Source organism: Miniopterus schreibersii (assembly GCF_964146895.1).
Source record: "Miniopterus schreibersii genome assembly, chromosome: 18".
In the NCBI taxonomy this organism is placed as follows: domain Eukaryota; kingdom Metazoa; phylum Chordata; class Mammalia; order Chiroptera; family Miniopteridae; genus Miniopterus; species Miniopterus schreibersii.
In genome coordinates this window covers 5,269,406-5,338,532 of record NC_138121.1, presented here as the reverse complement: position 1 = coordinate 5,338,532, position 69,127 = coordinate 5,269,406, and the positions used below count along the sequence as shown (strand labels likewise).

Below are 69,127 nucleotides of genomic sequence, written 5' to 3'. Positions count from 1 at the left end.
CTAGGAAGACCCCCAGGCCAAGACCCACCGAAGAGGGGTGTGGGTGGAGAAAGAGGGTCAGTAACTGGCCACGGCCCAATACAGGAAGTGCATGCTTCATCCCAATGACATCGCAGGGAGTACATGCCCCCATGACAGCATTCAAGTAACCTTCAAGGAAGGCTCACCGAGACATCACAGGAAGTACCTATCTCTCCTATCATCACAGGAAGTGACCTCTGGGCACTACTTCCTGTGACATCAGAAGGAACGCCAGAAGCGCCCCAGGAAGTACTTGACTCAGTGACATCACAACAGGGACCTTCATTCCCATTACGTTAGGAAAAGCCTTAGGAGATGCCACAGGCAGTTGCTCCAGCCTTTCACAAGAGTCTTGCCCACTGGACTGGCCCAGTCCGAGAGCCGGCCTCATTCCCAGCAGCACAGCACCCCCCACCCCCATACAACCTGACAACACAAGAGTTAAAAGTCCCACCTAGGAGGGGTAACTGTAGTGGGGGGACAGTGGCTGAGAAAATCCGGGAACTCTGGGGTCCCCATTTCAGCTCAGACTTCTGCTACCTCTCCTTCCGCTACATTCCTCGAGCTGGAACTGAAAGCAGGAGAGGTGGGGTGTTGTTTTGGGGAGGCCCCTCATTCTAGGTCACCCAGAGGCTCCCTCCCCTCCTCCCGTATGGAAACAAAAATTTATAAAGTGGGGGGAAAAATCCTTACCGGAAAAAAAAAGGAGGGAAAGAAAGAGAAAATAACGCTTTGTTTTCTATTAAAATCAACAAAATGCAATATATACAGATATCACACAGACCTGGGCCCTGGGAGAGGAGAGTCAGGCCCAGCCAAGCGTAGGGAGGGAGGAAGGAGGGGTCAGTTCAGCGCCAGGGAGGGAGCTTTGGGCTCCATCCCCAGCCATCTCTCAATCCTGCCTATGACTACCAGAAGGGAGGGGGGTGCAGTCAGACCTACCCCAGCCCCAATCCCGGGAGGAGCAGGACCACACCAGCTGAGGTCAAGAGTTGGGGAGGGGAGGAGGGGGGAGGGGAGGGGGGAGGGGGGAAGGGCGGGAGCACACACCACAGGCCTCATCCCACTTTCTGGGGGTTTGAGGCCCTCACTCCCTGCTCGTAGGTGACCCGCTGGCTGATGAGGTATTGAGCGGCTTGCGTGGCCGCGGGGCTGCCCGTGATGGTGACCCGCCGGTTCCGCGTGCCTGGCAGGAACTCGCCCTTCTTGGAGATCTGGATTCGGGCGCCTGTCAGCTCCTGGTACTCCACCAACGTCTTGCCCCCCTTGCCCAGGATGGCTCCCACCAGGTTCTCAGGCACCGCAATCTCCACCAGCTCCTTGGCGCTCTCAGCTGCCAACTTCTCTGCCGTCAGGAAGCCACCGGCCGCCCCAGCGGCTGCCGCAGCGGCCACCAGCGGGCCACCCCCTCCGCCTGCCCCACCGCCCGCCCCGGCCCCAAGGTAGCCGTTGGCGGCCGCTGCCAACGCAAAGGACCCCAGGGCTCCGGGCGGCGGGGGTGGAGGTGGGGCGGCCCCTCCGGCTGGCCCGGCCCCCGCCTCGCCCGCGTAGGAGGCCAGGAGGTTGGCGGCGGCGGCGGCGGCGGGGTTGGCACCGGCGGCCACGGCGGCCAGCACCCCGGAGGCGGCGGCCGAGTTGAGACCCAGGCCAAGGGAGTTGGTGTTGTAGCCGTAGCTGGCCAGCGTGTTGAGCGCCGTGCTGATGGCCAGCAGGTCGGTGCCCGAGAAGGCAGGCAGGGCGGCGGGAAAGGCGCCCACGCCCGCCAGCCCCGCGGGGCCCAGCAGGCCGGAGGCGGCGGCGGCCGAGGCGGCGGCCGCAGCAGGCAGCACGTCGGCGGGGCTGGCGTACGGTGAGCCGGTGGGGTTGGAGTTGGCCACGGGGCCAGCCACGTTGGCGTAGCTGATGTTGAGGCAGCTGCTGCTCTGGGGGTCTTCCTGTACCTTCTGAACGATGGCGCTCACGGCCTTGTGCACCTGCTCGGGTTCCCCGCTGACCGTCACCACGCGCTCCTGCAGGTTGATGCCCTCTGGCTTCTGGGACAGCTGCACCCAGGCGCCCGACTGTTCCATCACGGCTTTCACTGTGGCGCCGCCCTTGCCGATGATCAGGCCCGCTGTGCTGTTGGGGACGATCAGCTTGGCCTGCGCGGAGTGATTGGGAGGACTGTCAGGTTCCGAATCAGAGCCTGAACAGTAACATGAGTCTCATTTCCGCCCCTGCTCTCCTGTCCCCAATCAGGCCCCCTCAATATGCGCCCGTATGGTCCTACTGGTTGTTAAAAATATCTGAATTTTCCCATATTAGTTAAAAAAGAGCTAGTACTCCAAGTCCCCTGGGTAGCCTCTCGGCCACCTTGTCCCATGCCTCTAGGTCCTCTGGGACCTCCCTTCCATCCAGCACCTCAAAGGCTTAAGGGCTGACCCAGTGGGGCCTCCAGGACTGCTCCAGGCTTGCACAGTGACAATGCTCTTCTGTATCGTTAAGTCTCCTGAGCCCCAGAAAAGGCATCATTAGCCTCACTTTACAGATGAGCCACTTGAGGCCTGAAAGGTGAAGGGATTTGCCCCAGGTCATGCAGATAGTGAAGGAGCTGAAATTCATGCCCCATTGTGCTTCCCACCCTATAACCTCTTTGCTGTGGTTATGGGCCTGTTTCTCCCCACGCCCAATTCATATGTGAAGTCCTAACCCTCACTACCTCAGTGACCGTATTTGGAGACAGGGCCTTTAAAGAGGTGATTAAGGCTAAGTGAGGCCATTAGGGGGCCCTAATTCAATGACTTGCGTCCTTATAAGGAGAGGAGGTTAGGGCACAGGCACCCACAGAGGAAAGACCCAGTGAAGACAGAAAGAAGGCAGCCGTCTATAAGCGAAGGAGAGAGGCCTCAGGAAAAACCAGATATGCCAACACCTTGATCTTGGACTTCTGGCCTCCAGGACTGTAAGGCGATGAATTTCTGTCGTTTAAGCCATCAGGTGTATGGTGCTTGGTGATGGCAGCCCTAGCAACCTAATCCAGTTGTCTTATCTGTAAGCTGAAGACGACAAAACCTTATGCCTGAGAAGGCAGGGAAAGAACTGGTCACTTAAGCAGGGCGGTCCCCTCTTCTAGGCAGCAAAGCAGCCCATCCTCCGCAGCCACAAATTGATCAACCTAAATTCCAGTGGGGCTACTTCAAAATTAGATGTCTCCTTTCATATCTCCAAGAGGAATTCTACATATAAACCCCTCTTCCCAATCCTCCCCACGCCCCTCAGAACTGTGGATTCTGGCCCTGAGCGCTCTCTCACCTCTGCCTCTCCTCTCCACCCCACACCAGGCCCTGGGGTATTTGGGGAATTTGTGGGAACAGTTTTGGTTGTTGATGACTAGGGGCAGATATGGGCATTCAGTGGGCAGATGTTGGCACGCACAATGTGAGAGGCAGCTTTTCACAATGAAGAATCGTCCCAGGTCCTCTATGACTTTTGAATGTCCCCCTGACATTCGTGTTGTGAAAAGTCTGTTTGTAAATCCCTGAGCCCAGAACCGAATGCCATGATACATATAAGGGGCTAAGTATTTTTAAATTTTTTTGCATGGTTTAAGGTTTACTGACATTCCAGGAATGCGACTCTCAGTAAATGAGGGGAGGATTGTACTTTGTTTTGTTCTGAACTTTACCAAGAGTCTTTCATCCTCTTAGGAAACTGTGACATCAGCAGTAACGCCACTTGTATCATTTACGTTTCCAACACTACCCTAGGGATTACTGCGTTTGTCCCTGTCTCACTCACTTAGGCGGTGTTAGATATGAGCAGCTATTTTATGATTTTTTCTACTGTGGTCCTGGCAGAGCACCTACATATTAAAATTCACCTGATTTTATGACAAATCACCTTACTTTCATTTCTCCTTTATTTAAAAAGTCTAATGGGGTAAAGAAAATGTTCATCTGTATAACAGAATATTATTTGGCCACGAGTTTCAACGAACGAAGTACTGATATATGCTACAACGTGGATGAACCTAGAAAACATGCTGTGTGAACAAAACCAGGCACAAAAGACCATATATTGTATGATTCTATTTATATGAATGATCAGAACAGGCAAATCTATAGAGACAGAAAGTAGATTAGTGGTGGCTTAGGTCTGGGAGTGTGAGCTAGCAGGATTGAGGGGTGATAGCTAAGGGGATCAAGATTTCTTTCTGAGGAAATGAAATGTTCTAAAATCTATTGTGGTGATGGATGCACAACTCCATATCATAAAACCACTGAACTGCACTTTACTGTTAAAAATCTTACAGATCTAGCCAAGTAGCTCAGTTGGAGCGTTGTCCCGATATTCCAAGGTTGGGGGTTTGATCCCCAGTCAGGGCACATACAAGAATCAACCAATGGCCAGCCCACATAGCTCAGTGGTTGAGCGTCAACCTATGAACCAGGAGGTCATGGTTCAATTCCTGGTCAGGGCACTTGCTCAGGTTGCAGGCTCCATCCTCAGTAGGGGGCGTGCAGGAGGCAGCTGATCAATGACTCTCATCATTGATGTTTCTCTCTCTCTGTCTCCCTTCCTCTCTGAAATTGATAGAGATATATTAAAAAAAAAAAGTCATTAGAAACTAAGAAGTCTGACAAGTGAAGGGGATAGAACAAAAGAAAGTACAAAACCAGACCCAACAGCAAAGAGGTATTTAGTATGTGATACAGCATTTCAGAGCAAAGAGGGAAAGATGGGACCTATTCACTCAAGAAACTGATCACCAAGAAATGGTGAAAACAAATGCCTTCACTTCTCTGTGCTTCAGTTTCCTCATCTCCCACACTGATGTAATCACAGCTACTCCAAACAGTGATTGGGAACAGTCAATGACTAAAGTGGCTGCCCTAGTGCCTGGCACATGGCAAGCCCTCAGCAAACAGTAGTTGCCTTTACCATAGGCCCAGAGTAGAGAACCACAACATCTTAGAGACACCTGCAGGGGCAGTTCCATAGAATCCTGGAGTCTCAGGATGTTAGAACAGTAGAATCTTAGAATAATATATGCCTAGCATCCTGGAATCACAGAGCGACTGAATTGTAGGCATTTTAGAGACAGAAGGACCTCAGAGGCCATCTGTCCCAGGGATTTGCAAGTCTGGAGATTTTAAACTAATAGTAATAACAATAGCAATAATCACAGTAGCAGCAGCAGCTAATGGTGTTTACCATGTGCCAGGCACTTTTCTAAACTTCCATACAGTAACTTACTTCATTTTAGCAACAACTCAACAAGGTATGTACTATTATTATCACTTTTTACAGACTGGGAAATAAAGGCATAGAGGGGTTCAGTAACTTACACAAGGTCACACAGATAGTGAACAGTAGAGCTAGGATCTGATTCCAGGACAGAGTCCACATTCAGATTCCCAAGCCTTAGCCCCAGAAATTCTGATTCAGGGCGGGGACCCTGGACTATATATTGTAAGCTACCTAGATAATTCAGATATCAGCAGGGGCTGAGAATCACTGGTCTAGAAAAACTGGTGGCAAACTGGTGGTCCTTAGGCCATAGCCAGCCCATAGCCACACAGTGTTCTCAAATCAAAGCTGACCTTTACAAATCAGTTGATTTCAAATATTTCTGGCTTCTTTTGAAAAATTTGGAAGATGTGGCAACACTATGTTTACATTCCCAAAGGGCAAGTATCAAGTGTAGTTGAGTAGCGGCTGCCCCTCCCCCCACCCCCCCACCCCTGTTAAGGGGTGGAATTATATCACTATGATGAGGCCTCGGACCTCAATCTTTCATGTTCCCTTTCTGAATCCTGGAGGCATTTCAATTTATAATCCCTGGGTTGGCCCAGCTTCTACACTGTAAAGAATGGGAAACTGAGGCTTACAGAAAGGAAGTAGACCCAGACTAACAGAGCAAGTCCAAGGCAAAAGGGAATAGACAGACCTGTCTCCTGACTCAATAACAGTAACAACAGCTAACATTTTTTGAGAACTTTCTATGCATTAGGCATGCATGCTAAGAGCTTTCCAGACATCAATGAGCACCACCACCCTTGAGCAGGTGCCACAATGAAGCCCATTTTATAGATGAGAAAACGTGGCATGGAGAAATCAAGTCACTTGCTCAAGGCCACACAGGTAATAAGTATGAGAGTAAGATTCAACTCAACATCTGACTCCAGAGCCTGAGCCTTCAGTCATTATCGCCCTCATTCTCTGGAGTCCTGAAGTAATAAGGCAGAGGGAAATACCTGGTGCTATAACCCTTGGACTCCACTATCTCAGAGTTCCTGCAGAGTAGTGGGTGGGGTGGGAGGCTCAGGCACAGATGGTGTTGACCCCATTTTCTCTGAAATATGTACAGACTCTTGATGAACCCAGGGTCTCTTGTGGCAGCGACCAAGGTGGAGAAAAGAGACAATACCCTTGCCTTCCTGTAAAGTGTGGGTGAGCTGTGGCCTACTGGTGGGAGAGGCAGCCAGGGCGCAAGGAGCGGAGCAGCTTCAGCACCAAGGACAGCAGCCGCGCTCCAAGCCTCAAGCCCCAAGCCCGCCGTCCTTTTTGGGATCATCTCCTGGGCAGCATTCTTCCAAGGCTTTCCGACCACCGTTTCCCCACGAGCCTGGGGGAATTCAGTCCGTGGTTTCCCCCACCTCAGGGCAACAAGAATTAACAAGAATTCCAGATTCCTTTTACCAAGGCCCTCTCTTTGCTTCTAGGAAGACATTAAGGAACCCGCAACAAGTGGCCTGTACGCCTGCCCGGGGCTTCTCGCCCCTCTGCATCCTTTGCATCGCGTGTGCAAGAATATGGGAGCGGGAGAGGGGAGAGAAAACCGCAGACTGCACAGCTAACCCCGCGTTCCCCTCCGCCTTAGGCCCTGCCTTCAGGACAGCCGCCAGGGGCGCTACAGCGAGCCCACCCGCCCCGCGCCGGTGTGGCCATGGCAACCGGAGAGGCCTGGGAAGCTATTGGTCCGCTGCCTGCCACGCCCCCTGTAACTGAGGCAACGGAGAGACGCTGCGCTCCTCCTTCCACCTTTTCTAGAGAGGGCTGTGTAGGAGAGGGACCCGCCCCCTCTTTCGCTAAGGAAACATCATTTATCCAAAATGGGGGCTATACTTATACAACAATTAACAAAGAGAGGGAGTATGAGAAGCTAAACTCTCCTGGATGTGGATGGGCTGTCGCTGAGGTCACTTCCGGTGGGAACAGGAAGTGGGAGGCAGTTTGCTCGGAGAGACAATGGGGTGAGATGGAGAGGGAAGAGGAACCCCCGAGTTCCAGGAAGGAGGGATGAGTAGGAGGTTGTGGGCAAGATTCTCCCAGACCTTAATCAGGAGGTATGGAGTCCCTGGCTGACTCCCTAATACTTCTACTGCTAACCACTACCATGGACTTAATTGATAAGCATTTTATCGACATTATCCCATTGAACCCCCATCATAATCCAGTGATGGGAGAAGCGTCATTGCCCGAACCTCACCAGCTTTACAGAAACCCAATCTGCCCCTGCTGACCTGCTTGGCTCTGTCGGGGTTCATTGTGGTTTGGGGTTGAAGGATGTTGACCACCTCAGGTTTGGTCATCGCTTGTGGGATTTCTCGGACCTTCTCGGCAATAAAACTGTGCACAGCATTCAAGGCCTCTGCTGTGCCCTGTACCAGGCATACTCGCTCTGTGGTTCCTGTTGAGCAAGGAAGAGACAGGCCCCATTTAATGGCAAGAGGAAACTGAGGTCCTGAGAGTGGTCACATGGTAAGCCTGGGCAAGCTGGCATGGGCTCCCAGGCCATGGTGGGTGGCTGGGAGAGTGAGTGGAATCCCTGTTTTATAATCTGCACTTCGTTGCCCTCCCCTAAAGCAACCGGAGGGGAGGGAAGAATGATGCTTAAGTGCTTGGCGATGCCCACAGCAGCCCTGGGCAAGGGAGACAGGGCTCAGCTGCCTCTTCCCAGTCCTTGCTGGCTCCCGGTTGCTTTGGCAACCATTCACTCACTCCCCCTTCTAGAAGCGGGAGAGCTCAGGCCTGCAACGGTTGCCACAGTAACTGGAACCCCCTTATCGGTCTGGCTGGCCCGGTCCTCAGCCCACCCCCAGGGGGACTAGGGACGAGGCCCTGTTGCCATGGCAACTCCTGAAAGCCTGCAGCGAGGGCCTCTGGGCTTTTGGAGAGGATGGGGAAGGGCTGGGGGATGGGGGAGACAGAAAAGAGGCCTGAGTGCCTGCCTGGACCCACCAGATGGAGGGCTGAGGGATGGGGGAGGGCACGGGTGTGGACACAGGGGAGAGCAGAGGGGGTCAAAGGCAACTTGTCCAAGAGTGGGCATTGGGGGACTGGGTGCCTTTGCTGGAGATTCTCCAGATATTGGCTGTGCTTCTGACCTGGGCATCATTACTGTGTGTGTGTGTGTGTGTGTGTGTGTGTGTGTGTGTGTGTGTGTGTTGGGGGGCAGCGGGGAGAAGAGAAGCTAACTCTGGGTGGTGCTGGGATAAGTGTGTGGGAGAGTCACTCTGGGTGACACTGTGAGCAGTGTGAGAACATCTGTGAGCCTGTTTGGGTGAGTGGCCTGTGTGTGTGTGCATGCATGTGCACGTGAGCATGTGTACACAGGACTGGTTAAAGGATCCTTATCTGTGTATGTGTGCATAAGAGAAACAGCAGGAGAGATGAGATACAGACTGCATGACATAGTGATCCAGCAAAGAGGTCCGTGTGTACTCCTGAATGTGAGAAAGACTCCGGGTGTCACTGTGATGTTCAAGGTTAAGTATACTATGAGAGTCTTGGAGAAAGAAACAAAGAATCTCACTAAGCGACGCTGAGGCTATACGATGAATGGATATCACTTTGACACTGTATGACAGTGTGTGTGTATATGTGTATACGGGTATGTAAGGTAAAGCGACAGCTAGATACCTTAGGTGTTCAGAAGACTATCCGGATGATGGGTGTGTGGCATGCATGCATATGTGTGTGTGTGTACAGGATATAGACAAGACTATGACTCATGTGTGTGAACCTAAGAAAGAGACCAAGAGCAGACCCAGGTGTCCAGATGAAAGCCTGTTTTGAGGACTGGTGTGTTTGAGCATGTTGAGTGTATGTATTACTGTCAGACAAAGAAGACGCTACTAGGACTGGCAGGTCTGAGAATGTGAGTGCCTGGGTGAGTGGCCGTGTTGGGGTGTGGGGCGTGTGTGCGTCTCTCCCTGGGTGGGACTCCGTCTGGAAGACCAGTTAGCTCCCTGGCTCTGTAGAAAGTCTTGAGTGTGTGCCAGGCTCCGCGTGCCTGCGTGTCTGGGACACGGCGAGTGTCCGGTGTCCTGTGGGCATTCTAACGCGGCATGCTGGCGCTACTACCCTAACCCCTCGCTTGCCATCTCTCAGCCTGGCATGCCAGTTGTGCCGTGTGTGGGTGTCACTGTCTTGGGTCACTTGTGTCGTTGACATCCTCCACCTCCTTTGGGCCACTGTTCCTCACTCTTACCCCCCCCACCCCAGAACAATGGCTTGGTCTGAGCCAAGGGTGAGTCAGCGCACAGGCTGCCTCCGTCTGGGTGTAAATAGGAAAGGGTGTGGGTCAGGGTGGGAACTGGGGGGATTTGGGGTGGCCCCAGGGAGAGCCTGCACGAAGTGGCCGGGCTTTCCCTCACTGCGAGGTTTCTTTCCAGTGCAATCTGTGATCTCCCAGCCCCTTGCAGTTCTTAACCCAGACCCACAGGGGTTTTGCAGGGCTCAGTTAAACTCTGGAAGAATGTCCAATAATAACAGCTGGTGCTTACGTAACACCCAGCGCCGGGTGCCATTCGGAACACTTTATATACACTGGTTCACTTTAATACATATGGCAGGCAGCGTTGTTACTCCTGACTTACTGCTAAGGACACTGAGGTGCAGAGGAGCTTTGGGGTTTGCTCACACTCAGCCAGTAGCGAAAGCTCAGGATTCGAACTCAGGTGTCTGGCTCAGAGTCTGAGCTTTTAACCACTGGGCCACCTGGACTAAATTTGGGGGGCATGAAGTATGTGTGTGGGAGGATAGAAAGGGGGACATAACAGGACTGAAGTTTTGCTTTTGAATTTTTGACAGTAAAAAAGAGTATGTGCGAATTTATTAAGTAGTCACTTTGGCGCAAATACATAATAAATCAATAATTTTTTTTTAAGTGTGTATCAGTGTTTCCCTTCTGGGGGGAGGGTCCCGGGCTTCAGGTGGATGCTCCCATTCAGAAGTTTAGAATCATCTGGGTGAGTGAGTGCACAGGAATCTGTGGCTTCGGGCAGGGACCTGCCTCTTTCTGGGTCTCAGTGTCTCCATGTATGACCTGAAAGGACTGAATCTGGGGCTTGGGGTTTCCTGTACCAAGGAGGGGACCCTCTCTGTGTTCTGTCCCTCCCGTGAGGTTAAGGGCCATGCAGGTTTTGTAGTAGACACACAAGCGCAGTGCCTGTGTTGTGTGTGTTTGTCTGTGAGCCTACGAGGCCTACATGACCCTTTCCATTTCTCACCTGTTCTCTATGTGTCAGCCACAGTGAATCAACCACCCTCCCCTCAAGCCTTTGAACATGTTAGTTCACCTTCCTGGAACAGCCCTCACTGCTCTTTACCTGGCTCACTTTTACTTACTGTTCTGGGCTCCTCCTCCAGGAGGCCCTTCCTCACCTCCCCAGGCTGAGTCAAGTGCCCCACCTGGGCTCTCACCATCCTCCAGCCTTCCCCATTTAGCCCTGACACTCTGGATTGTCACTCATGTTGGGTCTGTCTTTCCTACTGGGATGTGAGATAATAAAGGGCAAGGCTGGGGCATCTCAGTCACTGCCGTGTCCCCATCTCTGTCCAGCACAAGGTGGCACAGAGGAAGCTGCTCAGAGAATGTGTGTTGAATGAATGAATAAAAGGGTGTCAGCCAGAAGCAGAGGGAAATATGCTATTTGTCTCGAGCAGTAGTATCTTATTTCTTGTGTCCCCATGGGTCCTGGTGGTCCTAGGGACAGGACTAGAGGGTCTAGTGGGCTGCATCCTGTGTTTCAGAGTCAGGAGCTGGCAAATCCCATAGGATCTGGAGCAGGGAGGGAGGCTGGTTGCACATCCAAGGGGTGGGGAGAGATGCTGGCTTATGTTGTTTGTTCGAATTGTGTTTATCCCAGGAGAATCAATGACTATCCCATCCTCCGGTGTTCCCAGCTGCCTGGTCTGTGGGGTGTGTCACAGAGCTGGGAGAGGATGATGTGTCTCATGTCACAGAATGTGATTCAGGGGCAAGAAACCAAGTGTCCTTGGATGAATGTCCCAAGCTGAGGTCTCACCCATCTCTTGTGGGCTGGAGGGGTCTGGGGGAAGCTGGGCCAGGGTGGAAGAGAAAAAGGGGGTTTGCCGGGTTCTCTGGGCTGTTCTCTAAACCTCTTGCCAAAGCTGCTTACTGAGATGGGAGGTGGCAGGGGGAGGGGGGGGAGAGAGAGAGAGAGAGAGAGAGAGAGAGGGAGGGAGGGAGGGAGGATATGAATGTGTCCCTGACCCTGGGCTCCAGCTCTGGTATTTGACCTAAAATAATCCAAGGGGATTAAGGATGAACTAGAACTAGCGCTGGGCCAAAGATGGAATAATTCGGGGGGCCTTCCCTGGATTCCTAGATGTCGAAGCTCAGGCATTGGACTTGAGAGGGAGACGTGCAGGGTGAGAGACACTGAGGGGATTAGAGAGAGTGGAGGGGCCTTGAAAACTGTATGGTTGGGGGGAGGGAGATAGAGATGGAGGAGAGGCAGGAAAACGTCTGGGTTTGGGGAGAGAAAAATCAAAGCATGAAGCTGAGGCTTAGGAGGAGAGAAGCGTAAGGGAGATGGGCACGCAAGGGCAGAAAGAAATGAGGGGCAGCCCCGCAGAGCGTGGCCTCGTTGGGGGCCGCTGCTGAATACTGGTTGCATGGGTGACTGAACTGAGAGAGCTGGGAGAGCGAGAGAAAGAAAAATGAGAAAAACGAGTGAATGGGAGAGGTGGGGGCAAGGAAAGGATGGGAGGTAGAGATGGGAAGGCAGAGAGGAAGGGCAGAGGGAGGGATGGCACAGCAGAAACTGGACAGACGGGATGGGAGACTGAGGCCGGGATGTGCGGGGTATCAGACAGAGCCAGAGACCGAGAGGGGCCCCTGGGACGGAGACGGAGGCAACAGAAAGTGGGAGTCAGAGACAGGATGCGAGAGAGACACATAATGAATGACAGAGCAAACCAGTGAGACCCAGATCGGGCAAGATGGGGTGCCAGAGAAATCCAAAGGGCAAGAGTGGGGGGTGTGACACGGATGGCTGGCTCCCCAAACCCCAAGGAGCATCGTAACACCTGCCTCCCTGCCCCTCCCCACAAGCTCCTGCAACTGACCCAAAGGGGCAGGTGTGTGGGAAGAGGCACATCTGCCAGCACATCATGCAAATGAGCTCATGAATATGCAGCAGACCCATTGTCTAGCCCTGCCCCCACCCCCATCTGCTCTCGGGCCTGGCCCCAGGGGCTGAGGGCAGCTCTGCCCCCCCCCCTTTAGGGGGAGGGGTGGTCCCCCACCACGCTCACCGCCCCCGGGGCAGCCCCTCCCCCTCAGCCAGGGCCCAGGTGGGAGGGAGGGGAGGCCTAGGACAGAGTCCTGGGCGGGGCCTCACCCGGGTAGAAGTCTTTGGACTTGGAAAGCTTGATGGTGGCCCCGGTCTCCTTCTGCAGCTGCACGATGGTCTGCCCGCCCTTGCCGATGATGGAGCCCGCGGCGTAGCTGGGGATCAGCACCTTCAGGAAGTATTCGCCTTCCTCTGCAGGGGCACAGGGCGGGAGGAGGGTCAGGGAGGGGAGTGGCCGAGGGGTCTTCACCTTTGGAGGGTACCCCTTCTTCAGGAGCCAGCATGGGGCGCCCTAGGAAACCACTGGGATCACAGTAACACACAGGAGCAATGACCATGAGACCAGCAGAAAGGAAAATAATAATAACATTCATTCGTTCATTCATTCATTCCATAATAGTTACTGAGCACCTGCTACGTGCTTGGCACTGTTTTAGTGGAACAGCCATGAAAAGAACAAAGCTCCCCGATTTCCCGCGTAAATAAGGCCGGAAGAGTTTTAGTGATTCAGCAGAGAGCTTGCACAGCCATGTTCTAGAGGGGGCGACAGACAGCATGGTCTGTGCCAGCCTGTGGCAGGTACTAGGAAACAAACAGGCACGAAGGCGGGGAGCGCAGGGGCTGCGCTGTCAGGCCTGGGGGCCAGGAAGGCCCTCCCGCGAGCGTGGCTTGCTTTCTGTATCACACGCTCTAGAGCACCTAATACGTGCTAGGCTCTCTCCCAAGTACTTACAAATATCAGTTCTCTTCATTTTCACACTGAGGAGGGAGGTACTTAAAAACACACACAACACAAAACACACCCATTCTACAGATGAGAAACGAAGGTGAAGAAATTGCCCCAGTTCACATAAGTGGCAGGGCTGACATTTGAAGCCAACCTGGCTCCAGAGTCCAGGCTCTGAATGTTATGATAGACTGTCTCCAGGCTGTGGAGGGGGGAACAACCATGTGGCTGTGCGGGGGAAGAGCAGGTCCAAAGGCCCTGGGGTGGGGTTATGCCTGGGTTGTTGGAGGGAGAGTGAGGTGGCCTGTGTGGCTGGCGCTGAGTGAAAGAGGAGAGTGGGAGGAGATAAGGACTCAGAAGGGTGGTGGTAGTGGTGGGGCATTCAGGTTTGTGGCCCACAGTGAGGTCTTTGATTTCTACTCCAAGTAAGCTGGGAGCCACAGAGGGCTCTGAGCAGAGGAGGGATATGATCTTAGGTTTCAAGAAGTATCCCTCTGACACTCAGGAGGGGAGCAGACTGTGAGAAGCAAGAGTGGAAGAGCTGGGAGCCCAGTGAGAAGGCGACTGCCATGGTCTAGGTGGGAGGTGATGACCGTCTGACTGGTGGAAGCAGCGAGAGGTGAGGGAGGAGGGCTGGATTGTGGCCATGTTCTCAGCACTCACTATGGCCCTGGTGCTGTGCTGCTTTGCAAGACTGATCTCATCCACTCCTCACAACCTACCAGTGAGGTGGGTAGAACGAGCTCCACTTTTACAAAAGAGGAAACTGAGGCACAAAGAAACTCAGAGAAGGAAAGCCACCGGCCCAAGGTAACCAGCCCAAGGGCACTAAGACAGTTTCTGGGCTGAGATTCAAATGCAGTTCCGCCCCATTCTTGGCCCTCCCTTGCTTAACACCCTCCGGCTGCTGGTGGCCAAAGACCGATGCACTCAAGGACAGTCCCAAGACCTGAGGCGGCAAGGCAGTGCCAAGGGTATTTTGGGGACTTTGGCTACTCTTTGTTATGGGCCAGTTTTCTTGGTCTTGTGTAAAGCAAGTGCCTAGCCTCTCTTACCTTCTAACCAAACTGTTGCCCCTATGTCCTTCCAGGGTACAAATTCTGAAGCCTTCTCAACCTAAGTCCCTTGGTGACTGGGCCCTGCCCAGCTTTCCAGCTTCAGGTCCTCATCTTTCTCTATGGGCACTAGACACACTTTGCTTTTTATTCCTCCAACGTTTCTTCCTCCGCCCCACCTTAGGGCTTTGCACACTCTCTGTCTGGAACTTTCCTCCCCCAGTGAATTCCTCTTGTCCTTCAGATCCCCACTTTCAAATGCCTCTTATTCTTGGAAGCTTTCCTTGAACTCTGAGGAGGGGATGTATTCAGAGCAATGTATCCAAGAAGCCCATTGTGGGTCATGCCTAGAGCTCACCCCTATGTCCCAGGGACTCCCTGGTGTCCAGCAGCAGTAGACATGCAATAAACACTGAGGGGAAAAGAGGGACCCACGTCATTCTGTCTCCAAAGCTTAAGGTCTTAAACCATCCCCCAGTGGTTTTCAACTGTTTCTCTTAAGTAAAGGAAACCTATTTTCAATGTTCTCCCATGAAACTCCGACATACAGAGCAGATAAAAGAGAAACTGTGCTGGTAAAAGTGGGGGCAGGGGACGGGGCTGGGGTCCCTGCCCATCTCCACCTGGTTCCTTCAGATGGAAGGTTGGGGTTCTAAGGGCATGGGATTGTATGTGGCTGTGCCTGCATGGGGAGGGAGTCCAGAATTAAGGGGTTTCCCTGAGCCCAAGGCAATCCTCTTACACTTGCCTAATGAGACCATTAAGCCTATTAGGTAATTAGCTCTCCCCAGGGTGCCTCCCCATCAATCATCCTGACCCTCCCCCCAATTCACTTCCTTCCCTGGGCTCCCAGAGGTGGCCCCTTGCCTGCCCTACCCCTAGACCCGGCACAGAGAGGAGGGCTAGTTCTCTATCTCTGGAAGGCACAGAAAGAAGGTTCAGTAACAGAGAGACCCATCCCCTCTCACTAGTGCCCAGTTCTCTGACTCCATTCCCCATCTTCTTTCCAACCAGCTTCCCTCCTGAACTGGGGATGTCCCCACCCCATTTCCTGTGCCCTTTCTCCCACTTCCCAGGTTTTGTCAGAATTCTCATAGGCAGTGGCAGAAGCAGCCCTAGGCTGAGTGTGAATTTTGTCACTGGCAGCCTGTGTGACCTTGGGCAAGCCGCCTCACCTATTCGGGCCTCAGTTTTCTCATCTGTAAAATGGAGACATGACAGCACTACCTCACAGGGTTATTGTCATTAATGACACGATAAACTGTAAAGTACTTAGGATGGCCTCAGGCACATAGAGAGCTTGAGAAATGTTAGGTATCATCAACATCACGATCATGATTATTTTTATAATCCTCGTGAGAGAATATGTTTTCATTTTTAGAGAGAGAGAAAGGGAGAGAGCGAGAGAAACATCGATGTGAGAGAAATATCAATCGGTTGCCTCCCGTACGCGCCCCGACTGGGGATCAAACCCGCAACCCTTTGGTCCATGGATGACGCCCCTACCAACCGAGCCACCCAGCCAGGGCCAGGCCTTGTTTTAGGTGCTGGGGATATACCAGGGTACAAGACAGGTGGTCCCTTTACTTTAAATCCACTCACTTTTTTGTTGCTGTAAATCACCCAAGGATATTTTTTCCATTGATTTTTAGAGTGGAAGGTAGGGAGGGGGAGAGAGGGAGAGAGAAAGAGAAACATTGACGTGAGAGAGACACATCGACTGGTTGCCTCCTGTACACACCACTCACTTTTAACATTTAAATTCACTGATTTAAGGGGGATATTAAATCATTACTAATAGCCAGAGTTTGAAGAGCTGGTTATGTTGTTCCCCCCCCCCCAAAGCGCATTGATATAAACACACAATGGTCACAAAACAGTTTGTCCACAGACCCCCTTAAACCACCTAATGGGTGCGAGGTGGTCGCTGTATCAGACTAGTGGCAATTTGGAGCGCCCCCTCAGGCCAGTCCCCTGGGGACAGTGACCAGCTGAGACCTGCACCTGTTCAAGCTCAGAACCCTAGGTCCCAGGAGTCCCCATCATGGCCACCAGTCTGGTCCTCTCAGAATGTGCATGTCCTTCCCATCTGGGGGCACTCCCCACAGCATGAGTCCCACTTCTCCCGGGAGGAAGCCAGGCCTCTATTTCCCAGCCTGCCTTGCAGCAAGGGGAGGCACGTGGTCTCTGGAACCTGGAGCCCCCAAGCCTCGCATCCCATCCTGTTTGAGCAATCAAGGCTGCCTGTGAAAAAGTTCTTCCTTCTCCCGAGGCAGGATCTAGATGCCAGAACTTGCCACCCCCCCTGCTCCACCCCCCCCCCTTAGCTCTTTCCTGGGGATCCAGGCAGCTCCCTCTATTCATGACAGGGACCGAAGAATGAAAGATGCCAACCTCAGCTCTGCTGATTAACTGGTGTCCCTCGGGCTGCAGTTTCAAGCATTTCCACCTTGGGAAGGGACTGCCTTTCCTCTTCTAGTCTTTATGAGTCTCTGGTTCCCCCCTCTTTGGTGCCCACCCTTCTCAGAAGTGTTTCTGAAGGCTTCCAAAAAGCAACCAAACCCCCCTACCCCGTCTCTAAATAATGTTCACCTGCCCAAAAGATCTGGGGTGCTGGGGTAAGAGTGACATTTTTACTGTCAGAGTTGACCCCGAAAGGTGGCTTTGATCTGGAAGGGGCATCAGTAATGTCAAAGGTAGGGCTGAAGGGGTGTACGCTGTAGAGGTATTGTCTTCAGTGACAGTATGTCTGGGGAGGCCAAAGCTGGGGTGTTGTACTCATGGTAGCTGCTCTTGTCTGGGGTTCAGTGGTGGAAGCGCTGCATGTCCTGTGGAGGTATGAGAAGGCTGGGGTGTGATGCTGATAGTGTCACAGGGGCGTTGAGGATGCTGCTGGTGAAAGGCGAGGCGGTGGGGGCGAGGCTGGGATGGTCCCGCTGAGGAGGGCGGGGCGTCAGGCGCGGGGTGTCTTTCTGTGACTGATGGTGTTCCCATTAGTGAGAAGCTAGTACTCTGAGGGGATGAACGCCACAAGGTGCGATGCTGTCGTTGTGTTGTGACACTGTCTCTGAGTGAGAGAAAGGTGGGCGGGGTATGGCTTCCTTGGGGGATTCACAATTGAATGGTGAGATGGGACTGTGACATGACTTTCTCAGTGGCAATAATAATAACAATAATAATAATAATAATAATAGTCATCTATTGTTTATTGCTTGCTTACCATCTGCCAGGCCTTGCACTGTGTGCTTTACATGCATGATCTCATTTAACCCACACAACAGCCCGGAGAGGCAGAGGGAGATCTTACAGTCCCCATTTTTCAGATGAGGAGACTGAGGCTCAGAGCAGGGAAATAACTTGCCTGAGGGTCCCACACCCAGCACAGGACAGCGATGAGTTGGACCCTGGAAGGTCTCACTCTAGTGCCCTTAACCCTGATGCTGTTGTCTTTGTGTTAAAGAGTGAGGGATGCTGGGAGCAAGACCTGGCTGGCGTAAGCTACGTCTGGGGTATGAGGTGTGTATGTGTGTAAGTTTCTGTTTATATATGGGGGTGACAGAGGTGGGAAGGTGCCATTCTAGCGGCACCTTCAGAGTTATCATCTGTACTCAAGGGGGACACTTTGTTATTGTCCCCTCAGACTGGGGTCATTTGTTTCTTCTAACTGGAGTTTCCATCCACCTCTTCACCCAATGCCTCCTGTCCTTAGTGTCTCATCTCCCTCCCAATGGCATCTGTCTGCCAGTCACAGTGCCCAGAAGCCAGTTTTAACAACCACCATCTCCTCTATCTGCCCCCAAGAATGGGGCAGGAGTGGCAGGCTGGTGCCATGGGCAAGAAGTCAATCTGCCCAGTCTGCCACAACTTGCTGTGACACCCAGAGGAGTCCCTCACCCCTCACCTGAAAATGAAGTTCACTATAGCGTCTACATACACAATGGAGCCAGCCTCCCAAGTTAGAATCATGGCTCTGCCTCTCATTAGCTGGCTGACTTCAGGCAAGTTACCTAACCTGTCTGAGCCTCAGTTTGCCATCTGTAAGATGGATAACATAATAGAATTGTAAGGATTCAATGACTGGTCTGTACCAAGTGTTTTCCATAATTATCCTTGGCACACTGTAGACATCAATGTTAGCCATCACTGCAATTTATTATTATTATTATTATTACATCATAGAGCAGTGGAAGAATTAAATGAATGACATACTGCATGTAAGGCATTAAACAATTGTATTGGTAGCTTTTATTATTATCATTGTGGTTATTGTTATTTCCCAATTTGGCAGATGGTAGTAACACCGAGGCTCAGAAAAGGGGTGAGGTTGGCCCCATATTCCACAGCCATGAAAGTATTATCAGAAGCCCTCACTTTTGAGATGAAAGTACCAGACCCTTGCCTAGCCCTGCCCTTGAGTGTTTCTGTAAATGGAAGATCGTCCCTGTGCATTTCTGGGCCTCAGTTTACCCATGGGTCAGTGGGAGGGGAGGGGAGGCGAGGCGGCAGTCTGGAGGAATGGGTCCCTAAGGGCTCATCCTAGTTTCCCTGCTGCTGAGAGTCAAGCACATGAGTTCTGGAACCCAGCACCCAGGGCTGACCAGCTCCCAGCTCCACCACTGATGAGCTGTGTGACTGGGCATGTGGCTTCATTTTCCTGAGCCTCAGTTTTACTTATCTGAAAAAGCAGCTCAAATCATCTCCCTGGAGGAATTTACTTGGAAATTAACCCATATCTCAAAGTCCGACTCAGAGTAAGGTGCCTAGTACTGGGACCTGAACATCTTTGGCAGATAGACTGCTGCTCTGAGTGATCTGATTTGGAGCATCTCGGCCCCTTTAAGAGAAGAATGGGACCCCCCCACCCTGCACCACCACCACCAGCAGCGGGGGCAGCGCTGGGCTGCCAGACTGGGCTCAGGGACCACCTGGGTCCCGACCCTCTTGGGGACTGGGACTGGGACTGGGACTGGGACTGGGACTGGGCACAGCAGTGGGACAGGAAGGAGGGAAGGAAGTCGGTGGGGCCACATTCATGTGTGTGGTGGGGGTGGGGAAGCAGGAAGAAGGACAGGAAACTCGCTCCCAACCCCTCCCCCAACTTCCCTTTCCTTCAATTTCTGCTGGACACCATCATAGGCGGCCAGGGGGTCCCCGATTCCTGTCCCACCTGGACAGGAGTGGGGGGAGCGCTGGGATGCAAGGAAGAGACTGTTCATCTGGACGGAGGATGTGGGAGGCCCCCACCAGGCCCACTCCAGCGCCGGGCAGGGAAGGTGCACTCTGCCTGAGGCATCCTGCTCCCATCCGGAGGAAAAGACCAGAGGAAGCAGAGATTTTGGCCAAGGTGACCGCCCGGAGGGGCCTGTCTGCTCTGGGGTCTCCCTCCTTCCAGGGAGCTGACGGGCTGGGCTCTGAGGACCCGGACAAACGCTGCCGGCTCCCTGAGACACACACCTAGTGCTCCCAGCCTGTCCTTTATTCTTTGGTATACATCCCTGTCCAGGTCACACACTGTAGGGGCCCCCACTTGTCTTACACACACACACACACACACACACACTGCTCTGACACGCACACACACACACCCATCCCCACCTCCCTGGTGTCACACACTCAACCATTTCACACACACACCTCCCTCCTTGTTACAAACACACACCCCCTTCCCTTTTCATACCCTTTGGGTGTCACATGCACATGCTCCCTGTTCCCTGTCACCCACAGAGCCCCAATTTCTCCCTCATCACACACCCGCCTCCCTGTGCCGCACACACCCCCTCTGATGTCACTGTTGCACACCTCCATGTGTCACACCCAGCCACAGCCTCTCTGGAGTCACACCCACATCATTTTCTTGTCACATACACTCACTAGCTTCTCCTGGTCCCACCCCACCCCAGACACGCCTGTGTCACACACTGACTGCCTCCCCCTGATCCACACAGCCTCATGGCTCACACCCAGAGCCAGCCCATTCGGCGTCCCCCACACACCGGCTTGCATGTCACACACACCCTCTCACTTGTGTACCACTGCCACGGCCCCTTCTGGGGTGACATGCACACATTTTCCCTTGTTACACATATCCGCCCCTTCAAGGGTCTCAAATATGGATCCCAGCCCCTATCATCTCGTTACACACACGCACACCCTCTTTCCTGTCATATCCATGAGCCCTAATGTCACACATCCAGGCCTTACAGGGCCCACACGCACACACAAACACACACACCTGTCCCAGCCGCACATTCTCCCACCTAGCTCCACACGCCCACCCTTCCCTCCATCTCACCCAACACACCCACCCAACTTGTCCCCACGCACAGTTCCACCCATGGCCCACACATGCCTCCCCCCGAGACAACCCTTGCTCAGGACATCCCCGGGGAGGGACGCTGGAAAGCTCCGGGTCCACAGGCCTCCTCTACTCCTTCCCCTCCCCCTCCAGGGCACGCCAGCCGGGTACACCCCTGCCCCGACAGGGTCACATCGCACACCCCTCAAGGACACGGACACCGGCTCAGAGGGACCCACGCCCCCCATCCTTTGCGCCCCCCCAAGGACACTTACCACCCCCTCCCCCCCAACCCCTCTAGTCGTAGACAAAGCTCCCAGCCCCGGGCCGCGGCCAGAAGGGAAGGGGGTCTGGACCTTCCCCAACTCCCCTCTCGGTTCCGGGTCTAGGGAGGGGCGCCCTTCCCCTCCCTAGAGCCCCTGCACCTGCCAACTGGGGGGAGAGAAGGCTGGAGAAAGGCGAGGCCCCCTGCCCGCTTCCCCGCCCCGAGCGCGGCCCGTTCTCACCTCCCGTGTTGCTGCGCTTGGTGCAGACCACCTCGGGGGGCGTTTCGAGGGGCCTCTTGCGGGAATCCGGGGTCTCGGGCTCCATGGGGGGGGCCTGGGGCGGCGGCTGCTGCTGCTGCGGCGGCTGCGGCGGCGGCGGCGGCGGCTGCTGTGGCGGCGGCGACGGCTGCTGGGGAGGCTGGGGTTGCGGCGGCGGCGGCGGCGGGGGCGGCGGCGGCTGCGGGGCCGCGGAGGCCGTGAAGAGGCCGTGCACCGCGCCGGCGGCCATCATCCTCATGGTGGGGGGGGGAGGGGGGAGGGGAGGGGAGGGGGAGGGAAGGGGATGTGGGAGGGGGAGGGGGCGGCGGCGGAGGGATGGGGGAGGGGGAGCCCCGGAGAGGGAAGGAGGGAGAGAGCTGGTTCTGGGGGGCTGACAGAGGCGAGAGAGCGGATGTGAGCAGTATGGGAGGGACGGGGGGGGTCTCCGATGGGGTCCGGAGAAAACTGAGGGGTGGGGTCTCTCTCTTAAGATCAGGGAGCCCGGGGACTGGCTGCGCCGCTGGAGAGACGGGACCCCCTTCTTTGCTACCCCGGGCGGAGGGCCGAGCCCCCCAGACCCAGCTCGGGGCGGGGGGCCGGAGGTGGGAGGCGGAGGCGGCCGCTAGTGGGGATGCGGGGGGCGGCGGGCACGGGCGGCAGCTGCGGCTGGGCTGGCGGTGGCTGCTGGACCGAGCATCTTCTTCCCCTAGGCTCCCACCGCGGCCTGGCCCCGCCCACCCGCGCAAGGCCACACCCATGCCGGCCAGGGCCCCGCCCCTTCAGCGCTCATTGGTCCTCCTGGAAGTCCAGACCACGCCCCTATGTGTTGGCCACGCCCCTTCCCTCATCTGCGGTAGGAACCCAGCTCCCCCAGGCTACAATAGGACCCTGGGCTCAGGCACAGCTTCCGCAGCCCTCACCTGTAAAGAACGTTTCCTGAGCACTTACTATGTGCCGGGTCCGGTTCTAAGTAAGCGCGTCACAAACATTACACTGATCCACAGAGCGAGGTACTCTTATTATTCCCATTTTACAGATGAGGAAATTTAGCCTCAGCGACTTCACATCACTTGGTGAGATAAGAAATTCAGTGTCACCTGCCTCCCACCCCTGACAGCTGGGAAATTCCTTCTCAGTCTTTCATCTATTCCTTGAAGAATTACACGGGGTTACTGCAAGGCCTCACGGCATTAATTCAATGAACACCTGAGTTAAAGCATGTAGCTCAGAGCACAGTACCCAACTGTGCTCAATTCAATCAACATATACTAAGTGCCAGGCACTGTCCCAAACGCTGGGATACAACAGAACTAAACAGTTAGCCCTTGTAAAGTATTACTATTCAGATGATAAAGGAGAGGCCCAGGAGCGTGGAGTGTGGCTTGTCCAGGGGCACATAGGTAGACAGAGGGAAAACTAGCATTTGAATGAAGGACAAGTTTAATTTCAGAGCCTCAAGTCACTGAAAGTAATTGATCGTTGCTAATATTCAGTGTTCTCTGATACATAAATTTTCTTCTCCTTGGATTCCTAGTCTCCAAGGATTCTTTCCATCCTAGGTTAGCCAGAGGCAAGATTAGGCTCAGAGGACGCCTGGATGGGGGTGATTGCAGCAGCTGAGGGGCTCCTCCCTCTGCTCCATCCCACGACTCCCTCCCTTGCCATACTCTCAGGTCCCTAGGATGGGGAGGGTAGCAGATGGCCTGAGGTGGATGGGGTGGCCACCCATCTGTCCCCTCCCCCTATTGTCCCCAGAGCCAAGGGGGATGGTAGGGGGTTGTGGTCCACTGCAGTCTGGATCCTCCCCCTCCATCTTCCTGGAGGGAGCTGAGGAGGTGGTTGCCATAGAGACGGAGAAGAGGCAAAAGGGATACAGGGAGATACTGAGGTCAGGCGGAGATCCACACCTTAGACCCTTTGAGTCACATACACTCACACCACAAAGGTACATATCCCAACATCCATGGTGTTGGGTGTGAAGTCCCCCAGGGCCCATCACACAGGCCCTCTTGTAGACACACAGGTACACACTCAGCGGTTTCACATAGGCACGTGTGTGAAGACGACTCACGGGGGATAGGCACACACGCGCACGCGCACGCACACACACACACTCATCAATAATGCATAATGCACTTTCAGTCATGCGGACCCAAAGCCATAGCTCACACACAGATAGACACAAGCATATCTAACACCTGACTATGTCCAGGTGCACACATTCAGAGCCAAACCTGCTACACACTTGGCCACACACACCCTGAGAAGTTACAAGTACACAATCACAGCCCAAAACAAGCACCACCTATGTTACATAAGGCATACATGTTAGTGACATGTGATGTATAGACTGACAAACAGACTCAAGTGTGTCTTCCACACAAGTTGGGCAAATCATACACACGTAGATACATGGCCCACATAGTCTAATGTACACGATACACAAGACCTCACAGGCCACTCAGCAACGTGCCCAACACACATGGAGTCCCGTGTGCTGCTCAGCCCCCATCCCCAGCTCCACGCTCTTCACAAACCCTCCCGTTTGGACACACACAACAGCACGGTTGGTCCCGCACTCACACTCACACACAAACATAAGCCTCCTCCTAGATATTTTTAAACCCAGGCTAGTTCTGCTGCTATGGCAACCGCCCCAAACCCATTGCCATAGCAACCCAACGTCAGCTTTCCAAGCACCAAATCCTGGGGGATTGCAAGGCCCCAATCAGAGGCCAGTGGAGGGGGTTGCTGCACCCTCTGCCATCTTCCGTGCCACCCCGGTACCCTCATCCTAGAGCCTTCAGGGAAGCAGCCACCCGAGGCTGGGCAGGGGCTGGAGCCAAGGACACAAGACTGACAGACTGAGTTGGGACAGGGGCACCCCTCAACTTGCTTTATCCTCATGTTCATCAGAGCTTTATGGAGGGGCTCGTGGGACAAAAGTCACCTGCACTTGGACACACACAAGCCTGGGTTCAAAACCTGGCTCTGTCACTTACATGCTGTGTGACTTGGGCATGTCCTTACCCTCTGAGTCTTACATCCTTTAATTTGGAAAATCCTGCTGCTGTTGCTGTCGAAACTAACATCCCGAAGGACTATTGAGACTTGGTGGTGAAAAGCCCACTCAGACCTGCTTCCACATTCTGATCCCCCCACTTCCGAGCTGTATGAACTCGAGAAGGGGCCTCCCCCTCTCTGTGACAAAGTTGGGGGCAAATAGTAGTCCAATTACACAGGGCTGCTGGTAAGATTTCCAACAAAGGGGTGTGGTCACTGACCTAATACTTTTGCATGTGTTCCAACATTTAAGTCTTGAACATGGCCTTGGGGGTAGGTACTATTACGATCCCTGTTCTGCAGAAAAAGGAAGAGGCTCAGAGAGCTTGCCTGGGATCACACAGCTACAAGGTTTTGAAGCATGGCATTTGAACCAAGGTGGCCCAAGACACATCTTTAGCCACTTCTCTCTCCTGCCTTTCAAACAGAGGAGTTTGGAGCATGGTGATAGGATGCTGGATTCTTGGAAGTGCTTTCTAGCCTCAGCTTGCTTGGCTGTAAAATGGGAGTTCAAACAATCCTGCTGGCTGCAGTGTTGGAGGATCTATGAGGCAGCTTGCACCGGGGGCTCCGGGGACAGGCTGGCAACCTGCGTGCTCTGTGTAGATGGGGAGCAAGTTGGGGGGAGGTAGGGCAAGTGGGTAATGGGGCAGGCACAGGAGGGAGGTTGGCTGGGGCTCAAGAGCTGCTTTTCTCTTTCCCAGCCCAGTGACCTCAGGCAGGAGCTTTCTCTAGTCTGAGCCTCAATCTTACTATCTGTCAACTGGGTGGTGAGGAGTCCAAGAGCCAGAGGAATTAACACCACTTGGTAGGGGTCCCGAAGAAGTGGTTACAGCGGGCCAACGCTCTAACCACTGGGCCACACCAGCCAGGGCTCACTGCAGGATTTTAAACAGAGCAGTGACATGACACGGGCACCAAAGGGGCAATGGAGGAGAAGGGGCCAGATGGGAGCTGGGATGGAGCCAGAACAGACTCCAGGGAGAAGGGGTTCTTTGCCTGGACCCACACAGGGCCAGGGGAGATGGAGAGGTGTGGTCAGAGCCAGCACATAAAGCAGTTAACAGTGTATCACACACAACGTGTAGTATCAACCCTGAAGGCAGATTCTCACTCATCCATCTGACAAAAACATTTATTGAGCACTTACACTATGCGTTAGGCAGCGTTCTAGGCACTGGAGATACAGTCATGAACAAAACGACATAAATTCCTGACCTTGTGAGCTCACATTCTAGGGAGATAGACAATACCCAAGCCAAAAGGGAAAAGTAATAGTAAGTTAGATGGTGGTAAGTGCCGTGGAGAAAAATACATCAGGTAATGGGGGGAGGGAGTGGGGGACAATGGGTGGGAGGGGGTTGCAGTTCTGAATAGAGTGGACAGGGAAGGCCTCACTGAGGAGGTGACATTTGAGCAGAGACCTGAAGGAGGCGAGGTCATGTGGATCTCTGGGGAAAGAGTGGTTCAGGCAGAGGAAAGAGCAGGTGCAAAGGCCCTGAGGCAGGAGTGCACCTGGCCTGTTGGACAAGGAAGGAGGAGCCCAGGGAAGCTGGGAGCCCACTGTGTCTACCTTGAGGGCCACAGTGAAGGCTTAGCTTTGACTCTGAGCGAGATGGGACCATGGGGGGTTTTGAGGAAGGATGTGTTGATGTAGGTCTTATCACAAGATCCTTCTGGCTGTGTGTGAACAATCCTCTGTTAGGGGATGAGGTAGAAGTAAGGAGCCCAATGAGGAGGCGATCTTGACCATGTAAGTGAGAAGTGCTGCTGGTTGGACCAGGTGAAGACAGCAGTGCAGGTGGGGAGACACTGGAGTCCTGGTTCTCCCACGTGACTTTGGGCAAATCACTTCACCTCTCCTGAGCCTCAGTTTCCCCATTTACAAATGGGGGTGATAATCAGACACCTGCCTCTCAGAGCTCCTGTCTGGGCTCGCTCAGTGTGACAGAGCTGGGCACAGGTGTGCTCAACAAATACTGCCTGCCAATGTCTATCATCACCCGGGCTCCCAGACCAGGGACATTCTGTGTCCTGTCACTGGGGTAAGGATGGGCCTCGGGACAGTGAGGAAGAGAGCAAACGAATATGTGTATATCTGATCCCGGGGATATTTGAATCAGAGAATCTTGGAGCAAAAAGATTTGCGTTGCGAGGGCCTTTAGGGGTCTTTTGTTCCTTGAAGCCTCTTTGTAGTGTGAGGAGATAAGAGGCCCAGGATGGGTTTATCGTGCCCAGGAGCCCACAGTGAGCTGGGGGCTGAGCCAGGGCTACAATCCATCCTGTCTCCTGTCTCTCAGGCCCATGTTCCCAGCCCTGGCTGCCTCCTTGGTGATTGTGGCATCTAATCACGTCCCCTCCCCCCCAGCCTTAATGTTGTCCTATGACTTCCTACTGCCTCCGGGATAGATTCCAAACCTCCCAGTTGCTCAGGCCAAAACCTTGCATTTGCCCTTGACACCCCCTCTTTGCTTCACACCCACAACCAATCCATCAGCAAATGCTTTCTGCTGCACCTTTAGATTGCAAATCAGACCCATGTCGCCACCTCTATCAATACCACCAAGGTCCAGGCCCCCAGCAGCTCCGCCCTGGACTCTCACAGGAGCCTCTTTCCTGCGCTCCCTACTTCCCATTTCAAGAGCCAGAGTCATTCTTTTAAACAGCAAGTCAGATCATAGACCATGTTGTATGCAAGAGACATTTTTTTAAAGAAGAGGTTTCTGTAAGAACTTTGAGGAACAGTGTAGATTTCTTGCCTGAGGTTTGTGGAGGGAGAAAGAGCTTTCTGTGCACAGGGTGGGCATTTACAAACATTATGGATGGAGAAACTGAGGCATAGGAGGTTAAGTCACTTGTAGCAGAACTTGAACCCTGGCCGCCTGGCCTCAGAAGCTACCCTCTTAACCACTCTACCACACTGCCTCCCTTTCTCACGTGTCTCTCTCTTTTCAGCCAACTTTCTCCAAGGTATGCACCACCCCCATCCAATCTAGCTGCGTGTCTAGCTTATCACAGTGCATAGGATTAAGCTGATTCTATGCAATCATCTTTGGTTGAATTTAATTTTAGTATTTCCCCCCTTCATCTGTCCCCCTCCCATAGGAACCCACTCTAGGGTGCTGAACTTTTGGCCTCCAATCCCTCTTCTTTCATTAAAATCCATGCTTAGCTTTAAAGTTAGTTTTGTCTTGTGTGTTTCTTAAATTTGCAAAAATGCCTTTGAGCTACCAGCCTATCTTTCTCTCACTGTGCTTTCTGAGAGCTCTTTGTGTGGCTCTGCTTGTTTCGAGCACCTGATGAGTGAGTCTGAAGAGGACGCTGGAGAGGCTGCCCGGGTTTAAGTTGCAGCCTGGCTGCTCACAAGCTGGATGATCTGGGGCAGGTTACTTAACCTCTCTGGGCTCCGGTTCCTCCATTTGTAAAATAGAGGGTGTTGCCCTGGCCGATGTGGCTCAGTTGGTTGAGGGTTGCCCTGTGCATCGAGGGGTTGTCAATCGATTGCTGGTCAGGGCACATGTCCAGGCTTTGGGCTCGATCCCCAGTGGGGAGCGTGCAAGAGGCAGCTGATCAATGTTTCACTCACATTGATGTTCCTCTCCCTCTCCCTCTCCCTCTCCCTCTCCCTCTCCCTCTCCCTCTCCCTCTCCCTCTCCCTCTCCCTCTCCCTCTCCCTCTCCCTCTCCCTCTCCCTCTCCCTCTCCCTCCCTCTCTAAAAATCAATTTTTAAAAAATAGAGGGTGTTAAATAATGGTACCTTTCTCATCAGGTCACTGGAAGCTGGCATCTTAAAGTGTTTCTCACCGGCACTGACGAGGCATTGCACTGGCTCCTTTTCTATCGCTGTGTGGGATTCCTCCGTGTATCCCACATTCTACTCTCGAGCCCTCAATTCCTTCCAGCTCTGCACCTGAACTGCCCTCACCGCCCATGTTCGTGCATACCTCATTTACGAGCCTGGGGAGATTGGGTTGTCAGCCATCCTCACATTTAAATTATCAAAGTATTGCCAGATTGCGCTCCAGAAAGGACGCACTCAACTGTGCTCCACCACCAGTGCCGGGTGGCCCGATCTCCCATATACTTCTCTAGAACTCGCTGTTCTCAGGCTGTCTAATTTTGGCCAGGCTAATGGATGTGGAAGCATTGCTTTATGTACTCCCGTATGTAGATCAGCTTGACATTTCTAAGCTTTCGTCTTCATCTCCACCCAAAAGTACTAAAAACAAACACATGCCTCCCTGTGTGTGTGTGTGTGGCTCTAAATGCTAACACTTTAATATTTTAGCCTGTCACGGTAAACAAGAGATCATACCGGTACCTTTCTCCCATATTGTGAAGATGATTTAATGAGACGACAGTGGCCCCTGTTTCCTGAGTGTGCCCTGTGCTAAGCAGTGTACATGTATGAATTAACTTATTCCTCTAAAAACACTACGAGGCGCATGCTGCTGTTAGTGTCCCCATTTTACAGATGAGAAAGCAGACACATGGAGAAGCTGACCTTGAGAAGCAGAGCGGGGGCCGAGCCCAGGCAGACAGGCCCTCAGCATCCCCACAGCTTTAACGAGCGGACAGGACACCGCGTGGGGCCTGGCGATGTTTGCCGATTGCTTCAGCAAATTTGATCATGGATTTAGCTTTCGGGTCATTTTAGAGGCGTAATAATAATCGCATCTCATTTTTTAAAAATCGTGTGGGAACTTGGAAGGGACTCACCTGAGCCTCTGTGGTCCCACCCTTTTTACAGCCCTTCCATTTCCTAAATCGAAGCTCATGGAACTATCACAGCTGGCTTCCTTTCCAGCACTCACTGGGTACCACGGTGTGTTCCCAGTTTCTGTGTGAATGAGATTGGTGGGCAGGTGTCACCCAACTCTCCACCTCCTCTGTGCCTGCACCCACTGAGCATGGCTGGACAAAAACACACACTACACCGGACTGTAAGTTTAAGGTCGCTTCACTCTCCCACGCTTTCCCTCCTTTGACCTCTGCCACCTCCTCCCAGCCCTCACTCTCGCCCTTGACCCTACAATTATTTCACAGAGAGAGGAGAGGGCACCATAGGATCCCAGGACATCTACCCCGCTGCCTGCGCCTGAGGCCCTGCTCTCTGGCCTCCCTCCTGTCAAGGACAGAAACACTCCTAGCCAAGGCCCCTTCCTCATCCCACCTTTCCCCCTGCCGAGGGACAAAAGTCAAGCAGTTCCCCCCTCTCTCCTGCATCATCACTTCTCTCCTCTCTTCTCGATCATTGTCGTCGGCATAAAAACACACCCTGACACAAACATGCTTTATCACCTCGCCTAGCTACAGCTCCAACATTCTGCTGTCGTTTATAACAAAACCCTCAAGAAAAGCGATCGGTACTAAGGTTTCCAATTCCTTTCCTCCAAGCATTCTCCCTCCAATCACTCCAGTCAGGGTTTGGCTCCACCACTTGGCCAAATCAACTCTTGGGGATATCAGTGGCCTCCATGTGGCTCCATCCAATAGTCCAGTGACCTGCCCTCATGTGACCAGAGCCTTCTCACTGACAGTCACCTCTCTTCCTAGGTTTACTTTCTCCCCTTGGCTTCCACGACACCCCACTCTTAGGATTTCCTGGCTTTCTTAGTGGCTCTTCCTTCCCAGTCTCCTCGGTTATTTCTTTCTCATTTGGGTGTTTTTAAACATTGGAGGGTGTTGGGGCTCAGTCTTTGGTCCCCTCCTCTTTTCTCTCTTCATCACTCCCTTGGTGATGGCCTCCCAAATTTATATAGACCTCTGGTTGGACCTCAGCCCTGACTTCAGATTCATACATTCACCTATCCTCTCAGCACTTCCACTTGGAAGTCTATGAGGTACCTTAATATGTCCAAAAACAAACTCCTGATCCCTACCCCATCCCCACCTAATCTCAGTAAAGGAAAACATCATCTTGGCAGCTTCTCAGACCAAAAAATCTTGCAATCATTTTTGACTTCTGCCTCCCAACACCCAATCCATCAGCAAATTCTGTCAGATTCTACCAAGTCCCACCACCCCCACGGCTACCACCCTCGTAAAAGCCACCATCATCTCTCACTTGAATGATTTTTTTAATCTTTTGCTTAAAATGTTGTATTGAGGTGAAAGCCACATATAAAATTAACCATTTTAAAGGGTACGAGCAGGAAACATTTAGTACATTTGCAGTGTTGTGGCCGCATCATCTCTATTTAGTTCCAAAACATTTCCTTCATCCCCAAAGGAGACCCAGACCCCACACCCATCAAACAGTGACTTCCCATCCTTCCTTCCACCCCCAGTCCCTGGAACCCCCAATCTGCCTTCTGCCTCTGTGGATTTGGCTATCCTGGAAATTTCATGAATGAAATCATACAATACGTGACCTTTCGTGCCTGGCTCCTTTCACTCAGCATGCTGTTTCAAGGTTCATCTATATGGCAGCATAGATCAGAACTTGACTTTTTTTTTTATGGCTGAATAATACTCCATTGCGTGGCTCTTCCACATTTTGTTTATAATTCTTCCATTAATAGACATTTGGGTTGCTGCCACCTCTGGGCAATCCTGAACGGTACTGCTATGACTTTTCATGTACAAGTATTTGTTTAAACATCAGTTTTCAGTTCTCTTGGGTGTATACCGAGGAGTGGAATTGCTGGGTCATACAGTAGCTGTATGTTTAACCTTTTGAGGAATTGCCAAAATGTTCTTTCATTTCAATTATTTTAACAGCCTATTCTTTTTATATTTTTTATTGAGTTCAAAGGGGGGGGGGGACATCAACGGTGAGAGTCATTGATTGATTGCCTGCTGGGGATTGAGCCTGAAACCCAGGCATGTGCCCTGACTCGGAATCAACCTGTGAGTTCCTGCTGTGAGGTCAACACTCAACCACTGAGCCACACTTGCCAGGCTTAACAGCCTATTTTTAACACAGCCATCAGCAGGACCACTAAGACTTGAGTAAAGTCAGGCTCCTGCTGCCCTCCGCCTTTGATGGGTCCCCATCTCATTCAGAGCAAAACGCAAAGATCTCACTCCCAAAGGCCTACAAGACCCTATACGACTTGGCTTCTGACTCCCTCCCAGACACCTTCTACCGCACTTCCATTCACTTAGTATTGATCTCACTGTTCTTTCAGTGCATCCGCATGTCCCCGCCTCAGGGCCTTTGTACCGACTGTTTCCTTTTCCTGGAATGCTTTCCCCCTGTACTCCCGAGGCCGGCTCCTTCGCTTACTTTAGGTCTCTGCTCTGGTCAGCTCCTCTGAGGCACCTTCTCTGACCACCTTGTCTGACCACCTTTATTCTGCTTGATTTTCTCCACAACACTTACCCCACCTGACATTTATTTATACCTTATGGTTTGTCTCCCTTTCACCAGGTCATGAGCTTTTTCTGTTTGTTCACTGATATAATTATCCCCAGCATCCTGGAAAGTTCCTGGAACATAGCAGGTGGTCAATGATGTTTGATGAATGAGTGGATGAATTGAACTCCACTTATAGATCAAGAAAGTGAAGCCCACAGAAGACACATGATTGGTGGGAGTTCCCCCAGCTGGTAAGAGGGAGCATTGAGTTCTATTCCAGGTCTCTCTGACTGCAAAGCTCAAGTTCTTTTTTTAAATAGAGATTTAAAAAAATGTTTTTATTATTTTTCAGAGAGAAGGGAGGAAGAGAGAGAAAAACATTGATTGGGCCTCCTGCTGGGGATCAAGCCAGAAACGCAGGCATGTGCCCTGACCGGGGATCAAACCAGCAACCTCTCGGTGCATGAGACAGTGCTCAACCACTGAGCCACACTGGCGGGCTTGTGGGCTATTTTGATGGGGTTCATAGACACTTTCAGGTATACTTAAATTACCTACCTAGCTGTCATAGTGTAGGAATGGCTTCCAGGAATGCTCCCATTGTCCGAGGCGCTAACTGACTAGATGCAAGGCCACAGTCTATTGGGGCATGAAGAGTCCTCTAGGTGGCTCACTCCAGAAGCACCTGCACAAGGGAGGCGAGTCCAGAATTAAAAGGACTGAGCCAGAAGGCAGCCTGTGGAAACATTTCCCAGAACTTCCAGCTAACATATGAATTAAACTTCATGGAAGTTTTCACAAAATTCCCACAAATCTAAATGACATCACCCATACTAACTTGTAAAGCTGAAACTTTTAAAAAATTCTAATGACTAAAAAACGTCCCATCAAGCACGCTAGAGGAACGAAACTTTACTTTTCTCTCTGGAAATAAGGATACTGTGAAATAAGTATATGAATCCAAAAAAGTAGGAAGCATCACAGAGGTGTGTCAGGCAGCAAATGAATAAAAACATTACGTTATCATCTTTTGGGATTTTGCAACGTTTGTGGTATTTGTCAGCTTTTTTGTTGTTAATCCTCCCCCGAGGACGTTTTTTCCATTGATTTTTAGATAGTGGAAGGGAGGGGAGGCAGGAGGAGAAAGAGAGAGAAAAACACGGATCAGTTGCTTCCCGCAGGCACCGGGGCCAGGGGTCAAATCCGCAACCTGAGTATGTGCCCCTACTGGGAATCGAACCCGCCACCTTTTGGTGTAGGGAGGACGCTCCAACCAACTGAGCCACATCAGCCAGGGCAGCTCTTTTATTTATTATTATTTTAAAAAATATATCTTTATTGATTTCAGAGAGAGGAAGGGAGAGGGAGAGAAAGAGAGAAGCACCAATGATGAGAGAGTCGTCATTGATCAGCTGCCTCCTGCACGCCCGGACTGGGGATCGAGCCTGCAACCCCCGCATGTGCCCTGATCGGGAATCTAACGTCGATCTCCTGGATCCTAGGTCAACCGCTGAGCCACGCCCGGCCGGGCCAGAGCAACTCTTTTAAATATGTAATTTGTTATTATTTCACGTTCTTAGTAAATTCTCACGATCATGCCCATTTTGTGTTTGTGATTTTGTATTCCTTTGAAAGGCGCTTTCCTCCCTTAATCCCTCACCTCCTTCTATAAACTGTATCCGCCCTCTCGATGCTTCATTGGCTCAAAACAGGTGTCGTTCTCAAGCTGTGCGGTCCCGGGCCAGTGGCCGCACTTCTTTGAGCCTGTTTCTTTAGTGGCAAAATGGGGATCACGATAGCACCTCCATGGCAGGGTTAACTTTAAATACGCCAAGGCCTGCAAAGTGCTTAGTGCAGGCTTGAGACCCACTGAGCGAAGATAAATCTCAACCTGTCCTTTTTATGCTAAGAGAACTTCCGCAGCTCTCAGACCAGGGCCAAGAGCTTCCCGTGCGCATGTGCGTCGGAGTCTCTCCTCCCCTCCCTGCCCCCGCCCCCGCCCCGCCCCCACCCCCGGGCTCCTCCCGCTTTTAATTCCCGTGGGCGCGGCCTACTCTGTCGCAGGGGGTGATGGGTGGAGTCAAGGGGCTATTTCCGGGATTTCCTCCCTCTCAAAGGAACAAACCTCTTTGTATGACCCGCAGTAATCAGTAGCCAGGCGCGATAGGAAAGGAGGCCGACGACCATTTCGGAGCCTCTCTTCAGAGTTGGCCAATTGCAAGCTTTGGAGGGCGGGTTCCTCTCCGAGGCGGGACAGAGTGACGGGCGTCTGTTTGACTAATAGGAACTTGACGATGAGTAAGCCAGAGCCAATCAGAAGTGAAAGAGCCGGGTCCAGGGGCGGGGCTGGCGCTTCGGCCGTTGAACCGCTCGCGTGGAGCGGTGGCTGTGGAGAAGGTGAGAGGCGGAGAGCGCGGCGGGTGCGCGGGCCGCGTCGGCGATCCCGGGGGGAGGGGGTGCCCTCGGGGAGAGTGGGCTGCGGCGGGCCGCTCGCCCCGCGGGGCGGGAGTCGGGAGGGGGTGTCCTTTATTACGAGTGGGCGCTTTAATGCGGGTGTTTGAGGCAGAGGATGTCTTGTATTTTGCAGGAAGATCTTTAATGGGGAAAGTGTGTAAAGCGGGAGACAGCAGATGGTAAAATATAGGAATGCCCTGATAATATATAGCCTTGCAGTCTAATGGGGGGTTTTAAGGCAGAGGGTTAGTACGGCGCAGTGTGGAGGGGCGGAGGTCCCTGCGACGAGTTACCAGCTTTGATTTGGGGGGAGGGCACATGAAGAAGAGAAATTGGGGGAGGGAAGGAGGCCTCCAGGAATGGGGGTGTGCTTTAATGAGGTGGGAGGCTTAGCCTTTGCTGAGGGTTTACTATGTGCAAGGCACCTATCAAGTGTGTTAGGTGAATGAACTCTTAAACTTTCTAACAACCCTGTTGTGTGGTTAAGAGCGTGGGCTTTGGCCTTGGGTCGCTTGAGTTTGAATCCTGGCTTTGCCACTGGCCCTACCATCGAACAATAAGGTGTCTCGGGCGAGTTGTTTAACCTTCTGTGCCTCAGCTTCGTCACGGGTAGAATGACCTCTTCGCTGACTATACCACTCACCTCGTGGCCTCACTCAGTTTTGGGGCTTCAGATAGTCTTTACATGGTGATATTTGCAGTCTGACTCTCCCCGGTGAACTTTATGGCCGACTCTTCTCTACTTGGAAGTCCAGCTACATCCAGACCTTAAAAACTTGTCCCAAACCAAACCTGTGGTCCCCACCCCTTCAACCTCCAAATCCAGCTGATGGCATTTCCATTCTTCCAGGAACTCGGGACAGAAACCTTGGAATTGTCAGTCACTCCTTTTTCTCTCACCCACACGTGCTTTGGCAGTCAGCAGATGTCATCTGCTCTACCTTCAAAACACCCAGAATCCAGCCTGGTCCCACCACCTCCCTTGCTACCATCTGGTCTAAGCTGCCACCTGTTCTTACTTGGTCTGTTGCAGTGAACTCACTGGGATCCCTGCCTCTGCCCTTGACCTTACATCCAGGGGGATCTTGTTGCTCCCCTGTTCAGATCCTCCCGTGTCTCCCACCTCACGCAGAAGCCCTTGCCAAGCGTACAAGGCCCCTCCTCACCCAGCTTCCCCTTGTCCTGCCCTCACCTGCTACCACCCCCGTTGCTCACCCTGCTTCAGCCACCCGGGCTCCCTTGTCCCTCAAACAGAGCACCCACAGTCCCATCTGGAGAATGCACTTGCTGTCCCCTCTGGATCGTGTTCTCCCCAAATGTTTAGCTAGACCGCTGCTCCCTCACCTTCTGTAGGTGTCTTTTCAAATGTCAACAGGCCCTCGTGGACCACGCAAGCTAAAACAGCTTCTGTCACTCCCTGGCCCCTCACCACCTGTTTTTCGCTTTCTTCATAACAACACCACCCGACACATACTAGTGTTTGGACCACGTTAAAGTGTTGAGGGTTGGTGAGGGCGGGGCCTCGAAGGCTTGGCTGGGATGTGGGGTCCAGAAGCTGAGCAGGGGAAGAGCTAGGAGAGACTTGGGATGAACAAAACAAGCCACCAGGATGGGCCACTGGTCACAGCGCACGAATGGAAGATGCAGGTAGAAGCACAGGGTGGGCTTGGGGGTCAGGGGGAAGGAGAAAGGAGGGAGGGGCTCTGGGCCTGGGGAATCCCAGAAGGGGGGTGGTATGTTCAGGGTGGGCAGGGTCGAGGGCACCCCGGGGGCAGGTCCTGTGCTGCAGAGCCCCAGCTTTGGGAACCAGGGATGAGGGGTACATTGAAATGTGCAGCTGTATGGACCTCTGAACCTCCCAGAGAATGAAAGCACAACTGCAAGAATTTCCCAGGGAAAGAGGTCTTTAGATTTTATGAGCTCCTGCAAGACCAGAGGACCCTCCACCAAATAAAGTCAAGAGCTTGGGTCTAGGGACAGATGCCTGTCGGGACGTGTGGGGCTCAGACAGTTGTTGGGCCTTTGAGAAAGGGGATCTATGGATGAGCCTGGAGGTGGTATTCTGGGGGCCCCTGAAATTAATTGCAAAAGTTATGGGCCTATTCATTTACCTGGGGAGGGGTTGGAGGTCTCATTAGATTCCCAAAGGCTCAAGGACTCTAAAAAGGTTAAAAATCACTGACCTAGAGTTTCAGGGCTCATCTTTTTCTGCCTCATCATATGACATTTCCCAGTATCAGACTTTAGAATGGACTTCCTGGGGAAAGGGTGAGGACCAGAGGAGGCGATGGGGAGAGAAAGAGATCAGGCATTGGAGGGGTCCCCATGAGCTGGGTTGAGGGCAGCCCTGGGTGGCACTGTCTTTGAAGCAGCTGTGAGACTCTGGACAGGGCCCTTTTTCTCACTGAGCCTCAGTTTCCCTTTCTGTACACTGGGAAGGGAATGGCCTTGCCTTGTCTCTATAGTCCCTTTCAAGCTCAGAAACAACAAAGCAATGACAATAATAATAATAGTGACGATGTCAGTATGTATAGAGTGCTTGCTGTGTGTCAGGCATGACTGTTTCTCCAAAGATTTTAACATGATTAATTCATTTCATCCTTACACCATTCTAAGGAGATGGGCACTATCATCCTGCCTAGTTGTCCTGCTTGACCGCCATCTGGCCTGTTACACCTCAGCTCTCATTACTCACCCCTTCCCTCTCTCACTCTGCCCCTCTTGCTGTTTAGAACAAACTGGGAACTGCTCACCTTGGGGCCTTTACTTGGCTGTTCCCTCTGCATGGACAGTCTTACCAGCCCCTAGAATCCTTGTAGAGCCAACAGTGAGTAGTCGCTCTGTTGGCTAAGAGAAGGTACTTGTGCTTACACCAGACTAATAAAATCAATTTTTAATTCAATGTGAATGATTTAAGCATTTCGTTCATAATATATAGCACTGGCTGCTCTCTCAACGTGGACCACTTTTCCTAGGGAGTCACATGGCTGGCTCCCTGACCTTCAGTTTTCTACTCAAATGTCAGCTTCCCACAGAGGCCTGCCCAGACCCCCTGTTTAAAATCTATCCCACCTGACCTAATAATAAATATATAATGAGTATAAGGATTAATAAATAATCAATAGTATTAATCATGATTCTCTTGCTGGAATCATATGTCCTATCAGCCAGCATGTATTGGGCAGTTCTAAGTACTTTTATGTGTATTGTCCTATTTAACTTCACGACAAGTCTATGAGGTTGGTGCCATTTTATACCCATTTTCCAGATGAGGAAACCAAGGCAAAGGCTCTTTCCTAAGGTGCCACAGCTGATAAATGGTGGAGCCAGGACATGAATTCTGGCCTTCCAGCTCTGGAGCCTGGGCTCTCAGCCCCTCTGGGCCTCTGTCTCATCCCCTTCTCCAGTGACACTGGCCATGGAGCAGCCAGCTGGCCTGCAGGTGGACTACGTCTTCCGGGGCGTGGAGCACGCCGTGCGGGTGGCGGTGTCTGGGCAGGTGCTGGAGCTGGAGGTGGAGGACAGGATGACGGCTGACCAGTGGCGGGCCGAGTTCGACGCCAGCTGTGAGTGTGCCCGCCTGGGGTGGGCTCGCCGGCCCTTCCCGGGGATCAGCTTCTCCTAGATGACACTATGCCCCCTCCCCTTCCACCTGACCAGAAGCTCTGAGGTGGGGAGGGGCTGTAGGGCTCATCCATCAGGCCAGAGGCACTGGCGTCGGGGAAAGGCAGAAAGCTTGGATGCATTGCCCTTGGACGGCGCAAGTGGTCAGACCTCAGGAAGGACTTTTCTCCCCACCCAGTCATCGAAGATCTGACTCACAAGACAGGGAACTTCAAACAGTTCAACATCTTCTGTAACATGCTGGAGTCGGCCCTTACCCAGGTAGGGACGAGGGGCTGGGGGAGGTTTCTGTCCCCTGGATTCCTGGGGGGTACATGCCCATCTGATGTATGCAAGACCTGCTGTCTTCTCTTTCATGGAAGGGACAGGACTCTCTTTTTCTGTTTCTTTCCCAAATGTAAATGGCTTGTTTGGATTCTAATGAGTTATTCTCATGTGGAAAACTCAGGTCACAAAGAAATGTAAAGAAGAAAGGGAAAAGCACTGCACTTCTGAGCCTCACTCCTGGTAATATTTTGCTGAAACCCACTCTATTTCTTTATTTCTTTATTTCTTTATTTCTCTGTTCACTTGTGAACCCCTATGTGTGTGTGTGGTGCATGGGTGCACCTTTACAGATCTATAATTATACCTGTATAGCTGATACAGTTCCCAGGGATTCTGTAACCTGCTTTTGAAAGACTCGACAATATTTTATAAAAGTTTAGTTACAGTAGTGAATAGAGCCAGTCATTCATGTCACGGTGCTGTTGTTGGCATGGGGGACAACAGTGAACCAAGAAACAGAAATCCCTGTCCTCATGAAGCTCACATTCTAGTGGGAGAGAGACGATTGAAAAATATCCGTAATGCTGACTAGTTAAAAGTAGTAATAGGAAACAAAAAAGCAGGTCGAAACTCAGAGTGGCATGCTATTTAGATGTCATTTGAAAACTGTGAACTACATTATTTCTCCAGTCACAGATAAAATGTGCACTCGTGAATTGTGACAGTAGTAGTGTGTGACTTAGAAAGTGAGTCTCTCATGATCCCCTTTCCGTCTCCCACCCCAGACTGGTAACATTTTAGTATCTCTAGTCATTGTGGCCCAGAGCATGGAGTCCGAATTCAGACTCCTCACTGTCTCCTAGCCGGGAGCCTGGGCCAGTTACTTCCCCTCACTGCCTTAGTTTCCCTTTCTGTAATGTGGGGATGATAGTGGTCCCCATTTCCTAGTGTTGTGAAAATTAAATGAGTCATATGAAAAAGCTTAGAATAATGCCTGACTTATAATAAGTGCTATTTAGGTATCGTCTATTTTTTTATTAACGACTTTTGAGTTTGTCGTCCGTGTTGGTTGCTTAGCATTCCATTGTACCCATTCTTCGTGATTTCTCTAATCCAGGAGGTCTGAAACGTTTTGGTCTCAAGATCCTTTTATACTCCTAAAAATTATTGAGGAGGACACCAAAGAGCTTTTATTTATGTAGGATTTCCCTGTCAATATTTGTTGCCATATTACAAATTAAAACCAAGAACAATTTAAAGATATCTATGAATTCATTTAAAAGTAGCGATGTCTGGCCAGGCGTGGCTCAGCGGTTGAGCATCGGCCTGGGATCCAGGCGATCAGGGTTCGATGCCCGGTCAGGGCACATGCGCTGGTTGCGGGCTCGATCCCCAGCACGGGGTGTGCAGGAGGCAGCCGATCAATGACTCTCTCATCACTGATGTTTCTCTCTCTTTCTCCCCTCTCCCTTCCTCTCTCTGAAATCAAAGAAATCAATAAAGATATATTTTAAAAATAAAAATAATTTTAAAAATAATAAAATAAAAAGAAAAGTAGCAATAATAAAACTACTACAGATTAACCTCAATAACATGTTTATGGAAAATATATTTTCTAAAAATAAGTTAGGAAGAAATGTAGCATTGTTTTCCATTTTTGCAAATCTCTGTGATATCTGGCTTAATCGAAAACTGCTGGGTTCTCCTTTGTGCTCCTATGTTCAGTGTTGTGATACATTTTGGTGGAAATATTCAGAAAAATCTGCTGCACATAGTTACGTAGTTTCAGATCATTGTGCGTGTCCTTAGCTAACACAGTAAAACAGGGCAGGTGGGAGTTTCTGAAAGACAGTGAACTTTCTGTATTCTGTTACACTAAGATCTACTGGCATGTCTTACACTTTGCCTGGATATTTTATCTATTTTGTAACATCACGCATTGGTCACTTGGAAATATTGATTCACGGAGTTGTGCAGCTCTTCCAAATATCGTCACATGGCATTATAAGAAGCCACAGTTGTTCATATCCTCACTGATCTCACCGGGAAGGTCTTTAAACACCCCGAGGCTGTCAAGCGCACGGTGGCAGATACAAGGGTTCCCAAATTCCAATTTTTGCATTGACATTTGAATTTTATCATTGGCAACAAATACTGTTAGCTGTTTTTCTAGATGTGACAGACTCACTCTGTTCATTTTTGAGAAAATGCCTGCCAGACACCCAAGGCTAGATAACCCTGGTTTTGTCTGTCAGTGGTTCTTCCAAGTAAAAAGAGCGTTCCGGGAAAAAGTGGCCACCTTAGCTACAAATTCGGTGGCACAGTGCAACGGGACACAGAGTAGTACCAAGCTGTGCGTGCAAGGGCTGAGATGCAGTACAATTAATAATTTTTACAGCATCATCAGGAACATTCCCAGGTTTCACTTCCTGCATTTTATCTGTCCGTCTGTCTGTCTATCTATCTGTTTGCTTATTTCTCCCTCCTGGCCCCCCACTGAGACTGTGGGCATCGCAGAGGACAGTGACTGCTGGAACATTTGATGCCACTGGCTGAATTTCTGCTAATGGGCACCAGCATGTTTACCCACCATTACTTTTGCACCATTAGTGCAAATGTGAGCACAGCACAAAGGGCAAATGAGGTCTTAGTATTATTATGCTAATTGTTTTGACCTCTTGGGCTCCCTGGAAGGGTCTCAAGGATCCCCAGCGGTTGGCGGACAGTACTTGGGCAGCCACATTCCCAAGCTGTCCCCCATGGTTGAGCTTTTAGTTCTTTCGCGTTTCTCCGGCTTATGATGTCCTTGTGCCAGCACCTTGGACAGGGCCAGCTCGTGGGTCGGGCGCACTGTAGGACAGCCCAGCTTGCCAGAGGCCAGGCCGGGGTGTGGCCCAGGCGTGTGGGTTGGGTGCTCTGGGTATGGCCCTGTTGGGTCTTGTGGTAGCTCCTCCAACCCTCTCCCAACAGAGCAGTGAATCGGTCACCCTTGACCTACTGACCTACACAGATCTGGAGTCCCTGCGGAACCGCAAGATGGGGGGCCGCCCAGGCCCCTCAGCCTCCAGGTCAGCCCAGCTCAACTCCAAGCGCTACCTGATCCTGATCTACTCCGTGGAGTTTGACAGGTGGGACAAAGGGCTGGCTTTGGGTCCAGGCTGGTGGGCAGGTGGGAGAGGATGTGGTTGGGCCTCAGGAACTCCTGGTACCCAGGGCAGGGTAGGGATGTTGCTTAAATCTCGCCTTTGGAATCTTCAGTGTTAAGGTTTGCGTCACTTAGTGTTGTGTTTGGCTACAAGTAGCAGGTAACCATCACCAGTGCCTTAGACAAACAATAGTTTATCACTTAACAAGATGTCTAGGTAGCTGGTGACAACTCAACAGTTTCATTAGGGACTTCAGCTCCTTATCGTTTTTTGTATCTGGCTGTCTGTCTTTATAGCCAGAGGCAGCAAGGGAGAAGGGAGTTGGGAGTGGCAGTTGGGTAGCTGGGGACAGAGTCTGCTCCCTTTGTTAATAGCTCCTGGATTTTCTAATTGGAAGTTATCAACCTTCTATGAATAGCACCTGGTGGGGCAGTTCATCAAGGTGCCCGACCTTCCTCCAGCCAGGGGGACCCAGGTCAGGTCCTCCAGAGTCTCCTACTGTGGAATCTCAGTTAGGATTGTGCTTGGCTCAAGTGACATGACCCAGTGTTTCCACAGTTGCTACGTAAGAGGGTCTTAGGGGTGACTGACTGGTGCAAAGGGGACAGGGAGGGGGCTCCAAGCTGCATTTGGAATTTAAGCCTCTAGGGATGTTAGGTTTTTGGAATTGTGTGTTTTCTACCCTTAGGCTCTCGGGGTCTGGTAGATGCCCTCAGGGATTCTTGGCCTCTGAGATGCCATGGTTCTAATCCTCCTCAGGATTCACTACCCGCTGCCCCTCCCGTACCAGGGCAAGCCGGACCCCGTGGTCCTTCAGGGCATCATCCGCTCACTGAAGGAGGAGCTGGGCCGCCTTCGCGGGCTGGACGGCCAGGACCCTCGGGAAGCACGAGACTCCGAGATCTGGCACCTGCGGGAGCAGTGAGTCTGGAAGGGGTGGGCAGTTGGGGCTTGGGTGGGGGCACATCTCATGCTGCACTGTGGGGCCCTAGGCTCAGCACTGTTGGGAGGACTGCAGTCCTTCATTCACTGAGTATTTATTCTGAGCTCTCCCCTGTGCCCGCTTTCTGCTGGGTGGTTCTGGGGACACAGTGGTGATGGAGACAGTCCTGGCCCTGCCCTCCTGGGATTCCCAGTCCCATGGGGGAGACAGGTCTGTGAAGACAAAGAGTGGGTAGGGTGGGGGAGCCCAGAAAGGGGACCTGGCCCGGCCTGGGAAAGGGTGGTATTCCAGGCAAAGGGAACAGCGTGTGCAAAGACAGGGAGGGAGGAAGTGCTATATTCAGCGCCTTTATTGTGCTGGTCCCCTCCCTGCCCCCCTTGTAAGTGACCACCACAGGGGGCAGATAGGTTTGATCACATAAGCACCCGAGGATATCATTGCAAAGCAGATGGACATAGTCAGGAAAGGAGCCTGTGCTATGGACGGCTGTAACAGGAACCTAATGGGGTCTTGGGGTGAGTCCGAGAAGAGGGTGGGGAAGAGTGTTCTGGGCAGAGGGAACAGCATGTGCAAACCCCTTGTGTTAGGTGGGAATGTGGTGAGAACAAGGGCACTGAAAGCATGAAGTGAGAGCAGAGGCTTTTGATATACTGAGCGCCTGCTGCGTGCTATGGGCTGAAGGGAGCTGAACTGGGGACACGGTCTCCCTGCCTCACACATTGGGGAGGGCTAACATTTTTAGTAGTAGTAGAAATAATAAAAATAACAACAATAATAATAATAATAATACCAGTAGCGAATGTTTTTGAGCATTTAACGGTGCCAGGGACTCTGCGCAGTGCTTTATGATTTTCATTCATTTGATCCTCACAAAGGAGGCAGTGCTGTCATCACTATTTTATAGAGGAGGAAACTGCGGCCCAGGAAACTTGCCCCAGGCCACACAGTGAATAGTATGGCCAGGCTAGACCTTGAATCCAGGCAACCAGGCCTCCTTGGTTTCCCCAGCCACTGTGCACTGTTGACAGCTGCTGGCCCAGGACTGAGCCTTCAGCGCAGACAGGGAGGACCAGCCCCTCCCTTCGCGGGTGTGCGAGCTCCCGGGGCTGAGAGCCCTGGTTGTGCGGTGCTGGAAGCGGGATAAACCCTACCTTCAGTTCCTCCTCAGGAGCGGCCCTCAGGCCTGGTGGGCGTGCCTACGTGCTGTGTTTCCCAGGCTGGCCACAAGGTGGCACCCTCTGCACTGAGATCCCACAGCTTGACAGTGGCTTCTGATGTTCTTGCCAATTTGAGGTTAGGGAGTTTGGGAAGGCTCCAAGATTTATTCGTTCATTCATCCAACATTTAACGAGTTCATACTGTGTGTCAGGTACACCACCCGGCACTATTAATGTTTATTGGCTTCTATGTCCTTTTGAAATGACCCCAGTAATCTTTGATGGCTTCCTTGTTTTCTGGCATGTCAAGATGTTTTGGACTTTCTTGTGCCTTTCCAGCCTCAGAACTGTTGTAAGTAATTTTTCCAGGGAACTTTGGTTTCTTTTGGAGGGAAGTTGTATTTAGAGATCACAGTCTGGTTGTTAGGGGTGCTCATTGCCATTGGGTTAGCATTGCTTTTAGGCCCTTTAGTGGAAAGAGCCTGAAAATAGATACATTTCTAGAAAGATGTAAAAATAATGTGTGTTTACTTAACCTCTGATTTGTATGTCTTTCCTCATACCAATAATTATTTATTTTCTTTATCCTGATAATACCAATATAATTACTAATAAGAGTACTGAATGAAGTTGAAGATTTCTTTGCAGCTCTTTTTGCCCTTAGGCTATTTCCTACTTGCTAAAATAAGGTGTTGTGGGTTTTTGGGGTTTTTTTGTTACTTGACATAATTCCTCAGTATGCCACTAACTTTGATGTACAGTGAGATCTGTTTGAGCCAGTTTTTAAAAAATATTTTAGTGACTGCTTTTTGTTAAAATTTATTTACATAAAATATTTTCAGAGTTCCAAATTCAAAACTAAAAAAGAGGGTACATTCAGAAGGGTCCAGCTTGTATCCTGCTTGCCACCTCTGTTCCTCCCGTTTTAAAGTTTTTTTATTTATTCTTATATAATTTTGAAACTATGCACATATGTAATTATAATTCCCCCGTTTTTCATATAGAGACATACTAAACATTTTTCTGCACTGTTTCTAAACTTAAATCCTGGCAGGATATAGAGATCTTCCTTGTTCCTTCTTACAGTTGTGTGGTACTCGGTTTAGCGGATGTTCCATAGGAATTCAGCTAGTTCTCTGTTGATGTACGTTTTGGTTATTTCTTCCACTCTTTTGCTATCACAAATAGTACTGTGGGTAATAGCCCGTGTGCACGTCTTTTTCTCACGGAAGGGTTCTGAGCACTGTAGCGACCTGATTGAACCTGCGGTTTAGAAAGGCTTCTGGTGAATGACAAGCAATGAGACCCCGCCAGGGGCCAGAGGGAGGCTTTGAGGGTATAGAGCGCAGGTCAGTGATATATTCTGGAATTAGAACTCAACACAGCTGCGTCCTGCGGTGGGCTGGATAGGGGCAATGTGGCCGGGTTCCTGGTCACGTGGGGGAGGGGGAGGGGATGGGATCATGGGGGCAGCTGGGAGTGGTGGGTTCCCCCTCTGTGGGGGAGGCGAAATGGTGGTGGAATGGGGGTGAAGGGACCGTGCCCCTCTGCTTCCCCCCAGCTCGCTCTCTTCCCTCTATCCCCTCCACCCAGGGTGTCTCGCCTGGCTTCTGAGAAGCGGGAGCTGGAGGCCCAGCTGGGCCGGTCGCGCGAGGAGGCGCTGGCCGGGAGGGCGGCGCGCCAGGAGGCCGAGTCGCTGCGCGGACTCGTGCGCAGCCTGGAGCTGGAGCTGCGGCGAGAGCGCGGGCTCGGGCACCGCGGGTCCGGCCGCCGCGGCCAGGACTGCCGCCGCCTGGCCAAGGAGGTGCGGGGGCGCGGCGGCGGGCGGGGGCGGCGGGCGGGGCGCGGACCTGGGCCGCAGGCTGGACCTCTGCGCTCTCGTCCGCTCCCCGCAGCTCGAGGAGGTGAAGGCGTCGGAGCGGAGCCTGCGCGTCCGGCTGAAGACGCTGAACTGCGAGCTGGCCACGTACCGGAGGGGGTGAGGGGCGGGGCTCGGTGGCGGGGCGCGGAGCTCAGTTCCGCCCGCAGGTGGGCCTGGGGCCAGCCGGGCGGGGCCCGGGCTGGATGGAGAGGGAGGGTGGGACCTGAGACGGGCGAGGGTGGAGGGTTAGAAGGGGCCTAGTGGGCTGCGGGCGGCGTAGGGGACTTGGACCCTGGAAAAGGTGAGTGGGGGCTGGGGAGATGGGCGGGGCTTGAGGCGGCGTTCAAGGGGTTGGGGCCCGGCTAAGGGACTGGGAAAGGGGCGGGGCCTGAGGGTCTTGCTTAACGAAAAGGACGAGGCCCAGCAGGTGGGAATCTTGGTGATTTCCGCAGGTTTTTATTGGGGATGGGTGGCGGAAAATTTGTGAGGGAAAAGCGGGGAGCTGTGGGAGACCTCAGGAAGAAGGGTCAGGTGAAGGGCGGTGGTTAGGCTGTGGGGAAGTGACAGGTGGTGGCTTTTGGAAGCGGTAGTGTAGCTCCGAGAGGGGCAGAGCCAGGGAGACGGTCGTGTGAGGTCGTGTGCATATGCGAGGGCGCGAATGGCTAGAAATTGATGGACCTGAAGGTTCGGAGGTGTTGAGGTCCGAAGATGGTGAGGTCCGGAAAGAGGCCTGGTTTAGGAGTTGTCATGGCCGGTAAGAAACTGACAATGGGGTCCTCTGCTCCCAGGAGACGGACCCCGCCGGTGGTGCCGCACCCAGCCCGGGAGGACCGGACTTCGTCGTCCCGGGAGCGCTCCACGTCGCGTGGTCGTGGTGCCACCCGCTCCTCATCCCGGGAGAGTGGCCGCGGGGGCCGGGGTCGAGGCCGCCCTGCCCGCCCCTCGCCCTCGCCCACAGGTCTGTGCCAGCCCTGCCCTGCTGGTGGGAGGAAGTGGAACGGACTAGAGTGGTGGAGGCACGATCCTGTGACCCCAGCCTCTTCTCTCCACACCCCTCCACCCCATCGTAGGTGGTCGCTTGCCCCGTTTTGACCCCACAGCCTTTGTGAAAGCCAAGGAGAAGAAGCTGAAAGAGATCAAGATGAAGTTAGCATCCACTTCCCCCTCACCTGCCCGTATCTTTGCCCTTTTAGCTGGTCCCCTCCTCTGTCCCCGTCTCCCATCTATCTCCATCACCTGTAACCTGCTCCATCGCTCCCCTTCCCTCTCGTGACCTCAGGCGGGTCACTTGCCCTGGCTGTGACCCACTGGGGTGCAGCGACCCCCTTCCAGGCTCGCGTCTCCTTTGGATTCCCCAGGCAGCAGCAGCGGAACCGATTGGGCAGTGGAGGAAGCGGGGACGGGCCGTCCATCTCCTGGGCTCGCCAGACTCGTCCCCCTGCTTCCGTGACCAGCCGAGGGGACACGGCTAACCGCTCCCGAAACCGCAGCTCCTCGGGTAACCAGGCCGGAGCCGGCGGGGCCGGCAGGTGGGCTGGGCGGGCCGGGCAGTGCCGGGGGCTCACCGTCTCCGTCTCCCCCTAGTGGACAGTTTCCGCAGCCGCTGCTCGTCCGCCAGCTCCTGCAGCGAGTTCGAGGATTTCTCCGAATCCCTCCCTAGAGGGTAAAACTTGGGCTGGGGGAAGGGACTGCCTCCTTACAAGCGGCCGAGGAGACTGGGAACAGGCTTTGGCGGGGAAATTGAGTGATGGAGCCTTGAAACCGCGGAGGAGGGTGAGGTGGGAGGTGCCCAAGATTCCTCCCATTGGTCCTGATTCCTCCCTCAGCGCTCGCTGCCGCCGCGGGAAGGCCCCCAGCCCCACAGCCTTGAGTGAGTCCAATACGGTGAGTGTCTCTCCTCAGGCCTCGGAGGAGGTGGGGCAACATGACACCACCGGAAGCCGATGTTCCCTTCTCCCCGATTCTATTCAGGGGGTCAGGTTGCAGGGGCGCCTCTGCACTGTTTCTGGACCCAGTGTTGAGACCACTGGATTAGAGGGGAGGATGGGGGGTGGGGGCAGAGGACGCTGGTTAAGAGCACCAGCTGCGGCCACAAATCGCCTCCTACCACCTGTGTGACTCCAAGGTAGTTTCTCAGCCTCTGTGCCTCAGTTTCTTTATCAGTTCAATGGGGATGGTGACAGTGTTCACCTCAGAGGGTTTTGGTGAAGATACAGCTATTTTACATAGGTCCCTAATAGGTGTCAGCTCTTATTTTTTCTGAGGTCCTTAGGTTCAGAGTTTCTGATGGCATTTGGGGGGCAGGAGCAGAGGGAGGGTGCCTGACTCCTCATGCCTCCCCCAGTTGCAGAAGTCCACCCCCATGGAGCGTGGCCGCCATCAGAGATGCCTGGCCAATTCGGGGGCCTGGGTCCCCATCAAAGGTGAGCCCGGGACTCCACATCTCCCCCTCACATGCCCCAGAGCCTGCTGGGGCGGAACTGAGGGCAGAGCTCCCTGTGGCTTCAGGTCCCTTAGAGCCCCCCACACCCACGCCTGCTCTCACAGAATACAGCTCCGACTACCAGGCGACCGACATAGCCGAGATAGACGCGCGCCTGAAGGCCTTGCAGGAATACATGAACAGACTGGACACGCGCTCCTGACCTCGGAGAGGCAGCCCCGCCCCTCCAGCCCCTGCCCGCCGGGGATTCGGAGTGGGGGGCGGGGCCGGTGTTTCCTTCCAGCCCCGCCCAGGCCCCGCCCCTCCTGGTGCTCTGGGGTCTCCGGTGTGTGAGGCCTTTACTCCTCCGGCTTCCCCTCCCCCTCCTCCTCCCCAGGCATTGCACGCTGGGAGGGAGGGTCTGTGCATTTTGTAAATAAACATATTTGCCCTTGGGATCCCTCAGCTTATGACTGAAGGGTGGGGGTGAAGGGGAGAGGTAGGAGGATTGTGGGGCGGTGTAGTTGGGACCTGTGTGCGTTTCTGGGCATGTTTGTGACTGGGGGGCCAGATTGGGGGTTCAGGCTCAGGAAGAATCTTGCACTCTCTAAAGCAGTGAAAGTCGGGGACCTGCGGGGTGGTAGTGAGCAGCTCATCCCCAGAGGGGTCCAAGCAGAGACTCTGCACAACATATCTTTGGCTATGTGGTGGGGAGGGGTGTCTTGCCTCATGGTTCACTGCCAAGGAGGACCCCCGAGCTGCTGCCAGTGACATCTGGGCCGGCTTGGTGCTGATTCTTGCACTCTCACCTGAGACCTCTGGGCTCTGAGCTGTGATGCTGCTTCTGAGCTGGGATCTCTCGGGTCTTGGTTCAGGGTCTGGGCCTGGGCCTCTGGGTTCCGAGTACCAGCAAGGACAGAGTGCTGGGAGGTGGGGGGTGGGGGGCTGGCTGAGGTCTTTGTGAGAGGGAGGTGTGTTGCGGGACACAGGAGCACAGTTTGAGTTGCACCTTTATTGAAGCGGGAGGCCGTGGGCTCCTTACTGGGGGTGGAGACAGACAGGGCCTCACTCCCTGTAGTGTGGCCACTCCTGGATGATGTCGTAGAGCCGGTCCCCTGGAGAGAGGGTCTGCTGCACATCCCGGTGTCCTTTGACCTCGTAGTTGGGGATCAGAGCTTTCTGAGCCACTCCACAAGCCAGCAGACTCTTGGCCGCCCGGATGGCCCGAGGCGGGGGTGACCGCTCTGGAGGGGCAGAGGCAGGAGTTAAGTTGGGGCTCCCCCAAAGGGCAGAGGTAGTGTGGGGTAGTGGTTCTAACTGTGCACTCCCAGCTGGCCTGCTAGAATCGAGAACCCGGTCTGCCACTCCCTAGCAGAGACTCAACCCCTCTGTGTCTCAGTTTCCTCACCTGTCACAGGGCTATGGGACCGTAAGCCCACCAAATGGCACCTGGCACAGCAGGTGCTGGCCATCAGGATTATGGCTGATTCTCCTCTGTCCGCAGGCCTAAGGTCCGATCCCCCCAGTGCTATGATGAAGCACTTCTTCGGTGCCATGGACTGGCCTAAGGACTTTAATACAGAGTAACTAACCCTCATCCGAACCAGGTGGTTGAAAATGGTCATTATCCAAAAAGGAGGAAATAAGGCTCAGAAAAGCAGAGTCACTTGTCCAAGGTCACAGAGCTTGTGGGTGGCAGAGCCTCTATACACCATGCTGTGACACCCCCCAGGCCCATGTCAGCCCCCGATCCTGACTGGCTGGACAGTCACTCACCCATGTAGTTGCCCATGAAGGTGATACCGATAGACATGGCGTTCCAGCTGCGACCTGTGTGGTCACCTTTGGTTTTCCAGCCCCGGCCCTCATACACGAGCCCGTCTTCTCCGATCAGAAAGCTGTGGGGGGGGGGGGGGTGAAGGAGGTTGATGAATGACGGAGGGCTTCCTGGGAGAGGACTCCCTCCTCCTCCACTTGCCTTGCCCCTGTTCCTGCCACTCACACACAATTTCCCCCCCATGCTCCTCATCCCCAATGCAAGTGGCCCCTAAAATGCCAAGCACAACCCTGTGCACCTTCTTTAATCCTCATAGTAACCGGAGTCACTACTGCATCCATTCTGTAGATAATCAGAGAGGTAGAGACACCTGCTCATGGTCACACAGCCAGTCAGGGGCAGAGGCAGGATTTTCACCCAGGTGCTCGTGATTCCCACCCCCAGGATCTGATTCCTTGCTCTCTCCTGCCTCCCTGGGGGATGTGTCAAGCTCTGAATCTGCTGAGTCCTCACATGCAGTCCTCTGAGGCAGGCCTGTTGTCATCCCTGCTTGGAGCTGAGGAAACAGACTTAGAAAGAGGAGTGATTTGGCCCAGGCCATGCCCCAGAGGTCCTGCCTCAGAAACCTCCACTAAGAAGTTCTAATGCCCTCACCAGCCTGCTTCCTGCTTCCTGTTGCCTGCTGTGGGTCCACTCAGGCCTTAGGATCAGGGACTGAAGGGCTGGGGCCACAACCAGACACAGACCCTGGAGTCCCAGCATCTGCCTCTGAGGTTTCCAATCTGGCAGGTCCTTAACTCACTCAACACATATTGCCTGAGCGAGCCTGACCGGCACGTTGGAATTAACTAGGTCAGCGTCTTGGGAGAAGCAGCATCTGCCCCTCAGCCCTGTGGCCCACAGGTCGCCAGCAATGCACAGCATGTTGGAACTTCCGGGTCTCAGGTCCTGGGTCTGCCACTTAGCAAGCCAGACTCTCAGAACCTGGCTCTGAAAGACCGGAAATATCACAGTGACCCTCAGGACTGGGACAGTGACGGCCCTGCTGTGTCCCCAGCACCTGGCACAGGCCACTGGTGCTCCTTGTTATTGTTGAATGGATGCATCTAAATTCACCACCTCCACCGCCAGCGGGGTGCAATCGGGAGCCCCAGTTCACAGGTGAAGAACTGAGGCCCTGAGAGCGTCACGCGGCAGGAAGGAGGATTCAGGACGTTTGAGTCAGATGCTGAACCCTCAGACCTGAGAAGGCCACTTCACTGGGCCTGCTTTCCTGTGCGGTGGCTAAGGCCAGAGGCCACGGAGCCAGGCTCTGGTCCGCATTACTCCGCGGGACGCAGAGAACTGGAACAACTGGCAGCAAAACCTTGGCGTTGAACCTTTGAATTGTAAACACTTGAGCTGGAAGAGCCAGGGGGGCTTCTTGAGTTCTCCAAGTGAGGTGCCCAGATCCCCCCCGAAGCCCCCTAAGGGTGGGACCTGGGAACTTGCATTTCTGTAAGGTGATCAGTGCCCACCAAGAGCTGAGATGCCAGAGGGCTCAGGTGTTCTCCTGTGCTGGACCCCAGCCTGTTACCCTGGAAAGGGAGCTGGTGGGCATGGGCCCCAGAGGCAGGCCCCCCATCCCAGAGCCACCTCTGAGCCACCATAACAGGAAGCCGGTCCCTCACCCTGCCCTTCTGAAGGAGCCCATGTGGGTCTGGTTTCAGCTTCCGAAGTCACCCTCAATAATTCGCTTCTATCACCATCTGAAATCGTTGTGCTGACTTTTTTCTCTCTACTGGCCTTAAAATCCAGTCCGGCTAGATTTCCCATCGCTCAAGGCTGTGTCCCTGTCCCAGCATTCGGCCCGTGGCCTGGCACGTAGCAGGTGCCTAATGGCAATAGCCCAGGGATTTGGGGCTCCCACTACATGCCAGGCGGTGTCCTAAGTGCTTGGCGTGGGGGTAAAGGATCACGCGGACCGCAGTCCCACCAGCCGCAGAGGAGGGAGCCGAGACAGGGCGAAGCCTGTTCATGAGCAGAGCTGGGGACTGGAGCCAGCCTGGTCGCCTGCCTCCTGACAGAGGCACCCGACGCACTGTGCGTGTTGGCAGAGTCTGGCCCTTCCTGCAGGGAGCAGAACTTGGACTCCAGCCCTCCCCCCTCCTCACAGCTTCCACCTGCCGCCCCCTCAGGCCCAGCCCCATGGTGACTCCGGGGAGAACCCAGGAAGACGCTGCGCCCCAGGAAGCTGCTCGGGGTGTCAGGCAGGCGGCCCGGGGCCCAGTCTCGCACTTACTTGTAGCCCACGTCACAGAAGCCCAGGGTCTGCTTGTGGTAGTGCTGCACGTTCTGGGCCTGCTGCTGGCACAGGGCCGGGGTGTCGCAGGGGCTGCCTGCCGTGTGCGACACCACCACGTAGCGCACCGGCACCTTCAGTTCCTGGCTGCACTCGGATGCCTGGGCCTTCCACTCTTTGCGGGGCACGATGGGGCCGCAGCAGGCCACGTCTTCTTTGGCCTCTCCGAGTTCCAGCAGGGCCAGGAGGGCCCAGGCCAGCAGCCAGCGGGGCGGGGACATGGTGACCGGGCACGCAGGGTCGGCAAGGAGCGCGGGCTGGCGGGGCCTGTCTTTATGCGCTGGGCTGGGGGGGGGGAGCCTTTCTTCACACCCTGGCAGGACTTTCCCTGCAGGTTACATGTGACCCCAGACTCTGCTTCCTTCTGTGGCTAGACTGCAACAGGATGCGTGTGGTCGGGGCTGAGGGAAGCGAGGAAGGGGAACCCATGAGAAGGCCCAAGGGCCCCTCACCCAGCTGAGAGCGAGGGCAGGGAGAGGCTCACAGGCCCCGGGGCGCTTTGCTCTGTGGTTTCTGGAAGGCTCGGGTCTGGATCCTTGCCCCGCTTTGTCTCTCACCTCAGTGGGGACATTGAACACCTCACCGGGAACTTCACACCAGAGAGAGGCTCGGCCTGGCCTCTTCTTCCAGCAGGGACTGCAGCGGGCTGCCATTTTTTAGACACTTCTCCCAGGCCCAAGCCTGAGGTCATTGACCCCTTTCAGCAACCAAGAGTTGAGAATTGAGAAGCCCATTTCACAGTTGAGTTAACTGAGGCTGGGCGGAGGGAAGTCATGTTGCTGAGACACGATGGCCCAGAGCCAGGCTGCCTGCATTTAAATTCTGGCCACATCCCAGTGCATGGGCTCAGGCAAGTGACCTAACTTTTCTGTGCCTCAGTTTTCCCCACCTGCAAAATGGGAATGGTGTTTAATAATAGGGTTCATGTGGGATTAAATGGGTTGACAGGGTTGAGCCCTCAGAAGGTGCTGACTTATAGCACCACGTAAGCACCACAGGGACTCAAATTCAAATCTGCTCTTGGTAGTAAGCAACATGCTCTACGTGGGTGCCACTAGCAGCTCCATTCTGCACAGGACGGGGGGTGAGGTCCAGAGAGGAACAGTCGTTTGCCCAGTGCCACTCAGTGGCTTGGGATCACCTGTTGGGACAGAGGCTTTCCTGGGGCCCCTGCTCCAGCTGGGCCCCCCTCTCCCACTCCCTGCTAGAGCACACAGCGAGGTCAGAGCAGAACCCCTGCTTTGCTCTCCTCCTTTCCTGTTGCTTTAGTGCATTAAAAAAAAAATGACAAAAGCATTGGGGCACTGGGTGAGAGGTGAAGGGACAAGGAAGCACAAATGGTAGTTACAAAATAGTCACGGGGATGTCAGCATAGGAAATATAAGCAATAATACTGTGATAACTATGGATGGTGTCAGGTGAGGGCACTGGAAATATTGAGGGGAACACTATGCAAAGTATATGATTGTCTAACCCCTAAGCTGTACCCCTGAAACCAATACACAAAGCACTATGAAATTTTTAAAAAAATGACAGAAGTAACACATGCTAGCTGTAACAAGTCGAATTGATACAAAATGTTGATCACCTGTGTCCCACTGCCTCCACCTCCCCTCACCTGAGGTCACCAACGAGAACAGTGTGGTGTTTTCTTCCACCATATTTTCCATGCTCAGGTAGATCATGCTTATACCCACAGTGTCATCGAATGGCGCACAGGGCGTCTCTAATTTTTTCATGAATTATTTCATCATATGCTCCCAGCGTGGTTGTGAGAAAGATGTTATTATTAACCCCCATTTACAGCCGAGGAAACAAGCCCAGAGGGGTTGTCTCTCTTCAGGTAAGGGAATGCCAGGGTTTAGCCACAGGCCTCCTAGCTTCAGAGAGTAACTTCTAAACCATACTTTCCACTACCTACAAACACATAGAAAGCCATATTAAAATATCAAAACCATGCATGTCACTTTGCCTTTTGTCACCTAATATTTCCTGTGCATCTCTTCAGGTCAATACATCTAATTTATTCTTTATAATGGTTGCATAATACGGTCCAGGTTTACCATTTTGACAATCTTTTTAAAGTTTTCCAGTTTTTCCCCCCCGCAATGTTGCACAAAAGCTTACCAGACATACAGTCCTGCACACCGAAACAACTGCACATTATAAATATAGACTCTGGGTCAAAGACTATACATATTTAATAACTATTACTCGATTGTTTTTCCCCAAAGGCTGTCAACAATTCATATTTCCACCAGTAATGTAATGGAGCCCTCACTGGCCCCAGAAGTAGGTGTTATCACCCCTTAAATGTATGGGCATAGAGTGATATCTCTGTAACTTTAATTGGCATTTTTATGACCACTCAGGAGAATGAGCATTTTTCTACATTTTTTGTCCATTTGGATTTGTCTTCTGTCAGTTGCCTGTTCCTCTCCATTGCCCATTTTTTAAATAAATTGGGGTGCTTGTGCCCTGTTATCAGTTTGAAAGATGAAGAAGGGAATGCCATAACCGGTGCTGCTGGGTGTGGGGCATGTATGTTTTGTGTCTCAGTTCTTTTTAAAAGCATTAAGGAATAATGTTCATACAGAAAAGTGTGCAAATGTACTTTTTATAGAGTTAATAGAACACATTTGTAGAGTTAATAGAGTTAACGGAGTGGAGAGCTCTGTTAATTTTCACACCGTGTACCCAGAACCTAGAGCTACATTTAAAATAATAATAGATGTTGCCAAATACCATTTCAAAAAAGTTTCAGTATTTCTTTTTCCCAGCCATGTGACCAGTCTTTCAATGCTTTACCACCCCAGGGAATGGTATCTCATTAGTGTTTTATTTGCATTTCCTTGAACATCAGAGAGTTGATAATTTTTAAAACATATTTATGACTGCACCCATCTTCTGCAAACTGTCGGTTTCTTTCCCAGTCACTTCCCATTGGGTGTTGACTCTGGGGGCTATTAGCTGGGTCTCCTTAATGTGCTACAAACCTTTTTCTCAAGTCTATTTTTAAAAATCTATTTTTTTCTTTTATAGTTTCTGGGTTTCCTATAATGCCTTAAGAAGATCTTTCCACACCAAGATTATAAATCTTTGTCTATTTTAAAAAATATATTGTTTTGTTTTTGCTGTATTTTACTTTTAGACCTTTCCCTTGGCTAGCATTTATCACTGCGTATGGCATGAGGTAGGGATCTAACTTTGTTTCCGGATGGCTGACCATTTGTCCCAGCACCATTTATTAAATAGTTAGACCTGGTTTTAAATTTTAGCTCTGCCACTTATTAGCTGGATGACCTTGGGCAATTGGGCCGCATTTTACATAATCAACCGCTTCCTTCTCGAAATACTTCCCTGGGCCTCTGTGTCATGAGACTGTCTTGATTTTCCTTCCGCTTCTCTGGCTGGCCTTTTGCTCTCCCTTTCAGGCTCCTTCTTCCCTGTTTGTTACACTTTTTCTGCCAGGTGGCCTTACTCAGGTAATGGCTTTAGCCACCACTGAAATGCAGATAACTTCCAGGTTTTTATGTCCAGCTGAGAACTTTCTTTCTTTTTTAAAAATATGTCTTTATTGATTTCAGAGAGAGGAAGGGAGAGGGAGAAGGAGAGATAGAAACATCAATGATGAGAGAGTCACTGATCGGCTGTCCCCTGCACGCCCCCTGCTGGGGATCGAGCCCATAACTCAGGCATGTGCCCTGACCGGGAATCGAACCCCCATCTCCTGGGTCATGGGTGGACGCTCGACCACTGAGTCATGCCGGCTGGGCCAGCTGAGAACTTTCAACTGAATTCTGGGTCTGCGTGTCCACCCTCCTACTTGACATCTCCATTTGGATATCCCACAGGCACTTCGAATGCAAGATTCCCCGAAGTGAGCCCTCGCCCAGGAGTCCCTGTCTCAGGGACTGATATGGTCATCTTCTGGGTACAAAAGCCAGACATCTGAGCACCATCCTTGACCAGCCTCTGTTCTCTCCCCTCTTATTTCCTGCACCCAAAACGACGCCCAGCACATAGCAGGTGCTCAATAAATACCAAATGATTGAATGACTACTCAGTTCACCCCTAAGTCACATTGCCGTCACCTCCTAAATAGCTTACAAATCAGACTTCTTTCGTCCATTTCCACGGTCTTCACCCTGGTCCTGTCACCATCTCCTGGCATCTGGAGTTTGCTCCCACCTACTCAGTGACCTCCCAGCAAGCACTCTGGACCCTGTGAGGCCAAAGCTCAGATCTGATCAGGGCTTTCCTGAAGGTCACCTTCAAAAATGAGTCCCATTTTCCTTCGGCCTCTCATGACTCTCGGGATGGGGCCCACGCTCCTCACCATGGCTCCCGGCACTGGCTGCCTTCACCCGCCTCACTGTGCTCCCTGTCCCTGGGACACCAGCCGCCCTGCCCTTCTTGCTGCCCTGGGAGATGCGTGGACCACCCCGCCCCTGAGGCAACTTTGTATGCACTGTGCACAACTTTTAAATAGAGGAAACTTGCAAAATTCAGGAACTTTGTACCTTTGTCTTACAATTACAAAACACTCAGCTGGCCTTTTGTAAATATTTGCACATCAGATTTCTTAATGAGTCTAAGAATATAATTATTAGGCAGAGGAGTGAAATCTTCCCTTGTTAGAATTTTATTTAGTCTGTATCTTGTCAGCCTGCAAGTGCAACATGCCCTTGTGAGCATTTGTTGAAATGTTAATCAATGGGTAATCAGTCTATTGCCTTTAATCTTGGGATTTTCTAATAGGAACTACATTAGATTTACTTCCTGCATGCTTTAGGAGGTTAAATTTTTAAATATTTAACTCATCTACTGCCTTTATTTGGTCTTGTTATAATTTATCTGTGGATGGGAATCCCAGGGATACAAGGACTGGCTGTATATTTATTGAAAAAAATCTGCACATAAGTGGACACCCCACAGTTTGAACCCCTTTTGTTCAAGAGTCAACTCTCTCTCTCTCCTTTGTTTAGTCCTGGTTTACTGACACCCAGGCTGCCAAGTGGGCTTATGTCTCACTGGGTGGTGGGTCAGCGCTGGTCTGTTTCTCTTGTGCTGTGTCTACCACACCTACATTTCTCCCAGTGCCTCCCACACTATTCCTGCTAATTATGTTCAGGCCAGGGGCAACTTTATGGGCATAACTTCTCGATTTTTCTGTCCTTTAAAAACAGTTGAGGTTCTGCCAACAACCTGTATTAGTATCTCTCACAAAATATACTATGTCCAGGGGATGGTAGTGGGACTTGGGTTAATAAAGAACCAAGATTACCTAATGACTGAGAGGATTTGGGGTGAAGTCTCCAAGGCCATCATCTGTCTGTGTTCCTTACCTTGTATTCCTATGTCCCTCTGGGAGGAGGGAGTTGGAACCTCTCTTTACACAGACCAGGTGATGGGGAGAGTGCAGGTTACCTGGCTCTGTGCACAATGTGGCCACTTCAGAGAAGTGTCCCCAGGAAATGGAACACTCAGTCATCCCAGCATCCACATGTGGTAGATCCTTTACTACAGTCTAGTATCTAATCAGAAATTCTCCATTCAAAATTTTTATTCTCTTTTTTTAATGTCTTTATTGATTTCAGAGAGAGGAAGGGAAAGGGAGAGAGAAACATCAATGATGAGAATCATTGATCGGCTGCCTCCTGCACGCCCCCTACTGGGGATGGAGCCCGCAACCCAGGCATGTGCCCTGACGGGGAATCGAACCCCGATCTCCTGGATCCTAGGTCGATGCTCAACCGCTGAGCCACGCCAGCTGGGCTCCATTCAAATTTGAAGGCTGAATTACCCTTGTATTGGGGTTGCTTCTGTATTTTGTGTGCTGAATAGTTTCCACTTACATTATTTTACTAAAAAAAATGTAAAGTTGCCAGTTCGGAGGTGTTGTTACAGGTCATTTCTGGAGTCCTGCATGGAGCCTGCAGCCCGGCCATGACATTGCTCAGAATCCCGCCGCCCCAATACTAGAGCCCCTTCTATTTCCAGCAGTTTCAGTCCTTCCTTTTCACTGAAACTCTTGCTAGTGCTCAGAGCATTTGAAGCAGGAAGGGATCCAGCCTGGCCACCCGGGTGTGGCCTGTAGGGAACAGCTTTTGATGTGGTGGAGACCAGCCTTCAGGCTTGAGGCCCACAGGTGGGGCGGAGGGCACCGTTCCGCCCAATGACACACTGGGGGGGGCCCTCCGACACAGGGGCCGCCCCTCCTGGGCCGCATCCCACATACCTGACATTCTTTATGGAAGCAGGAAGTTCCACCAAATTTCTCCGCTTTCCTGGAAGGAGATCCCTGAGGCCAGGTGGAAATAACAGCGACGACGACGCGGGGAGAAAGTCCAGGCTCGGGAGCACCTGGTGGTAAAGGGGGGGCCGCGACCTTACAGAACAGCAGCGTCTGGGCGGTTTCAGTTTTCAGAGTCAGGGGTCTCCCGGCAGCACGGGGCGCTGTGCGAAAGTCTCCCCTGGGGTAGGTCCCTGGGGCCAACTGGGTCCCACAGCTTGTTCTTTCCAGAGGTGCCGAGCCTGGGACAGATGACTCACTAGGAAAAAGAGATGTTACATAACTGTGTCTGCAGTGGGGCGTCACGCCAGGGTCTTCCTGAGAAAACTGGGCAGAGAGGATACAGCCAGTGAGGCTTCCAGTCGCTGCTTACTTGCCATGAGGCCCTGAGCGTCCTTGGCAGTGGGAACGGCTGACTCACCACATGGTGGTGACCAAGGCAGCCCTGGTCCCTGTCCCCATGGGGCTCTAGGTCCAGCAGAGATGCCAGACTCCTCTCAGACAGACAACCCAGAATGGGCAGCACAGGGATGGGGGTGTAGAGCCAGCTCGTTGGGGATTGTTAATACGGGCTTTTAGTTTCTTTTTTCTTTTTGTAAGCCTCACCTGAGGATATTTTTTCCATTGCTTTTCAGAGAGAGTGGAAGAGAGAGCGAGAGAGATACCGATGTGAGAGAGACACATGGATTGGTTGCCTCCTGCTCTCGCACTGGCCAGGCCGGGGATGGAGCCTGCAACCGAGGTACAGGCCCTCGGCCAGAATCGAACCCAGGACCCTTCAGCCCATGGGCTGACGGGCTCTAACCACTGAGCGAAAACGGCCAGATCTGGCCTTTTAGTTTCCTACCATACAGGTGCCAGCCCAGGGCTGCGAGGGATGACAGAACGACACTCAGGCACCAAGGGATATGTGGTAATGCTTGTCTTCCAGCCAAGGCACAGAAGCAGGGCTACCCCGAGGGGAAGGGCCCGGTTCATGAGAAGCAGGCATGGGCAGGTATGAAGTGGGATGCTGACTTTGGCTTCTTTTTTGGTTTGTTTTGTTCTACACTAGGACCTGGCGCCAGGGTTAGGTCCCTGTAGGTGGCCTGGGTAGGGGGTTTGCCTTCTATTGTGCCACCAAGGGGTGGGCTCAAAGCTGTCAGTCTCGTTAGTAACAGGAAGAATCAGACCTTCCTCTCACACAGGGAGATGAACAGCGCTTGTAAATCACCTATTTGACCCTTTGAGAAAGTGTAGATTCGAACCCAGGACTGTCTGACCCCAAACCCTCATCGCTGTTGAGTCAGGGACTCACAGTGTCCAGGGACCGGCCTTCGGTGCCCATTTCACCAGCACAGCCTCCGAGCCCCCCTCCCTGCCCTGCTCCCCTCCATTTTCCACCCAAGTTCTGACTCAGCCACCTACAGAGACCAGGATCCAAGCCCAGGAGGGTGGGCTGGGCTCCTCCTCGCCGACGCCAACCCCAAGCTGCCCCAGGGAACCTGTTTCTCTCTGGGTCTGGCTGGTGCCCAAGCCAACCTTCCCTTTCCCTTTCCTCTCGTTTTGGTAGAGACGCCGAGCTGGGTGCAGTGCCGGCCTCTGCTGATCCCCCCAGGAAGCACCTGGATGGAGGACACGAGAGCCAAACCCGTTTTTTTTAGAAGACGTGATAGGACAGTTAAATCTGGCAAGTCTGTGCCCGGAGCCTTTCCAGTCCATGTTTACTATCTGAAAATGACTCACTAAGAAAATGGATACTGTGTCATTTTGTCACTTACACACAGTTCAAAAACAAGTCCAGTGTACACTATTCTACTTTCAATAAACTCTATTTTAACTTTTAAGGTATCCGTTTTGACAAACTCATTGGCTTTAGGACCTGAAAGAGTCACGATTCAGTTTGGAGAATAGTCCCCCTACCCGGCAGCCGCCAGAGGGGGCCTGAGGAGCAGGGGGGGAGCGTGGACACCCCCCCTCCCCCCCGGAGAGTGCAGAGATTTAGGACTCTGGTATTGCACGATTATTTCTACTTTCGGGCCTCCTCCCTCATCTCCGGCCTCCTCTCTCAACCCTCCTGTCACTCTCTCCCCGGAGACAGACACTGGGATCTTCCACAGACTCAAATCTCACCACTTTATCCTGTTTAGCACCCATGTCCAGAATCCTCATCAAGGCCCACAGGTTGGCTGACCCCCCCCTGCCCTCTGCCCTCCCAGGGCTGAACCCCACTGAAATAGTCACAGTTTTGCGCATTCTTAAAATCACAGCTCAGATGTCCCCTCCTCCAGGAAGCCACCCTTGATGCCCTTAGTTCTCCTTCCCAGCCCTCCCCACTCTGGGTCATTATATCTGGGGTGGTCTGTGTCCCCCACTGGACGTGAGAACCAGAAGGACAGAGCCTGGGACTAAGTCACCACTGGGTCCCCAGCATCAACGAGCACAGGGCCGATGACAGAGCAGGTTCTCAGGGAATACTGAATGAGCGAATGAAGGGGCAGGTGAGTAAACGAAAGCTGTGTCCAGGGTGTATCTAACTCGGCACGTCTGTCCTGACGTGGCCGCTTTCTGAGAATCGGTGCCTGGAGCTCAAGCCTCTCCTCCCCCAGGCAGCCTCCCTGCCTCCCGCGTGCTCGTGCTCGGCCGGAGCCTGGCGCTCAGACGCTCGGAAGGCCTGGGGGCCCCTCTGTGCAGAAGCTCCCTGCCAGCCTCCCCTTCCGTCCCCACCCGGCACACGTGGGACCCAGCCCAGGCCGGACACGCAGGGTGCCAACATGCAGCCCGGCCTGGAGCGAGCCGGCTGGGCCGGCGCACACAGCCTTTTTTCACTACTGATTTTCATTACTGATATAACACTTGGTTGCACCTACTAGAGAAAAACAGATTATTGCATCACTGTGCAACTGACACATAGTTTCAAAAGAAAGTGAAAGGCGTATAGGCGATAAAGTGCACTGTCAGCGCCTCCTCCCTCCCGGCCCCACGTGGCTTCTCCGGGCGACCAGCCTCGCCCCTGCCCTGGGCCAGGCATATTCCAGCTCAAAGGCGTATTCCTGTGGAGGAGACAAGTGAAACCTCCCATGTGTCCTGCCGTCATAACTCTTACAGGGTCGTGATCTGGAGAGTCTTTGGACATTTTTGTCCAGAATGTCAATGAAACAAGCAAGTGTGATAATGACGTTGTCCGTTTCGATCACTCCGGAAGCCGGCCACTGCCTGCCAAGGGCCCAGCCCCGCTTCTGCGCTCTCATTCATCGCCTCCTCTCCTCCCCCTGCCCCCCCAGGAACCCAAGGAAAACTGACTTTCGCAGGACAGTCTCAGCGTGAGCTAGAGCCTGCGACAGCGCCTGGGACGTACAGCGGCCTGTCCCCGAATAAATGAGGCCTCGGACAAAATGGAAGTAGGCAGAGTGTCCTTTTGGCATTTGAGCGACCCCAGAAACCTGGCAAGTTTCTCATTTTGTCCACTTATTCAAAATAGAATTTCCGAATCTATAAATAAAAGGTCGCCGACTATCGACTATGGCAGTCCCTGTCGCCTGAATCACACCTCGGGTGGTGGGCTGAGCAGGGACTGTGCCCTGGCCCGGGGTGGGAGTGGGAGCTGGGACAGCGCCTTGACCTGCTCCCTCGGGACAGTGTGAAACTTACGAAGAACACGGGGAAAGTCGGGGGCTTGCGGGGTCAGGCGGTAAGGCACCGTCGGCTCTTGCAATCTGGGACAGTGGGACGGCCCCAAGGGGTGCCCTGTGCCCTCCTCTGCTCAGGTGGCTCTGTCACTGGGGTGAGAGGGTGCTGGCCCCTCGGGATGCACTAACTGCCGCTTTGCCCACTGCTTTCTGGTTGCTTTGTGCTCCATTCTTTCTTCTTCTGCCCTCTTTTCTTCTGGTTTGGTGACTTTTTTAGTGTTATGCTTAGATTTCACTCTCATTACCTTTTACGCACCTACTGTAGGTTTTGTTTCGAGGTTACCGTGAGGCTCACATTTATCAGCCTGCATGTACACGGGTCGACTTAAGTAGGTAGCAAGTTAAGTTTGAACACATTCTAAAGTCACATTTTTACTCCCCCACCATGTTTTACATTTTTGGTGGTTCTTTTTTTTATTTGTGAGTGTGTGTATTTCCTAACGTTGTGCCCATGGGAGGAGGTGAATTTAGGGTCCTTCTGTGTCACCATCTTTTTTTTTTTTTTTAAATATCTTTATTGATTTCAGAGAGAGGAAAGGAGAGGGAGAGAGACAGAAACATCAATGATGAGTCATTGATCCGCTGCCTCCTGCACGCCCCAACTGGGGATCGCCCCGGGCATGTGCCCTGACCGGAAATCGAACCCTGATCGCCTGGATCCTAGGTCAACGCTCAACCTCTGAGTCACGCCCGGCCGGGCTGTGTCACCATCTTGAGTCACTCTTCTCAGTCATTTTTAAAAGGGAAATTTAAATCAGAACTACTAGGACCTACAACGTTGCATTCACTAGAATGATGGTAATTCTTAAAATAGAAAAAAGGGGTTGGTAAAGGTGTGGAGAAATTGCAAACATCATGCTTTACTAGTGTGAATGTAAAATGGTACAACTTCTGTGGACAACTGTGTTTTCCTTCAGAAGTTAAATATAAAATTAGCATGTGAACAAGCAGCTCTGCTCCTGGGTATAGAACTTAAGAAACTGAAACAGTTGTTCAAAAATCACTTGTACGCAAATATTCATTGTAGCATTAGTCACAAGAGTCAAAATGTAGAAACATCACAAACATCCATCAGTTAAGAAATGGTTAAAATGAATGTGGTATATCCATATAATGCAATATTTTTTCTCATAAGAAATGAAGTACTGATCCATGCTACGACATGGATGAATCTCGGGAACACTGTGATCAGCGAAAGAAGCGAGACACAGGGCATATATTGTACCTTTCTATCTGGAAAATCCAAAATAGGCAGATACATGGAGACCGAAAGCAGGTTAGTGGTTCCTAGGGACTGAAAAGCGGGTTGCTCAATGAGTGCGGGGTTTTCTTTCAGCACGATGAAAATATTCTGGTGACGGTCACACAACATCTTGAATGTGCTGAATGCCACTAAATGTACAGCGGGTAAATGGTAAGCTTTACGGTACGTGTGTTTTAGCGCACATATGAAAATGGGGAGTGAAATGGTTCCAATGCCGCGCCCGTGTCCGGAGAGCAGCAGGAACTGTCCACGCCGCTGGTGCTGACCACCTTGGTCTGCTTCGTGATTTGTTGCTGGAATGTTACTTTCCCTGAGTACCTTCACTTTACAGTGTGACTCTGATCCCCACCTGCTAGTGCAGAGTGGAGGCTGGTCTGGTTCAACTCGATCTAAATCCCTTTCCCAGAGGGCCTTGCAGCTGGAATGACTTTGTTCGTGCATTCGTTCGTGTCCCTGGGCAGCGCACCAAAGCAGGCATCAGATGTTTTCCCAGCCCCAACCGCGAGTCTAGGCAATAGCTCTGCGATGCCAAAGGCTGCCGCGGCTGCAGGGTGTTATCCAAATCTCTGAGTCACATCAATAGTGCCATTCCGGGGGCCACAGCCTAGAGCCTGCTCCTCCGGCCCCTCTTATGACAAGTAGGCTCTCAATTCACTGTTTTACTGCGAGGGTCCAACTAGGGCTGGGGTGGGGCCAGACCGTCCATTCTTCCATCCATTTTTTGGTCACCAGAAGTCCCTTCACAGGGAGAGGGGACAGTTACTAAAACCCTGATGACGCAGTTGGAGCAAAGAAGTGACACAGCTCCCTCATCAATCAGAAGAGGAGGAGCTTCTGTCCCTGGGGAGCCCCAGCCCCTCCTCCTGCATACCTGACATTCTTTCAATACCTGAAACCACCACATTCCTGCCTGTGCCCTGGGAAGGGAGCTCCCCGAGGCCAGATGGAAATAACACCCAGATGCGGGCTGAAGGGATATTCAATTAATTCCTGGGGATAAAGGGATGCCAAGAGAGAAGCAAGTGAAAGTAGGAAATCCCAGTGTCCTCCTGGGCTTCATATCCAAGAACCCAGCTCTGCCAGCCTCGACCAGGAGCCCTGGAAGCACCCAGCTGGGTCTGGTCCAAGGGCGTCTGTGAACGGAGCCTACCTGTCCTTCCCAGAGGGGCTGGGCCAGGGGTGCCTGGAGGCTCCTGGACTGGGGTTCAGGAGTCCTGGGTTCTGTCCCAGCCTGTGTCACTGACCAGTAGGACTGGGGAGCAGGATGAAAAAATAAAACAGATGGCTGTTTGAGGTCAGAATCTTACCCTTAACTACCCAGAGAGCCAGAAGCTTTTCTAGACATTGATAGAGGCAGAATCTCAACATCTAATGACTGCTTCAACCAAGACAGGCCCAACCCTGCCTCACAGAGGTGGACTCTCATGCAGAAGACAGAACTGTCCCCAGACTGTGTGGTCCCATGGTGGACACAAGAGGAAGGGGTCTCTGAGGGAGCTGGAGGTGGAAGTGGACAGGACTGTGTGAGAAGGCATCTCTGATGCCTTGAGAAGGGGCCTAGGAGTGTACAAACCCAAGACTCTCACCCCAAAGCCTCAGTGCTTTTGAGCTCATGGCCGTCAGTGTCCAGAGACCTCAGAAGCAGCTGTCTTCTCAACACAGCCTTCCAGATCCCTGCCCTGTCCTGATCTCCCTCCACTTTCCTGCCAGTTAGTGACTCAGCTGTGTGCTTGTATGCAGACAAAACCCCAACGTTCCCTGGGAAACATTTTCTCCCCGACCCTGCTGGCACCTCAGATTTTGGCAGAGGAAATCGGCCCGGGTCCCAGCCTGCCTGGAGCCATCCCAGATGTTCACATCTGTACCTTGGTTTCTGTCTGAAATACATGTACTTATTGGAGGAGCCTCCTCCTGGACCTGGACTCCACATGGCGGAGAGTCTGGGAAAGTGAGTTTTGGAGGTTCCCTTGAACAAGCAGAGACCTGGGAGGCAGGAACTTTTCAAATGACAGGTGTAGAGTGTCTCATGTGCCTGCAAGAGTGACAGGTCACCCTAGCCTGTTTGGCTCAGTGGTTAGAGTGTGGGCCTGCAGACTGAAGGGTCCCGGGTTCAATTCCAGCCAAGGCCACATATCTCAGTTGCAGGCTCCATCCCTGGCTCAGGTTGGGGCTCATGTGGGAGGCAACGGATCAATGTGTCTCTCTCACATCTCTCTCTCTCCCCCTTCCACTCTCTCTGAAAAGCAATGGAAAAATAATCTCGGGTGAGGATTTAAAAAAAAATAAAATAGTGACAGGTCACCCTTCCTGGGCCCCGAAGAGAACATTGTCCATACTGAAATGTGGCTGGGTGTCCCTGGGAGAGGAATTCCTGCAGGAGCTGGGGGAGGGGCTTCCAGTCCTCACCTCGTGGGATGACCTGAACTCACAAAACTGACTTCACTTCCTGACCCCAACGTGGCTCTGTCTTTTCAGGGCAAATCCCACACCCACCTCCCTCTGAACATGCCTGCTAAGGACCAAAGCCTTGGAGAATCTGCTGAAGGTGGTGGAATTTCTCTCACAGAACTTTATAGACAAGTAATACTCATAATGATTTGACCACAACAACCAGACCAAGACTCTTCTCACTTGCTCCCTCTCCCAGGCCCCCCTCCCTTCCGCCATCCCTCTCATCAATTCCATGAAATTGTGACTTTTTAATGGCCCACTCGCCCCTCTCTCACCTGTGTCTGAAACAAAGCCTGGGCCATATAAGGTGCTAAGTGGACAGGTGCTCCTCAATAAATGACACTAACGAAGTGACAGAGAAGGAGCCGGATAAGAGCACCCTGGGTGAGTGGGCCCCAGGGGTCCCCCAGGCCCTTTCCCAGGCTTCTGTTTCATGAGCTACCCCAGCACCCCCCACACACATAAATATCTCCTCCTTCCCCCAACCTTGTTAAACCTGGAATTGCCAAGTGTAAAAACTCATCTCTTTCACCTGAATACCCTGAGCTGTGGTTTAATGAGCAGGTCCTGGCCTAGGCTGTGAAGTCAGGGAGCTGGCAGCTCCCCCAAAGGATGTAAGAGGTTAGCAACGTGCAAAAGAAAGTGGGGAAAGCAGGCGGCTCAGGATGGGATGGAAACCTGTCTGATGGACTCATCTGGGAGACGGGATGGCTCCGAGACAAGTCTTGTGCCACTCTGCTTGTTGACGAGGCCATGGGGCTGGGTGAGTGGGAGGCATCTGGGGAGGGTATGGGGGGGGGATCCGTCCTCTCCTGGCTCTCAGAGGGTTCCACCGTGCCAGAGATGCCGTGTGGATCCTTCCGACCCAAGGGCCCAGCGTGTCTCTGCAGGCCTGGCCAGAAGGCAGGAGGCTCGATGACATCACCCACCTGTCAGAGATAAAAGCACTGCTGGGAACGACAGACCATCCTAGGATCCTGCAGCCGACCGAGCCATGGGTCCCCGATGCTACATCCCGGGTAAGGAGAACCCAACCCCAACTCCCTCGGAGCCCAGCTCCAACGCCAGCCACCCCCCCATCCCTACCTCAGCCTGATCCTCGGCCTCAGCGCCGGGCCTCAGCCGATCCCCATCCCCACTCTCGTCTCCATCACTTCTCTGATTCGGTTCCAAAACTGCCCAGCGCCACGCGTATCCCACTTTCCCACAAACAGTCCTCCAGACCTTACCGTGGCTCATCTCCATAGCAACCCTGGTCAGCCCCCTGGGAGCCGGGCTGCCCCTGAGCCTCCTGCCCAGGAGACACCCACATTCCCCAGAACCCTAAACCCATTTCTCCCAAGACCCTGCCAGCACCCCTCACCTTCCACAGGTCCATAATCCCAAGACACCTCAACACAGGTGACTAGATCCCACCCTGGACAGCTCCTAACCTTTCCCTGAAACTCAGTCAGGACAGACACCCCCCCTCAGCCTTTGCCCTGCCCCAGGCTGGGCTCCCCGAGGTGGACCCAAGGCTGTCCCTTCAGCCGCCCCTCCCCATCTCCTCCCCCACAGCTGTCTCCGCTGCTCTCTGCATCGCCAGCCTGCTCTGTTCACACGGAGCCCCAGGTGAGCCCAGGAGGGACAGGGACACTTGGGGGTGGGGGATGGCTCCCAGAGGGCCCCAGGCTGGGCCCCGCCTGCACTTTGGTCTGGGCTACACCAGCTCTGCCTCCTCCAGTGTCCCCCACAGGCGCAGGCACTCACCTGATGCTGTGCCAGTCACACACAACATGTGGGGACAAGTTCTATGACCCGCAGCAGCACTGTTGCTATGACGACGCTGTGGTGCCCTTGAGCAGGACCCGAAAGTGTGGAAACTGCACCTTCAGGGTCTGCTTCGAGCAGTGCTGTCCCTGGTCATTCAGACCCCAGGAGGCCTTCGTGGTGAAGGTGAAAGGCCAGGAGTGTTCCTTGGCCCCATCCTTGGGTGACAGCATTTGTTCCAGGTAAGGTCCTGTCCCCTTAACAAGAATAGGGTGTGCAGGGAGGCCGGGGAGGGTCTGGATACCCGGTCCGTCCGTGACACAACCTCCCTGCCCTGTCCTGGTTGTCCCCCCCCCGTCCCTGTCCCCCTGCTCTATCCAAACTCCCTCCCCCTTTGTCTCTCCTTTTGTTTTTATTCCTCTCACCCTCTTTGCTGCCTTCTGCGCCTCTCTTTTCCACTCCTCTGTCCATAATGTCTGTCCCTCCATTTCTGGCCTTCTCTCTCCGCAGTGTCATCTGACGGAGGGCCGGGGGCCCAGATGGCGGTGGGCTCTGCTTCGTCTGTGGGCGCGGAGCAGGGCGCTCCCGTCGGCTGGGCTCCGGGGCGGGACTCGCTGACTCAACCCGCCGGTCTCAGCCTCCTCCCCCGACGCCCTGAGTCTGTCCTGAGTCAGCCACCGGGCCCTTTCTGATTCTGGGCAATCGTGAGAGGTTGTGTTGCCAATGGGGGGAGATTGTGTTGCCGATGGGGGAGATTGTTTGCTGATGGAGAGCCGGAGGGCCCGGCCGGAGCAGTGTCCTGAATGCCACTCCCTTCGCCGCAGCCCCCTGCCCCCGCCGGTGCAAGCACAGGGCGCTTAATAAACTTTGAAACCTTACACAGTCTGTCGTGGCTCCTGCACGGTTGGGAAGGGTCATGAATGGTGGACATGGGGTCCTTTCTCTGGCTTCCAGGGGTCGCAAGATATGCCCACTTATCCCACAAATGCCAAGGGGTTCCCATGATGTGCTGCTTTCACTGAGTAACAATTCCGTCCCTGAACCAGGCTCTTGGTTCCACCTCACCGGGCATGAGACTGGGAGGGGGGCACCCACGGGGCGGGAGGGAGGGGGCTGTGCGTGATCTGAGCCCCCCCCCTCGGGCTCCCACGGTGGAGGCAGAGCCGGGCCCCCGGCCCCTGGCGGGCTGCAGGCTCGGTGCCCTCGGGTGGCTCTGAGTGTGATCCAGGGAGTGTCCGGCGCAGGGACAGAAAATTAGCCTCTCCTGCAACTCAGCCCAGGGCTGGACTCTCCACTAGTCCCCACCACCAGTGAGTTGTGCTGTGGGAGGCTGGGACTCTCACACAGGGAGAATTTACTTACCTCGAAGAAGAAAAAATTCTCAGAATAATCCAAAGAGGTGCCAGCATTTCCAGTTGTCCACTTTCACCCCAAACCGCGCGTGGAAATTGCTCCGCGAGGCCCTGGACTCTCCCAACTACAATACACGGGAGGCGACCGCAGTCACATTCGCGAAAGAGGGACCCGGGTTCAGGGAGAAGGGGTGCCCAGGACACACCATGAGGCTCGCACGGGCCCCCCAGCCTCTGGTCGAGGGACGTCCAGGACCCTGGACAGAGGTCGCAAAATGCCTTCTGTCCTCTCCAGACTAAATTGTGAAAGAAATTAAAACTCTTTTCCGTGTATTAATTTTATTTGTAAACAATCCTATGAAGACTGGACAGAAAATGCAGGGACTTCTGGGTCACTGCAGTGGGGTGTCCCCAAACGGGCCTCAGAGGAATACGCCCCCTCCCAGTACCCTCCCTGACCTTCGGGGAAATGTGGGGCTCATGGGTGTGGCTAGGCTGAGGGGCTGAAGCAGAAATGGCCTTTGATTGAAGGTTCGACCATCTCCAGGCTGTCAGGTCCCCCACCCACCACCACTGACTAGAGGGGGCCCTGAAGTAACTCTTGACTATGTTTCCCCTGAGGAGGCCAGAGCAAGAGGGGCTGTCCACTCACTTTTTCTCTATTTTGTGTTACTACGTCCAGACCTGTCCCTTTCCAGAATCCTATGCATGGAAATAAAATAAAAAGCAAAGCTCCTCCCCATTCTCGGCCCTGTCTTCCTCCCCTTAAAACCAAAGTATC

General features: G+C 52.9%; 4 protein-coding genes across 4 annotated transcripts in view; 2 read left to right on the top strand and 2 right to left on the bottom strand.

Annotated features, from left to right (window-relative positions):
* Positions 1–21,470, bottom strand: part of NOVA2 (NOVA alternative splicing regulator 2) — a 26,372-nt gene extending 4,902 nt beyond the window's left edge. Inside the window, exons 1-4 of the mRNA XM_081119331.1 lie at positions 21,192–21,470; positions 12,657–12,800; positions 7,527–7,693; positions 1–2,162 (exon numbers count right to left, since the gene is read on the bottom strand). The exon at positions 1–2,162 is cut by the window's left edge and continues 4,902 nt beyond it. Of these exons, the coding sequence (XP_080975457.1) occupies positions 1,080–2,162; positions 7,527–7,693; positions 12,657–12,800; positions 21,192–21,468 (1,671 nt within the window). The 5' untranslated portion in view covers positions 21,469–21,470 and the 3' untranslated portion in view covers positions 1–1,079. The remainder of the gene's footprint in view (positions 2,163–7,526; positions 7,694–12,656; positions 12,801–21,191) is intronic.
* Positions 21,471–33,720: 12,250 nt separating this feature from the next.
* CCDC61 (coiled-coil domain containing 61) lies at positions 33,721–47,908 on the top strand. The gene is made up of 14 exons (XM_081119332.1): positions 33,721–33,972; positions 37,437–37,595; positions 37,832–37,914; positions 40,891–41,048; positions 41,826–41,987; positions 44,760–44,970; positions 45,062–45,144; positions 45,816–45,985; positions 46,098–46,173; positions 46,386–46,525; positions 46,612–46,690; positions 46,854–46,911; positions 47,372–47,450; positions 47,575–47,908. Exons 1-14 carry the CDS (start codon positions 33,870–33,872, stop codon positions 47,670–47,672), a joined length of 1,659 nt encoding a protein of 552 aa, XP_080975458.1. The 5' UTR covers positions 33,721–33,869; the 3' UTR covers positions 47,673–47,908.
* Positions 47,909–48,442: 534 nt separating this feature from the next.
* PGLYRP1 (peptidoglycan recognition protein 1) lies at positions 48,443–52,072 on the bottom strand. Its single transcript, XM_081118237.1, has 3 exons — positions 51,508–52,072; positions 49,226–49,347; positions 48,443–48,693 (listed from the first exon to the last, which is right to left on the bottom strand). Exons 1-3 carry the CDS (start codon positions 51,786–51,788, stop codon positions 48,515–48,517), a joined length of 582 nt encoding a protein of 193 aa, XP_080974363.1. The 5' UTR covers positions 51,789–52,072; the 3' UTR covers positions 48,443–48,514.
* Positions 52,073–65,938: 13,866 nt separating this feature from the next.
* LOC308548174 (insulin growth factor-like family member 1) lies at positions 65,939–67,871 on the top strand. Its single transcript, XM_081119288.1, has 4 exons — positions 65,939–66,264; positions 66,803–66,856; positions 66,969–67,236; positions 67,505–67,871. The coding sequence occupies exons 1-4, from the start codon at positions 66,240–66,242 to the stop codon at positions 67,512–67,514; spliced, it is 357 nt and encodes a 118-aa protein (XP_080975414.1). The 5' UTR covers positions 65,939–66,239; the 3' UTR covers positions 67,515–67,871.
* Positions 67,872–69,127: the final 1,256 nt, after the last annotated feature.

Excerpts from the sequence above, each read along its gene's own strand:
- LOC308548174 (XM_081119288.1), top strand. The coding sequence starts at position 66,240 with ATGGGTCCCCGATGCTACATCCCGG. Across the intron at positions 66,265-66,802 it reads TCCCCGATGCTACATCCCGG|CTGTCTCCGCTGCTCTCTGC; the intron begins GTAAGGAGAACC and ends CCTCCCCCACAG. Across the intron at positions 66,857-66,968 it reads CTGTTCACACGGAGCCCCAG|TGTCCCCCACAGGCGCAGGC; the intron begins GTGAGCCCAGGA and ends TGCCTCCTCCAG.
- PGLYRP1 (XM_081118237.1), bottom strand. The coding sequence starts at position 51,788 with ATGTCCCCGCCCCGCTGGCTGCTGGCCTGGGCCCTCCTGGCCCTGCTG. Across the intron at positions 49,348-51,507 it reads TTCTGTGACGTGGGCTACAA|CTTTCTGATCGGAGAAGACG; the intron begins GTAAGTGCGAGA and ends CCCCCCCCACAG. Across the intron at positions 48,694-49,225 it reads CTTCATGGGCAACTACATGG|AGCGGTCACCCCCGCCTCGG; the intron begins GTGAGTGACTGT and ends CTGCCCCTCCAG.
- CCDC61 (XM_081119332.1), top strand. The coding sequence starts at position 33,870 with ATGAGTAAGCCAGAGCCAATCAGAAGTGAAAGAGCCGGGTCCAGGGGC. Across the intron at positions 33,973-37,436 it reads GAGCGGTGGCTGTGGAGAAG|TGACACTGGCCATGGAGCAG; the intron begins GTGAGAGGCGGA and ends CCCCTTCTCCAG. Across the intron at positions 37,915-40,890 it reads TGGAGTCGGCCCTTACCCAG|AGCAGTGAATCGGTCACCCT; the intron begins GTAGGGACGAGG and ends CTCTCCCAACAG.